Source organism: Gossypium hirsutum, chromosome D04 (assembly GCF_007990345.1).
Source record: "Gossypium hirsutum isolate 1008001.06 chromosome D04, Gossypium_hirsutum_v2.1, whole genome shotgun sequence".
Lineage (NCBI taxonomy): Eukaryota > Viridiplantae > Streptophyta > Magnoliopsida > Malvales > Malvaceae > Gossypium > Gossypium hirsutum.
In genome coordinates, this window is record NC_053440.1 from 4,330,592 (window position 1) to 4,402,680 (window position 72,089).

Below are 72,089 nucleotides of genomic sequence, written 5' to 3' on the forward strand. Positions count from 1 at the left end.
TGAGTTCTCAGGCTTAGTCAAACAATGGTTGATATGATAAGCAACAAAATATGTTAAAGAGTAACATGATCATTAAACTTGTTCAGCTGAAGGGAAAATGAGGTAAATCCTTTCATTGCATTTAAAAATTGAATAAACCCACATTGAATTGGCTCGATTGAACTAATAATTGCAAAGTAAGACTTGATTCCAATGTTGAGCTTCGCTCATGGAATATAACGCCTTCAGATGGAGTGGCAGAGGGATTTCCAGTTTCCAGCTAATGGGCAAAAGACAAAGAATCATATCAGCTAACCCCCCCTAATATCACGCACCACACCTTCAGGTTCTAGTGGTTGAATATTCACAACGCAGTCCTGTGCAGGAACGCATGATTCTAATGAGCTACTCTGATTACACCCCATGATTTTTTGGCATGTTTCAAGCAAACAATGCCTGCATTTGGGGCATGATGTGTGTGATTTAAGCCATTTATCAATACAACGAACATGAAATCCATGGTTGCATTTCGGTAGAAACCGCAGGCGCTCGCCAGCCGTATACTCCGACAGGCATATCAGACATTCGGAGTCCAGCCCTGGCAGATTCATCTCCGCCGAGTAATTCACCACAGGGAAAGTCTTGAGTGCCTTTGTCTCGATTCCGATATTGACTATTGCAGTAGAAGAGTTGTCAATGGACTCCGAATCCGCCCCGTTTGAGCACCTTAGCACACATCTGATTATTAAGTTTAGCCCCAATGAAAAAATGAACCCAAGAAGGATGACTGAAAGTACCATCAAAACATTTTGATCAAAACTGGAATTTTGAGTGTAAGGAGGAGGAGCTGATGATTGGTTTGATTGTGTGTAATTTAACAGTAATTTTCTGGAATGAAAGTTTCCAAGAAAACCTTGCAAGGGTTGAGATGAAGTAGAAGAAGTTGAAATTGAATGCATTGTTTTGGAGAGTTTGGAATAAAATATGGTTGGAAGAGCAGTCAAATGGTGGAGGTTATATACATAGTGAAAGTTGAGAAGCTTAAGTAGTGCTCAATTCATCATTGATTTTATCTCTTACTTTTGGAGATACAAGCATGAAAATCCAACCCCCACTAACTCAATAGAAAGGTATTTCATGTTAAACCATGTTGTTCCATCAAAATTAAAAAAAAAAAGTTAGATTGATTAATTTAAAATTAGATCCTTGTCCCCAAAAAAGTGTGATAAACTTTTCAAATTTTTATTTAAAAATTTCATAAATATTACTAATATCTAATCGAACCTTATTTCTGTTCTTTAAAAATGATATCCAAGTAGATAATTTAAAAATAATAATACTTGGAATTGTTATAAATAAATGAATTAATTATAAAAATATTTATCATTCAATATAAAAAATAATTTAAAATGGTTATAAAAATCTAATTAAAATATTAGGATAGAGATTATTATTTTATTAAATAAAATTACAATTCCACATATTTCCCATAATTTCACAAAAATAAAATAATTTAAAACTTCTATTATATATCATTTTAAATCTAATATACTTAATAGTTATTTTCTATTCTACTTCACTACTACAATTGCATTTGAATCCAAGTATACAGCTCACCGTTGATTTTAATATCATTACTACAGTACTCAATTTCATCATTATAGTCATCACCGCTTTTTTAAATTTACCGGAGGCAAACATACACTCATTCAAAAGAAGCCTAAATTAAATAAATTACAAGTGGAGTGGCCAAAAACTTATTACCAAATCTTGGATTGATTCAATCCTTAAAAGTTGTCCACTTCTGTTTTTTTTTTTTTCATTCATACAATCTCTTATTATTCATGGAACATAGCTATTTTAGGCTTTATTTAATTTCTTTCATAGCTGTTGGAGTTGTTGGTACTTATCGGATCACATTTAGAAAAGATACCATGATGTCCCCCCGACTTACACAAGCAAAAATAATAATGATATTGCATGAGCCATGAAATCAAGTTCCTTTGCGAGTAGTCTATTGAGTTCCACTTGAAAATTAAAAAAAGAACAAAACCTTGTTATGTGGCTCTAATTTAAAGCTACATTATCTATGAGATCTTGCACAAATCTTGGGTGCAATATTTAAGAAACCAATAACTTTGTTTATGATTATAAAACTAAAGATTTGTTCATTATCCTTTGTCTTTCTTCACAACTCATACTTTAAAAAGTCACTACTAAAAAAAATAGTTTAATTTTATAATTTTGGAAAATTTTGATTTTTAATTTGGAACCTTTGAGACATATTCTCGATTAATAAAGGTGGAGAGTTGAATCATAAAATTATAGTTTTATATTCTACCTCATGAGATTTTTTACAACGGTATATCATATGTTCAAAATAGTTGAGTGATAAATCAAAAATTCATGCTCAAAGTAAATCACTTATGAATTATGTTGAGGAAAATAAAAAACTTAATCCCACATTAGATAGATATCAAATATGGAATATATTTATATATATGAACCATAATTATTAAATGATTAAACTAATACTCTCTCTTAAATGTAAGTGGTGCAAATTATCCATCTATCATCTTTCTCTCTCCTACATTCCACTACCATCTTTACTCTATTCTTAGTATTTTCTCTTTTTTTTTTTGGCTTTCTTGTTTGGGTTTTTATTATTCATTAATAAATTTTCAATTTTTTGAGTTAATTTCTTTCATGCAATATTATTTTCTATTCATTTTTAGAAACGATCTTTCTTATTAATTTTCTTCAAGGAGTCTTGGGGATCCATTCTTCATTCAAATCAATTTATCAAAAATTATTTTTTGGAGGGTTGATTAGAGTCATTAATTGAATTTGTTGATATCTATATCTCAAATGGTTCAGTTAGACAACTATCTTATATCTATATCCATTAGTTTATTCAACTCGTCTTCCACCTTTTGATTTATTTTCTCTTTCTTTATTTTTTTTCTTTTAGTTGTTTTCTTTTCTACTATATTTTCTAAATTTGTTTAATTTCTTCTTTTCAAGTCAAATTCAAATTTTATTTTAATACGAACAACTTGAACACGATCTTATAATTTATAGAGTATAGATTAATTTTATGGAAATCTTGAATGCAAAGAATTTTATGTTTCAAGGTGTTTGATAACTCATACTAATAGTACTTGAAAAGAATAATTTTCAAAACAAAGAAGTATTTAAGGTGATCAATAAATCAAGAGATACAAACTCATAATTTATAGAGCATAGAATTTGTTCAATTAATTTTATTTTTAAATACTTATATTTCCTGTCGAAAATAATACTTGTTTTGCCAACAAAGAAATTTTAAAATTAATTTTAAAGTACGAAACTCCTTGAAACTCCTTTCAGAGTCCAAGGCAATAGCATCCTGTATAATCGGACGTATCCTCCACCTTCTATCATTAGGATGCTTCCGCCATTCATCAAAAACAATTTTAAATTTTGTTTCCAAAATTACCTATACAAGTCCCTTTCTGGATTGGACTTTAAACCCTCCTTTCCTTGAGTGCAAGAGCCTCAGTTTCGACCATTAGGATTGGTTTCTATAAGTTTTGCAAGAGCTTATAATCCTGGATGCCCATTACAAACATAATTGTTAAAGATTGTGTGATCCGAATCTCGTCATTTATTAAATAAATATATATGGTGATAAAATAAGGGGATTTGTGGGGGCGAGAGGTTGAGGACCGTAGAACTATAGCTGCAAAACGGATCATATTGCACTAGTTGAGTCCGTATAGAATTATCTTCTACTATTTGACTTTAATTAGAACAGGATTTTTTAACTCTTAAATAGATGTGGGCGAAACTACTCTTGTATCATTCGTTTTTCAACATTAGTAAAATTTTCTCTTCTGCCTTTAATTTTTTTTCCGAAAGTATTTTCACGTAAAATTTATGTTTTTTTTATTGTTTTGCAATCGTTATACGGTCATTATTGACTTTAATTATAACAGTAATTATATGACAACTTGTGAGCTGAGGACCCACTTATAATTTGATTCCAAACTAGCTTCCTTTTACTTAAATCTAGATCACCATCACTACACCAAAACAGGCTTTTAGCGGCACTTTTTTAGGCCTTTAGCGGCGCTTTTTAGAGCCACAGAAACTTTTAGCGGCGCTTTAATAAGCGCCGCAACAGAAGCCGCTAAAGATTGCGCTGCTAAAGACCCTAGTCTATAGCGGCGCTTATATCACAAACGCCGCTGAAGAGTAAGAGCTTTACCGGCGCTTTAGTAGAAGCGCCGCTGAAGAGTAATACCTTTAGCGGCGTTTTTGGTATAAGCGCCGCTATAGAATAGGGTCTTTAGCGGCGTTTTTGGTAAAAGCGCCGCTATAGATCAAGGTCTTTAGTGGCGTTTGTGACCGAAACGCCGCTATAGATCAGGGTCTTTAGCGGCACTTTTCCCACAAATGCCGCAATAGACCCTGATCTATAGCGGCGCTTCGGTCACAAACGCCACTAAAGACCCTGATCTATAGCGGCGCTTTTACCAAAAACATCGCTAAAGACCCTATTCTATAGCGGCGCTTATATCAAAAAACGCCGCTAAAGACTAACACCTTTAGTGGCGTTTTAAAAAAAACGCCACTAAATTTGGCAGATTTGTAAAATAAATTTTTATATATTTTCAGCCCTCCTGTAAAAATACAAATCAGAAGAAATCATATCTAAACCAGCCAAAAGTAATAAATCTATATATTAAACAAATAATATAATAAATATCAATAAATATTATAAAATTCGTATTATTCGTACAAAAATGTTAAAAGTTAAAATGATAATTCAAAGTAAAAATTGAAGTATATTTACACGATAGTCTAAGACGGCGGCGGTTGCGACTGCTGAAACATCTTCATCATACTCTGGAGCTGCTGCTGGAGTTCATCGAACTTTTGACGCTGCTCTGCTTCCCTCGCTGCAGCCTCTACTTCCCTCGCTTTAGCCTCTACTTCCCTCTTAGCAGCCTGTACTTCTCTCGCTGCCGCCTCTGCTTCTCTTGTTGCCGCATCTGCTCTAAGCTGCTGCTGGAGTTCTTCATACTTTCGTTGAACCTCAGTTTCTCTCGCTACTGCATCTGCTTTAAGTTGTAGCTGGAGTTCTTCATATCTTCTTTGAACATCAGCTTCTCTCGATGTTGCCTCCGCTTTAAGTTGTGTAATTTGCTCAGCTGTTGTCGCTTGTATCTGAGCCATCTGGTCTCTTAACCTCTGAACTTCAACTTCAGCTCGACTCCCCGAAGGCATATATTGTTGCGAGCTAGATCCAAAATATTGGGATGGGTTAACAAAAGATCCTTGAAATCGAACCCGACCATACCTTTCAGGACCCAAAACTTCATTGATAATCCGGTTATCAATGTCGTCAATATGAACAGAACTATCACTGGAAGCAATCGCTTCGTACTCTGCCTTTTTATCCTTCAATTTTTCCTAAAAAATAAATCACATAGTTAGGAACGCAATATATATTAAAAAACTGAATGCAACATAACTTAACAATATTTGCATTACAATAAATGAAATAAATAATTATAAAGTAAACACTATAAATAATTAAAATAAGTGAAATTGTATTAAGCAAACGTACCATAATTTCTGCAGCTTCAGGAGTCATAGGGTTACCATCTTTCTTGCTATGTGTAATGTCAAAAAGTTGAAGTCGTCCAACTTTTTGACTGGACGACAGTTCCTACAATACAATAGTAAAAATATTAATTGATAGAAAGTATTAAATATCTGTCAATATTAAAAAATTCAAAATACCTCTGCATGAGCTACACACGCAAAACTTTTCGACCCAGCTGTGTGAGTGAATTTTTGTTGCTGCCTACTTTGTTTTCCAACTTTTTCACGATCCTACATTATGAAATTATTAGTACGTTAATTAGGAAATACTATACACCAAAATAATTACAAAATTTTATAAGTTACACATACCTCTCCTTTCTTCGAAGTCCAAAATCTAACGACCTCTTCCCACTGGTACCTCAGCATTCCTGGCGGGACATTTTGTAATCTCTCGTCGAGTGTTGTTTTTGTCTTAAAATATTCTTTCTTTAAAGTGCTCTTATGGTCTCTCCATCTTTTTCCCAATGCCTTCTTTACATAAGCATCGGAGACCTCTAGAGCAAATCTCGCCTACAAAAAACACAATTTAAGAAAGTAAATGTAAATGAAACTTAAACCCAAGTATTATAAATGACATACACGTTTTGTTACCTTAATGTTATCGAGAGCTTGGTTCTTGTTACTCTCGGGCACTTTATGCCATGACTCGAAGTTAATTGGCAACATATTTGCATTTCGTGCTAGAATGCTCATGTATCCTGCTAAAAGGCGGGCTTCTGATCCAACAGGCTAACCAAAGCTATTACTGGATACTTGGACACGCTCGACTGGATCTAGGTCGTATAAATCGCTCAGTACTGTACGTCCGCGAACTCTCCGAGTCCCACCAGTTTCATCTGAAAAATAAAAGTATTGTAATATACGAAATTTAAAAAAAACAAAGAAGAAGTCAACACACATGTAAATTAAATGTTAAATTACTTTGATCTTCTATAGGTTCCTCAGGTGTAACCGGAACATTCGAAGATCCAATAGCAGTCTGTTGTTCAGTGCTGTTTGTTTTCGCCGAGTTTGGAGTACCTTGAACAATGCGGTGCGATCGCACTTTTCTTCTAGGCATTTTATCTGCAATACAAATAAATTAGTTGAAAACATAGTATACAATTACAACAATAATATCACATATAAAATAGTTGAAATATCATCATTCGTAAATATATACATACATAATCGTAAAAGCTTACTACATTATAATTCGTAAATATCTTCATCCGTATCCTGGCGGACCCATCCAAATTGTGTACTAGTACTAGGGATGTTTTCGTTTAAGTTCTGTTCTGGAAATGGTAAAGTTTGTGTTCTGTCGTCAATGTCATCTCTACTTCCACTGCCCATGTCAAACAAGTCTCTAGGGATGTTATGGAGTACAACGTACCAACCCTCATCAGTTGGATCTTTTGAGTAAAAAACTTGTTTGACTTGAGAATGAAATACATACGGCTCATCAATCAATTGTTGTCCTGTGTGAATCAATCGAGCGAAGTTTACCATTGTGAAACCAAACTGATCTTGCTTGATTCCACGTGCAGTATTAACATCTGCCCAATCACCTCAAAATAAGACAACTTTCCATTTGCCGTAGTAATCCAACTCAATTATGTCAGTAAGAAGTCCAAAATATTCCACATTTCCCTCCACAGGATTATTGTCCCTAGCACTAGCATAACTTGTAATTGAGGAATTAACAACTATTCCACAATTTTGCGTTCTCCTCAATCTCTCGCGATATTTTGTATGAAATTTGAATCCATTTATGAGGAACGCACTATATCTTTTAACCACCCGATTTGGACCTTGGGAAAGCCATTTAACTTCGTCGGTGACGTTCTTCCCACTCCAAACCTATTGAATGGAAAGTAAACTGAGTAATTAAAAATGTTTTGAACAAATATTATTATTTGTCGGTGAAAGCTCCAATTACATACCATTTGGCTTAACCATTCATGAAAAGATTCTGTAAACAACTTATTGATATCTCGATGTTGTGTTCTTCGGGAGTGCGAACGAGATCTCAATATTTGTTTGTACTCACTATGTTAAAAAAATGTTCAGTTTGTTAGACTATAAACAATTTTTAAATGATGAATATTTATCAAATTTCTAGAACTTACTTGCGTAAAGGTTCCATTGATTCGTGGTGAAACAGAACATATCGATGTGCTTGTACCCACGATAAATCATCTAATTCTACAATTTCAACTTTACCGATTGGTTCTCCAAAACTTTGGAACAAATAATTGTCGGCAAAGTTATGATCCGTGAGTCCAGCATTTCTATTAGGTCTGTTCAATCGTGTTCCAACATCTTCCAAATATCTTGAACAGAAGGTCATACATTCCTCTGCCAAGTAGCATTCAGCAATCGATCCTTCTGGATAACGCTTGTTGCGGCAATAAGACTTTAATTTGGACAGGAACCTAAACACGATATACAACATTATCAAAAGTTGTAACTAAAGTCATAGGTGAACAAAGGAAAAATTTAAAAATTGTAATTAACACCTTTCTATGGGATACATCCATCGATAGAAAACGGGTCCGCCAAGAATTTCTTCACGCGGGAGATGGATTATCAAGTGAACCATAATAGTGAAGAAGGAAGGTGGGAAGATTTTCTCCATGTTGCATAAAGTTAAAGCGGCTCGATCCTGTACCTTCTGAAGTTCTTGAACATCCAAAACTTTGCCAAAACTTATTCTTCTATCATATTAAATATTCATGACAACTTCAAACAAACAAAAAAGAGGTCTCCTCAAGATTCTTTTGCCTATTACATTGATATGGCCATCAATCCCTGTAGTTTAACAATATTCAAGATTTAGTCCCTACATTTAAATTTAAATAAAGGCTTCTAGCAAAAGTGGAATTACATTGCTTAATGAAATCACAATGTTTGACCATTCCAATTACATTGCTTAATGAAATCACAATATTTTATCTTCTTGTAATTTAATTCTAGAATAATATTTTTTATTATAATGTAAGCGTTAGAAAATATGTTAATTTATCTATGTTTAAAACTTTAATGAAATAAAAATATAAACAATTATTAAATATCAAACTAAAAATACCATAAAATATTTTTAAAATATGGATAAATCTAAAACGAGCTTAAATTAACCATTTACAGATATAAGTATACTTAAACAAACATCAAAATTATTAAACCATACAGTAGCTTATTCTACCTTTTAAAGCATGACAAGTATTTTATGGTTTTCTAGCTTATTGTACCTTAAAGCTTGGAGTTTGCCTTCTTACTGCTCAACGCAACTGCTGTCTTCGAACTATTGTTTTCGTTTTATTTTGATTACTAAATTTTCTTCTCTTCTTTCTTTTAAATTTATTCATTAATCTCTTCAAAATTAAATATTTCGATCATTCTCTCATTAGTTGCAGTTAGATAAGTGACAATAAGTTAATGTCAACTTTTTTATTAGTCTAATAATAAATTTAAACCTCAAATATTTATACATTCTATCAATTTAATCCTAAATAGAAAATATTTAACAAATTCAATTATTACTATTTACAAAATTTTGATGAAAGTTCAAACCGTATTACTTTTTCACTATGAAAAGAATGGTGATATTTCCATAAATAAAGTAGTAAAGACATGAGGCGACATCTATTGAACAAAAAAATTCCCAGCCCAGGTGATAACATGAGAAGTGCTACAATTTTGTTTCTATTTATTTTGTTTCTATAATTAGTCTTAACGCAAAAATTATGTTGATATTTAGAGTTTATTTCATTTTATAAGAGGCTGAATGAGGAACTCAATAATAGGATAATTCGAATGGAGAAAGAATTAGATGGAAAACGGGCATTAGAAATGGAACTTCAGCAACTAAGAAAGAGATTGACAGTTTTGAAGCAGGTTGAGGCAAGTATTAAGAAGTTGAGAGAAATGGATATTAAACTTGCATTTTCATCAGCTTTTACTCCAAACCAATGAAAGCATTCCCAGTATAAAAGAAGTGAAAGCTATAGTGTACCTTCGCAACGATGAAGAAAAATGAAACAATTGAAAACCCTATACACAGAGAAGACGATTTCAAGACATTTCAGGGTCATCAACAAATAACAAACAAAAAAATTAAGCTAGACAAGAAAACCCAATGTTTAAATGCGCAGAACCGGGAAATCTTACCTTAATTAATACTGTTTCCCCCGACGACAGAATCCGAATGTCTGCCCACCTTCTCCGTCTTCTTTGACTGGGTTATGTGAGTTAGCAAGAATCCGAAACAATGAAGGTAAATAATCCTTATAAATTTGCAAGAAACCGAACAACGGAACACCGAAGCTTTTCAATTGAAGAATCGCATGTAAGAAATCGCAGATAGAAAAAAGGATTAGGGATTTCGACAGATTGGGGATTTGGTGCTGGGGGCGGGGATTTAGTTGAAAACTGAAATATGTTTAAAACGACACCGTTGTCGATTCCAACTTTTACGGCGCTTACAATCAAACGCCACTAATTTTACAACATTTACGGCGTTTTGAGAATAAACGCCACTAATATTTAATTCGTCAATGAAACGGCGCTGTTTCGTTCAATTTATATTAAAGATACTGCAGCGTTTATTCGCAAAACGACACTAATATTTAGATTGTGTGGCGTTTTTCAGCAAAACGCCACTAATTATTCACTTTTAAAAAATATATTAATAAGTTTATAAGTTTTCAAATTATTTTTTAGCAGGTACATTGTTTTGACTTTGTTAATATTATTTCAATAACATTATATAAAAATATGTTACATATTTAATACATTAATTTTAAATGTTAAAATTTAATAAAGTTTATAAATCATACAAATTTCATTTCATGAAACGGCTCCGTTTTATTCAATTTGCGGATATTATTCACATTTGCGGCGTTTTAGTAGAAAACGCCACTAAAATTTCATGTACAGAATCAGACGGTGCCGTTTTATTAAAACATAAGTAAACTTTCTGGCGTTTTCATAAAAAAACACCACAAATGATTAACTGAAGTTTAAAGATAATTTACGGCGTTTTTCGAAAAACGCCACAAATAAAAATGCAATAAATATTTGCTAAAATTTGAATAAATTTTATTATTTATTTATTTATCTCTTGTATATTTAATTTAAATTTTACATAAATAATTGTTAAAGTTTTAAGTAATATTTAAAAGTATTTAATATAAAAATTAATAACCCCTAATTCCTAAATTCCTAACCCATAACCCCTAAATCCCCTAAACCCTTAAAGCATAAACCATAAACCCCTAAATCTCTCTAACCCCTAAAGCATAACCCCTAAACCATTCCAATTATATAATTTTACTATTTAAATTTTACGTGAATAAATATTAAAAATTTATCAACATTCGAATTTATAAATTATTGATATTATTCAAATAATGTATTACAATTTAAAATTTATGCTCTATTTTTAAGTTAAATTGGGTTGATGGAGATATGCCAGTATTCATTTCATGAAGCGGCGCTTAAAGAAAACGCCACAAATCTTACAAATTTTGAGGGTCAACTGAACTTGTCAATGAAACGGCTTCGTTTTGTTCAAATTTTCAAATATTATTTGCGACGTTTTTCACAAAAACGCCACTAAATTATTTATATTTATTTATAAGTATTTGCGGATATTTTTCATATTTGCGGCGTTTTAGTAGAAAACGCGACTAAAATTTCATGTACAGAATCAGACGGTGCCGTTTTATTAAAACATAAGTAAACTTTCTGGCGTTTTCATAAAAAACGCCACAAATGATTAACTGAAACAACGCCGTTTTGAGTTTAAAGATAATTTACGGCGTTTTTCTAAAAACGCCACAAATAAAAATGCAATCGAGATATATTTGCTAAAATTTGAATAAATTTTGTTATTTATTTATTTATCTCTTGTACATTTAATTTAAATTTTACATAAATACTTGTTAAAATTTTAAGTAATATTTAAAAGTATTTAATATAAAAATTAATTAATAACCCCTAATTCCCAAATTCCTAACCCATATATAACCCATAAATCCCCTTTAACACTTAAAGCATAAACCCTAAACTCCTCTAACCCCTAAACCATAACCCCTAAAAAATTTTATTATATAATTTTACTATTTAAATTTTACGTAAATAAATATTATTTAAAAATATTAAGTAATATTTAAAAGTATTTGATACATGTATCAATATCTACATGCATAAAGTGATCGATCATCTATCTATTATATATCTCTTAAATAATATAAACTATATACTCATAATTTAAATTCATCCAAATTTCTTATTAACTTAAATAACATATTTGATATAAAAATTAATAAAAAACTATTTAATCTAAACTTAAACTCTAACCTTACCGTTCAAACCCTAAACCAGAAATCCATAAACCCTAAACCCTAAACCCATAAACCCTAAACCCTAAACCTTAACTCTTAACTCCCCCTAACACCAAAAGCATAACACCTAATACCTAAACCCTAAATCCATACCCTGACCTACTCCTTAAACTCTAAACCATATACTATATATAATGATAATTAATTCAATATTTTAAATTTAATACTACCTCTTTTACGATTATATAAGAAATTATTTAATATATAAACTAAAAAAATCAGTAATGTATCCAAAAAACTTTAAAAATATTTTAAATAATAGTTTTTTAATTTTTCAATTTTTAAGAAATACTTTAAATTCTTTTAAATCCCTGATCATTAGCGGCGCTTTTATAAAAACGCCGCTAAATCCCTCAAAAGCACAGAAAACGACGACGTTGCGCTTAGTTTTTTTGCGGCGCTTTCCAAAAAACGCCGCTAAAGACTGAACATTAGCGGCGCTTTAACAAAAACGCCGCTAAAATCCCCGAAAGCCAGAAAACGGCGTCGTTGGGCTTAGGTTTTTTTGCGGCGCTTTAACAAAAACGCCGCTAAAGACTTCAGCATTAGCGGCGCTTTCTGTAAAAGCGCCGCTAAATCCCTGAAAGCTCAAGAGACGACGTTCGTTGCGCTAGTTTTAAGTAGCGGCGCTTTATAGAAAGCGCCGCTAAATCCCTGAAATCTCGGGAAACAACATCGTTGGGCTTAGTTATTTTTGCAGTGCTTTCCTAGAAACGCCGCTAAAGCCTTGAGCATTAACGGCGCTTACTGAAAAACGCCGCTAAATCACCGAATGCTGGGGAAACGGCGTCGTTGCGCTAGGTTTTTTGCGGCGCTTTCTCAAAAACGCCGGGAATGATTATTTTCAGCGGCGTTTTTTATAATGCGCCGCTAATGATTGATCTTTAGCAGCGTTTGTTATCCAAACGCCGCGAAAAACGACGCTAAAAGCCTGTTTTGGTGTAGTGATAGCAACAGGTTAAATAAAATAAATTAATTCATTATAACCTAAAAGATGAAATTTTAATCTTTATTCATGGAAAGAGTTAAAACAGAAATCTTAGTAGTCCCAGTTTACAAAAGTTTACCCAGCACTTCCCTTTCGAGGATAACCCCTACTAAATGAACAATATACATCTTATAACTCCATACATCAACAGATTTCTTAGTCTCCATAAAAAAAAACGTAAGTTGGGGGAATATTTTTGGATCAGTTGTCGGATGGAATGAACAACTAGGTATCCCATTCTTTATTAGGATAATTGTAGGCTATTTTAGTGGAAGTTTGATTGTACTTCTTGTAATTTCGGATACGGGACACTGACACGAACACTTGGGCACTTTCCAAAAGTTGGACACGGATCTATTGGATATAGCCAATTTTGAAGTAATGACTAAACCCGCATACACAGCCATTGTCCAACATGCTAAAGGCGGGAAGCCAGCTATATATTGTGTTTGTTCCTACGAGGAAGCATGTTAGACTCACATCTGTGGACCTAATGAGTTACTCCAAAGTGGACAATGAAGATGAGCCGGCTTTTCGTTTGCGATCTGCTGAAGAACTTTAGCCTTTTGTTGACAAAATTAGCGAAGAAACGTTGAAAACGACTCTAGAGCATGGAGTTGGCTACTTGGATGAAGGTTTAAGCAGTTTGGATCATGTTTCACAACTGTTTGAAGCCGGATGGATTCAAGTTTGTTTATGAGCAGTGCATTTTGTTGGGGAGTTCCGTTATCAGCACAACTGGTGGTTGTAATGGGTACTCAATATTATGATAGGAGAGGAAATGCTCACACGGATTACCATGTTACAGATTTGTTGCAGATGACAGGCGATGCAAGTCGTCCTCTTCCTTGATAATTCTAGAAAATGTGTCATCCTCTGTCACGCCCCTCGTAAAGAGTATTACAAGTTCTTGTATGAAGCATTCCCGTTGAAAGCCATTTGCACCATTTTCTACATGATAACTTGAATGCTGAAGTTGTTGCTAAAGTTATTGAGAACAAGCAAGATGCTGTGGATTTTCTGACTTGGACCTTCATGTATAGGAGGCTCACTCGAAATCCAAATTACTACAACTCAGAGGCATCTCTCTGATCACCTTTCGGAGCTCGTTGAGAACACATTAAATGACCTGGAAGTAAGTAAATGTATCACTATAGAGGATGACATGGATCTTTCTCCTTCGCTTGGCAAGATAGCCTCTCATATTTACATCAGTTACACTACCATTGAGCATTTCAGTTCTTCCTTGACTTCCAAAACGAAGATGAAGGTTCTTCTGGAGATTCTGGCCTCAGCTTCTGAGTATGCTAATCTTCTCATACGAAATGGGGAAGAAGAGGTTCTTCGAAAATTAATTAATCACCAGAGGTTTTCCTTTGAAAATCCGAGGTGCACAGACCCACATGTCAAAGCAATCGCACTGCTTCAAGCCCACTTCTCTCGGCAGCATGTGGTTGGCAACAGGGGAGAAACTAGGGGTTGGCAGATGTCACTCGTAATGGAAAATTTTTCATTTAGGTTCTTTAAAATTTTAAATTAATAAAGTTAAATTTGCTTTTTGACTCCCTAAAAATATAAAAATTTGATTTAATTTTTTAAAATTATAAATATATAGATGATGAAATTATATTTTTATTATTGTAAAATTTACAATTTAATTTCGACACTTAAAAACATTTTTTGGTTTCGCCCTGGGTGGCAAACTATCTATAGACCAGAGAGAGGTGCTCTTGTATGTTGCTGTGGAAGTTTATAGTGAAATGATTTTTCCTTACTTGAAAATCATTTACAACAGAATATATATACAAATTTATGAAGTCTCTAGATGAATATAAGATCCTAAAAAATAGCAAATGGCAGTCTGTACAAGTAACTATTTTAACTAACAATATTAACAATGAGCTAGCTACTGATTATGGTAATTTAGCTAATAGCCCCCCTCAAGCTGGTGGATGTATGTTAAGCATTCCTAGCTTGGAAATAATATTAACAATATTAACAATTCCTTGTTGCAATTTCTCACGTACAATGTGGCAGTCGATTTCGATGTGCTTGGTACGTTCATGGAATGTAGGATTGGACGCAATTTGAATTGTTGATTTGTTATCACAGAATAGTGGAGTAGCAATAGAAATAGGGACATGAAGATCGCAAAGAAGATAGTGTAACCATTGAACTTCCCAAACTGTTGATGCAAGAGCCCTATATTCAACCTCACTAGAGGAACGTGAAACAGTTGGTTGTTTCTTGGCACGCCAGCAAATTAAGGAATCACCAAGGAAGATGCAGTAGCCTGTGATCGATCAACGAGTTTCTGGGCAACCTGCCCAATCAGAGTCACTGAATGCTCGGAGATCGAAGGAAGAGGAGGCAGGATAAAAAATTCCAGTGCTAGGGCAGCTTTTTAAGTAACGAAGTACACGGTGAGCTGCTTGAAGATGGAGTGTAGTTGGCTTGTCCATGAATTGACTGAGTTGTTGGACTGCAAAGGTGAGATCGGGACGTGTAGAAGTGAGATAAATAAGTTTACCAACAAGTTGTCGATAAGCAGTGATGTCTGGAAGCAAATCTCCATCTGGTGATGTAAGTTCAAAAGTTGATTTTGCTACTATTGGAGTCTTGGCAGGTTTGCAATCAAGAAATCCAGATTCCTTTAATATCTCAAGAGCATATTTCCTTTGAGAAATATGTATTCCTCAACTTGTACGAGCAACTTCAAGACCAAAAAAATACTTGAGATCACCAAGATCCTTGATTCAAAATGTGATATCAAGGAACTGCTTTACTTTGGTAATTTCACTTAATGATGTACCTGTTAATATGATATCGTCCACGTAGACAAGTAACACAGTGAACTCATCAGAAATTTCTTTGACAAACATGAAATGATCAGCTGAGGATTGAGTGTAGCCAAGAGAGAGTAAGGCAGTGGTGAGTTTTGAGAACCATTGTCTACTAGCTTGTTTGAGTCCATAAATGAACTTTTGAAGCTTGCATACCTTTGTAGAATCCGTATGAGTAAATCCAGGAAGAGGTAACATGTATACTTCTTCATTAAGATCTCCATGAAGAAACGCGTTATTGACATCAAGTTGTTGGAGATGCCATTGTCTCGAAGCAGCTAAAGCAAGAAGAAGTCGAACTGTGGTGATCTTTGCAACAGGAGAAAAGGTGTCAAAATAATCAACTCCTTCAGCCTGCGTGTAGCTTTTAGCTACTAAACGGGCCTTGTAGCGTTCTATTGAACCATCTGCTCGGTGTTTGATGTGAAAGACCCATTTACACCCAATAGGTGTTTTACCAAGTGGTAAAGTAGTTATAGTCCAAGTGTTATTTTGCTCAAGTGCATTAATCTCAGCTAGCATTGCCTCATTCCAGTGGGGAAATTTACTTGCTTGTTTGAAGGTTTTGGGTTCTATGGATGCTGAAATGGTAAGTGTATAGTGCAAATGTTGTGGTGAAAGGTTGTGATATGAAATACAATTAGAAATGGAGTGAGAAGTACCTGGATGATTGGTGGCAGCTGGCACTTGATAGTGTTGATAATCCTGTAGATATGGAGGTGGACGATGGGTTCTTTGAGGACGAGAAGAGGGAGGTGGGGTTGGTTGGCATGGTTGTTGAGGATGAATTGGTTGGGAAGGTAGGGAAGGTGTGTCATAGGTTGTGTCAGATTGAAGTAATCTAACTGGAGAAGTGTGATCATAGGTGTGTTGATGAAGGAAAGGAAAAATAGTTTCATGAAATGTTGTATTGCGAGATACAAAGATTGCTCGAGATTCGGTATCAAGAAGAATATAACCTTTAACATGGGGCTTATAACCAAGAAAGACACATTGTCTTGCACGAGAATTAAATTTTTTGCGATGGGCAGATAGAGTTGATGCAAAACTCAAGCATCCAAATACTCTAAGCATGGAATAATCGGGTTTAGAACCATGTAATTTTTCAAAAGGGGTGAGGTTGGAAAGAAGTGGAGTAGGGGTTCTATTGATGAGGAAAACGGAATGTAAAACAGCATACCCCAAAAAGAGTTGTGGTAAATGAGAATGAAATAGTAATGCTCAAGCAACATTGAGAATATGTTGATGCTTACGCTCAACAAGGCCATTTTGTTGAGGTGTTTCAGTGCATGAGGTTTGATGAATTGTGCCTTGAGAGTCATAAAAAGAAGGCATATCAAATTCTTTGCCATTATCAGATCGAATAATTTTAATGGTTTTGGAATGTTGCGTTTTTGTCAAGGCAAAAAAATTTTGAATATAATTTTGAACTTCAGATTTGGTTTTAAGCAAAATGATCCATGTATATCTTGTAAAATCATCCACAATTGTGAGAAAATATCTATGGCCATGAAGTGAAACAACTGAATTAGGGCCCCAAATGTCAACATGAATAAGATCAAAAATATTATTGGATCGAGTTTGGCTTACATGAAAAGAAAGCTTTTGTGTTTTGCAAAATGACAAGTCTTACAAGCTGAATTGTCAGAAAAAGAAAGGGAAGGGATAAAACCAGTAAGCAATTTGATGCGAGAATCAGAAATGTGGCCCAAATGATGATGCCAAAGGTCTGGTGAAGTAGTGGAGATGGCTGAAACAGGATGTTGAGGAAAGGCAAAATGCTGGACAGGATTATCCATGGTGTAAAGTCCATGTTGTGCCTTAGCTGTACCAATCATCCTCCAGGATGGTAAACCCTGTATAGTACAATGAGAAGCATGAAAAGTGAAGCAACATGGCAGGTTAGAGGTGAGTTTTGTAACAGATAAGAGATTGAATGAAAATTGAGGAATATAAAGAACATCAGTTAAGCATAAATGGTCATTGAATATGACAGTGCCAGAAAAATATGCAGGAACCTTTGATCCATTTGGTAATGTAACAAAAATAGGTTTAATGCGTTTATAAAAGGTAAAAGAAGATAAAAAGTGCATAATATGATCTGTAGCACCAGTATCAACTATCCAAAAGGAAAATTTAACAGAAGAAGAAGGGGTGAAAATATTACCATCGGAAGTAGCAAGAGAAAAGGATGATGTAGGATCAATCATGATATGGTTTGTAACATGAGATGAAGAAGATGTGGTGGGCTTAGTGGCTAGGGAAGAGGTCTGAAGTAAGGCAAGCAGCTGATCATACTGTTCTTGAGTGAAATTAACACTAGAACCAGAACTATGAGAAGAATCACCAGCAGGAAAAGCAGCAACAGATTTAGAATCCTCCAATGAATCATCAATATCATCAGAAACAACATTGTGTGCTCGAGAAATGGGAGCACGAGGCTTAGCACCAGAGGGATATCCATTCTTTTTGTAACATGTGTCAATGGTATGCCGAGGCCGTTGACAAAAGGTACACCAACGTTTGTCAACATATGTAGAAGATGAAGTACTAGACTGTGATTTCCTGGATGAATCATTAGCAGATCTGACAGTATTGCTAACAAATGATTTAGAGGAGGTAATATTGAATTGTCGTTCCTGTTGAATTACTTTAGAAAATGCCTTGTTAATAGAAGGCAGAGGATCCATTAGAAGTATTTGAGATTGCACAGCGGAAAAAGAGTCATTCAAACCCTTCAAAAAACGAATCACATAGTCCTGTTCATGATAGGTACGGGCAGTAGTAACATTGCCACATGAGCAAGTTGTAATACACGAGCAAGAAGGCAGCGATCGAAATTGCAATAATTCATCCCAAAGTATTTTCAGCTCAGTAAAGTAATCAGTGACAGATTTGTCATCTTGTTTGAAAGCATAAATCTCCTCTTGTAGATCAGAGATTCTACAAAGATCACTTTGCGAAAAACGTTCGCGAAGATTGATCCATATATCTGAGGCTTTATCAATCCATAAAAACACTATTGAAAATAGAAGGAGTGATGGAATGATTAAGCCAAGAAATTACCATATTGTTGCATCTCTCCCAAGCAGAAAACAGAGGATCGATACGAGAAGGAGCAGGAATAGATCCATCAACAAATTGGAGTTTGTTTTTGGATAATAGTGCCATAAGCATAGCACGGGACCAGTGATGATAGTTCGAGCTAGAAAGAGGAGGTGTTACAAGAACCAGTGAAGGATTTTCATTGGGATGAAGATAATAAGAACTGGAAGCCTGAGTAGGATCAAGATTGATAGCCATGAAAATGGCAAAAAAGAAGGAAAAAAAAATAAAGAATATGATCGAGAAAGAAAACGTCTGATACCATGTGGAAGTTTATAGTGAACTGATTTTTCCTTACTTGAAAATCATTTACAACAGAATATATATACAAATTTATGAAGTCTCTAGAATGAATATGAGATCCTAAAAAATAGCAAATGACAGTCTGTACAAGTAACTATTTTAACTAACAATATTAACAATGAGCTAGCTACTGATTATGGTAATTTAGCTAATAGTTGCTAGGCTACTTCGAGCAATGGAGGTGAGCCAAATGGTGACACTAGGAATGTGGGAGCAAGATTCAATGCTTTTACAGCTCCCACAGAAGGGATTGGCCAAGAGATGTCAAGAGAACCCTGGAAAGAACATAGAGACTATTTTTGATCTGGTAGAGATGAGAGACGACGAGAGGCACGCTGTTAGAAATGTCTGATTTGCAGCTGCTGGACATTGCAAAGTTCTGCAATCGTTTCCCCAACATTGATTTATCATATGAGGTGATAGGTAGTGACAATGTGAGGACCGGGGAAAATGTCACCTTGCTGATTACCCTAGACAGGAAGACACAGGTTGAGCCAGTTGATGCTCCCAGGTACCCAAAAGCAAAAGATGAAGGGTGGTGGCTGGTTATCGGTGAAACCATTAGTAACCAACTGGTTGCTATCAAAAGGGTGTCTATTCAAAGGAAAGCAAAGGTGAAGCTTGAATTTGCTGCACCTACTAAAGCTGCAGAGAAGACATACACTTTGTATTTCATGTGTGATTCTTACCTAGGTTGCGACCTGGAGTATTGCTTCACGGTCGATGTCAAGGAAGCCACCGGCCTTGGTGAAGACAGCGGCTCAGAGTAGGCTTATGTTATGCATTTTTTTTATAATTCCTGAACCACTGTTATACTGGTTAGAACTTGGATTTATCATTTTGCATTAATTCTAATCTCTTATGTATGCTTAAGTGTTTGAGCTTAATTGTAGTACTCACTATGCTAAATGGAGCTTTTTCTATGAGATGATCATGCTGAAGGAGCATATATTTTAGCATATATCTCAAACTCCAAAATGAATAAAACTGATTCACTATTATTTTATTTTAAATTAAAATTTTAATTATTTACTAAACTAATTTAATTAATATATTTAAAATTTTTTATTTTTGTCGCATTTGCACTTTGAACAATTACAAAGTCAGTTTTACTCAATCACACGCACCATAATCGTTTCCTTCAACCTTGCACTTTAAAGGTATAATGCCCTTACTACTATGATCACCCCAATCACAAGTAAGACCAGAACAATATATTTCACTGCAAAAATGATAGTCTTACAACAGTATTCTCTCAAGAAAAAATTAAATGCCTAATTTTTCTGAATTTGAAATTGATTTTTGAAACTCAAATCATATTATTTAAAAATCCGTATCAGATCGATAGAATTATCAATCAAATTTTTTATTTTTGATATATTTTAATAAATTATTCAATTAAACCAAATAAACTCATCACGTACGAGGGATTGATTTATCCAACACAGAGAGTCAAAAATTAAAAGAAAAGAAAATTCTGAGGAAGGAGTCCATTGATGACGTGGGAAAGTGAAGGTGGGGCTGAGAGCTCGCTTGGGCTTGGGACCCATCCTCTCCCTTTGGTCTTTGCTGCTAACTTCACGGAGAAGTTCTCTTTCGGCCTTTTCTTCTCTGTGTTTTCCTTTCCCCTGAAAGAACGATAACCAAAATCTTAAATCCTCGTCCTCACTCCAACTTCAGTATTTTTCACAACACACCAGGTGATACTGATAACCCCATTTTAAAGGAAAAACAAAATGATCCAATCTTCTCTTTACTAGCAAATCGGTGAATTGCTTCCCTCTCAGCTTCCCTCTCTCTTTTTAATTGTTTTAAAGATATATATATTTATTTATTTTTCTTTTCCGGCTCTGCAATTTTGAGCTTTGCTTTGAAAGTTATTCGATTTTTGCATGGGAAAAAGTAAGATGATGAAGAGAAGAAAAACCCAAAAGGCAAAAATAAGAAAAAGAAATGAAAAAGACCTATGCGTATGCGCCCAAACGTGTTTCTTACACAACCGGGCCTAGGTAGTTATGGAGAAGCAAGAGTCTGAACTGTTTTATTTAATGGGTTTCCTCTGTAATTTAGATAGTTTATATTTAATATAATATTTGTATAGTTGCTTCTTTTAGATACTGTTTTTCGCTACTTGAATTGCTAGTTTCGTTGGTTAATTTAGTTCTTTTTGAGTTGTTTCTTACTGGGTTTTTTCTTCCCTTTATGGATGAGCTTCTGATCGTTACTTATGGCTTTTCTACTTGCAGTGAAACTATCTGCACAGGTGTTTCAAGTTCGAATTTTCGGTTTCCCTTAAAAGGGTTTGATTGTTCCACTTTTAGCTTCTTCTTTTTTCTTTTTTTTATAATATGGCATCATCTCATAGCAATACTCACACTGAAGCCGCAAAATTGGAACAAATCATCACTGAATTCTTCTATAAGAGTCTTCTAATTATACTTGAATCGAGGTCTCCTTATGTGTCATCACGAAATTATAGTGGTGAACAAATTATGTCATCTCCATCTTCGTCCTCATCATCTTCCTCAGGTGTGAGACCAAGAGATAAATGGTTCAATTTAGCTCTTAGGGAGTGCCCTTCAGCACTAGAAAATTTTGATCTTTGTCGCCAGAGTAATTTTGAGCCGGTAGTGATTGATGTTATCTTGGAGCAGAAGCAACTTGATTGGGATCCTGTAACCTTTTCCCCCAAAAGTGATCTTGTTAAGCATTCTTCATCAAAAGATAAGAACTCATTTTTCTGGAATTCTGATCAAGAAGAATCAGGCTGTGAGGCAAAAGGTGAGAAGGTTATAGAAAGGTGGTTCGTGCAGCATGAAAGTAGAAAGGGTAGGGATTGCAGTTCAGGGAGTAGAAGGTCAAGTAGTAATAATTTGAGTGCATTATATAAGAAATTGATATTGCTGTTGAGGTCCTTATATGTGACTGTTAGGCTTTTACCTGCGTACAAGATTTTTCGTGATCTCAATTCATCTGGTCAAATCCGTGCTTTTAAGCTTGTTCCTAGGGTATCCTCTTCTGTTGAATCTTTCACTCAGAAAGAAGAGGCCGAAATGCAGCGATTTTGGTTCACCCCTGTGGATACTTCTTGTGGAAGGCTTTGCCTTTCAGTTTTGTACCGTTCATCAATCTCAGATATAAGCTCCGAGTCATCAACCCCTATGTCCCCTCAATTTATACCAGATTATGTTGGAAGCCCATTGACAGACCCACTGAGAAGATTTCCTTCTCTTCCTGTGTCACAGGGCTCTCCATCATCTTTGCCATTCTCAAGAAGACATAGTTGGAGTTTGATCGTTACAAGGCTTCACCGCCTTCAGTTTCTTTCTCACCATCCCCAACACATTCGGAATCACATGCTTTGGTTTCTAACCCAAGCTCTCGCCGTGCGCCACCTATGAGCTTACCTCCTCATCCTCCTGGGGCATCTCTACCTCATAAGAAGAATACAAACTTTGATGAGTATTGGCCTTCCCCTAATTTTTCTGCTTCCCCTTCGCCATCCCCATCCCCTTCCCCCTCACCATCACCTCCCATCCGCATTCCTGGGGGTCATCTGTCAAAAGCTCTTTTACGTTCTGAAAGTGCTCCTGTTAACATACCTGTCCGTAAGCTTGCTGGTTCCCCTGCATTGTCCTGCAAGCAAAATCTGCCACCATCTCCTCCCCTTAAAATTTCAAGAGCTGATATTTCTTGGACTGATAATAATATGGGTCCCATGAAATCTGGCGCAACTATCGAGAAGGTATTTCATATATGCCTCATTGGTATGATTTGTGATTCCAACCCTATCTTGTTTTTCTCCTTGGAATTTACTTTCTTTTTGTATCTTATAGCTGTTCTCTTTCGGGAAAGGAGACGGTCAGAAATATTCTGGAGTGAACTCACCCAGAACTTCATTTTTCAGAAGCTCCAGTAGGTCTATACAAGATGATTTTGATGACTCTGAGGTTCCTTGTCCATTTGATGTGGAGTATGATGATATGGACCCTGGTAGCAGGTAATGCACGGGACTCCTCATATAAATTGTATTTTTTAGATTAACCCTTTTTGCATCACTGTCAATAGCTCATACAATTAATTTACATATTTTTCTTTTTAACTTCGAAGTTATTTTTATCCAGATTTCTTGAGGATTTGACACTTAATTAATTGTTCTTGTGTATTTTAAAACGTGGCATCATTTTTTTTTTTTTTTTGTATTAACATAATTGGCTCAGGACTTGATTTGGTTGCTTTAACTTACCCTAGAGTAATTTGGTAAAGGTCATTTAAGCAAGCCATCATGTGTATGCTAAGACTAATAATTGCCTTTTCTGTTTGAATTTTGTCTTGAACTAGTTCTGATCTCATAAGACTGGATGTTAGCAATTGATGAACTTACTAGGAAACTGAATAATTGTTTTTAAGCAAAGAGATTGTGCATTAGAAACTTCAATACCTTGCTGCTAGGAGTCTAAGTAGTGGCATTTCTGGTTCAAGAATCGGGATATATCAGTTATGAAGAGTTTCCAAATAAAGTTTGTTTTCTATTTTTGAGCAAGCCACCCTGGCTGGCATTAAACATTTTCAATATCTAGTCCAGGTAGTACCTGTAGTGAAATATCTGTTTCAGGGATTGGGATAAGTAGTGGTCTATCAATCTATGGAGAGTTGCCAATTAAACTTTGCTTTCCAGTTTTGTGAAAGAAAGTAAGAAACTTCACAGTATTATAAATTTAGATATATCAGGTAGTCTGCAAAATTTGTTTTCTAGTTTTCAGAAAGACAGCCTGGCTGGTTAACTTTAAAATGTTTAATAGATATGAAGTTGGATTGTATAACCATTCTGAAGTTTCTTGTGCCAGTTGAATTTATTAGCAAGCGGTGGTAACTGCTAATCATACTTCAGTTGTTTCTTGTAATGCGCAACCAGTATCAGTGAATGAATCATATTTGTTTTGGTATCTTCAATTTTAACGTAGTTAGATTAACAATGTAGAACTGCAGGAACATGTCTTTAGGTCACATGGTAGGATTGGGGCCGATTTCTGTGCATGACTTGGCCCTTATGTTTGAGGCAGCTGAAACAACAGCTGTCTCACTTTTTATCTTTTGATTGGTGAGTAAATTAAATTAATATAAAGATGGGTGATTAAGAGGAGGCCAAAAAAAAAGATGGTTGATTAAGAATGATTTGTTAATGACTAAAGGATATGGTGGTTGCGGCAACGTTCTATGCATCCTTCTTGCTTGTCAGTAATTTGATTTGTTCAGTTTCTTGAGTTAACTCTAAAATTGCAACTAAATGTAGTCGAATGGCTTGTGTCAGTTGCATTTGCAGTAACTCTGATAATCCTTTATTAAAACATGGAACTTTATCAGTCTGTATTGCTTTCCTGTAATACCAGACACAACAAACTGCTTGAAGGATCAAACATCATTTTGTGACTTTGATTTATTTTATGGCATACTCAGATGTATACATGAACAAAGTATTCGTATAATAATTTCTACTAGTTAGCTTCGTATTTATAATTATTATATAGGGTTATGTTTGGTATTCTTATGATATTTAGATTTAGGGAATAACTTGAATATTTATTTTAGTTTCTAGGAGTTTTTGAAATTGAGATGTTGGGATTATAGATAATGGAGATTTTCATATGTGGGCTATCAGAGTTGGATTTTTTCTTCTTTATTTCTCCCTAAGTTCATCTATTTCCCTCCTTCTGTTTTTATTTGATTCTCCAGTTTCTCTCTTTCCTCTCCTGTTCTTTATTAGCCTACTTCACGTTTTTGAGGTTCCATGAAATTACCATGGGTGAAGAAATCCAAATGTTCTAAAGGTAATTTGAACATTTGACATTCTCTTTTCTGCAATTGTTAGCTCAAAATGTTCCCTCAAGAAAATCCTTTAATCATTAACTTAAGCAGGATTGTTAATCGAAAATGAGTCATGGAATTCATATCCAAAGCCACAATGAGTCATTTTAAGATTTTCTGATATCGGAGCACCTTATACCCTTTGTCACGGTCATTATCTTAATTGTCAGGAAAGAAATTGCTGTTTTTCTTTCCCTGAATTATTTGGGTAAACTGAATTGGCCTGCTTTGCATACTATGTAGGCCCGAGTCCTATGATAGAAGAGGAAATCCATCTGATCCAAATGAGGCAGGGTTGTTTATGAATAGAAAATCCCAAGATGCTGCGGTTGGTGCTCTTGTACAGATGCTGAAGAAAGCCCCTCCACTTCGCCAAGACATCCCAAGTTCGATAAATTTTTCAGAAGCCTCGAGGCCAGAAATGTGGAATAACAACATCCAAGAGCAAAACCAGAACACAGAGGCTGTGACCGTTGAACATGATGCTTCTTCAATTATTACATCTTCTAGGCTTGTCGCATCAATGACAACGGCAGATGCATTAGAGGAACTTCGGAGTTACAAAGAGATGAAAAACTTGTTGCTTAGTGAAGGTGGTAAGTCTTGCATATCTGCCAATTTAACCTCTGGGGCTAAACATTCTGGCGAAGGTACATGAGAATGATCAACTTATGTGATATTGGTATAGTTGCAGATATGTAGAGCGCTATGGTTTGAAAGACTACTACTACATGCTATACAGCTGAAGCCATTTTCCTCTTTTTGTGATCATAGGAGTATATATATACAATATATGTGTTTTTGGTTAAGATTTATGTTAACAACAGAAGGGTTATCTGTTGGCCCCGAAAACTTTGTAAAAAGCACTTTTGTCTCTGATCCTAAGTAACATAATTGCACATAATTTTAGATGTTGGGTAAGGGTTGCGCATGCTTTGATATACAGGCTTGCTGATGCTGTCATTTCTGTTATTTTGCTTTTCTCCTTTGTTTCCCCTCCCGCATATAGATTTTCAGTAGAATGCAGCTTGAGTTTCTAATACAAATGGGTTTAATACGGATATATTTACCTGTTTTAGAAGGGTTTTTCTGTAAAAGTTATATTTGAAGTATGATAACCAGATATATTTGGAAGATTATAATTCTATAGGCATAGTAATTTATTTAACCCTCCAATAACATTTTAGCTTTCAATTCGACTTTTTATCTTTTTCAACTTTTGAAATTAAGTTTTTTATCAAATCATTTTAAAAATTAATGTTTTTTAACTTTATTGATGTAATATACATGGTTTGCCACATAGATGACAAGTTATCATTTAATTATTTTTTTAAAAATTCATAAAAATTATAAATTATTTTAAAAATTTTAAAAACTTAACTAAATGTTGACATCATGGGCGAATTCAGGGGAGTTGGCAGGGACTCGGTCCCCCCTAAAATGGAAATTTGTTCATGTAAGTCTTTTAAAATTTTAAATTAGTAAATGTAAAATTGTACTTTGGCCCTCCTTAAAAATGATAATTTTTTTATTTAATTATTTAAAAATTATAAAAATATAAGTTATTCAAATGGTGAAATTGTACTTTTATATTGTAAAAATTATAATTTAATTTCGACTCTCTAAACAAATTTCCTGGCTTCGCCTTTGATGACATGTCATCCATGTAACAATTCAACTATATGTCATATTAGTAAAGTTAATAAACATTAATTTTACATCCATTTTGAGATAATTCGATAAAAAAAATGAAAAATTAAATAAAAATTAAAATAATATTTTTTTTTATAAATTTTTAGAGCTAAAAGATTCATTATACATGAAATGAAGCCCCTTGTCTGAATGAATGTTGCATTTATCCCATTCCTTTTGTCAATTAATTTGCCATTCCCAAATCTCTTGATATCCTCTATAAATGTCATATATATTTTTTGTACCGTCCAATATCTGAGCCAAAATATTCACTTTATCTTTGAAAATTCCCACCGTAAGGTTTGTCCTTTTTGCATGAGATAATGCCTACCACAAATAATGTCCCTTGTTGCATGTCTTCGAACCCCACTGTTTTACCTCCATCAACGCGTGCTATTCTTGCTGTAATGATCACATATTTCTTGTTGTCTTATTTCATGGAAATTACCAACGTCGCCATAGAAAAGTGTGTAGGTGGACTTGACCAAGACTTTTCTTCGCAAGTGGAGTGCAAGGCTAAAAGTGTTAGGTTTCTTTCTATTTCATCGGAATGCAAGCTTCTCACTCTTCTTTGGTAAATTAACATTTGGGTCAACTAATTTTTAAAAGGTAAATAATGTAATAATGTTAATGGATTGTCGTATTTTGATTTCTCGTTAATTAATTTTCATTAACCCCTCGATAAAATGATGTCGTGATACGTTAACCCTCAACAATAATTTTATAAATAATACAAAAAAATATCAATTTTATTTTATAAATCTTGAACATCATAATTTATTTTTTAAAATTATAAAAACTATTTTTTTTGAAATTATAAATATACGATTTTTTTTAAATCATAATTTTTTTAAGAGAAGAACTGATGGTATTGTACTATACGAGCAAACCTATGTTTTCTCTCAATGATCATCGTCAAGGACAACACAGTTGTCATCCATTTATCTATTATCTAACGTAAAGTTATCATACTTTTAAAGTGAGTTTAGATGGGCTGTGCGTTTACCTGCGGTTAGTATAAAAACAGCAGTGGCGGTGGGATTAGATACTGTAGCGATACTGTAGCGTGAGACAAAAAGTAAACTAAACGCACTGCACCCAATCGCCCATCCAAACCCACCCTTAATGGTTAAAGGATGAAATTTTAAAAGTTCTAAAAGTATTTGAAAGTTTTTTTAAAAATAAAAAATTATTAAAAAATGTAAATCTAAAATAAACTTAGACAACAAGATATTTAGATTCATTTGAATTTATACATATGTTTATCCTGTGAAATAAAAAAATATAATTTTTTATATGATTAGCATTTTAAAATTATAAAAAAAATAAAATTATTAAAATACACATTTTGAGTGAATGGAGATAAATGGTCGTCCCAATTCATTTATATCTAGACATTTATTTGTGATCTAGATTCATTACTCAAGTGAAAGAAAAAAAATCATTTTTTTGTATTATTATTTTTGAAATTTTAAAAATTATATTACATTTTTTTTAATTTTTGAAGACACATGTCACTATTCTATTGATTGTCAATACAAAAATTAATTGTGTTTAACAAGCGAGCAACATTAATGACTCAATATAAACTAGCCAAACTAATAGGAACATGACAGATGTCGTGATTTGGTATTATTTGGAGTAAGCTAGGATAAAATGATAGTCTAAACACTAAAATGGACTAAAATATAAATTGAAAATAGTTGAGAGGCTAAATTATAAATAAAGCCATATCATAATTATATTTTCCTAGAAAATGAATAGACAGCAATAAATAATTTATTTATCATATAAATACTATTTTGTAATATTACTCAGATGTTGATAAACTACAATAAATGATGAATAAGCGTTAGGTGAAACGATAAAACACATTACACTTTTCAGAAGAGATGCAAATTTAAATTTGAAAGGCAACAATGTTAAAAGGAATAATCACGAATCTCAAATATAAACTGTAAAACGAAAATTTATTTGGTTACGAAATTGTACTAATTTATGTATTTAATTTTTAATTATAATTTGAAATACTTAAGTATTCATAATAAAGAATTTTTGAGTCTTAGATCTATCAATACAAAAATAAATAATTATTTGATGCATTGATAATAAATAAATAAACAATCAACTTTCATAAGTTTCCATTTTAGGGTATAAAAAATAAAAATATTCATTTTAAGCATTGTTATTAAAAATTATTTTTAATTTACTACTGTTAAAAATCGTTTTCATTTTAATCACCCGTATTAATTTAATGTTATTATATACTCGTTTTAATCACTCAACTTTAATAAATTTTTATTTTTGATCACTTATTTTATTTTTTTAATTTTAATTTTTTCAATAAAAGAAAAAAACGCAGGTTTATAGGGAACAACTTAGGTTTTTTTACAAGGAAAACTAATTTATCTTTTTAATGTCATCTATTTATTTTATTTTTTTAGAATTAATTTTAGTTTTTCCTATAAAATAAAAAACTTGAGATTTCACAAGAAATTATTCGGGTTTTTAAAGGAAAAGTTTGGGCTTTAGAAGGAAAAAATCATTTTTATCTTTTCAATTTTCTCTATTTTTTTCTAGAATTAATATTAATTTTGTTTCTTGGTAAAAGGGAAAAAATTGAAGTTTATAGAGATTACATGGGTTTTTATAGCGAAAACTATTGAGTATGCCTCATATTTTAGTTAAATTTGAGATATAATCTTCCAATTAAATTTTGTTTATTTGTTTCAGTCGAACTTTGATTAGTCTAAATTATTTTATTATTATTTGACCTACAAATTAAGCCTATAAAAAGGTTCTATTACAACATTAGAAAATACACCCATTAAAATATTAGAACTTATAACATTTTTGGAGAATTTTGTATTTACATTTTAAGGGTTCTTTGTTTTCAGGTTTAGTTTTTATTTCAATCTTTTGTATTCTTCATTATTTTGCCATTATAGTAAAATTATATTTGCCCATGGTTTTTTATCCTCTTTAGAGGGATTTTTTCACGTTAAATTTGTGTGTCTAATTTCTCAATTTCTTCCGCTATCTTTACTTCTTCGTTGCTTAATCAGGTAAATCCCCAACAAAAACTTATAGGGAAATTTATTTTATATTTTTAATTTCCTTTTTTCTCTTTTAAAAAAATTAATTTTAGTTTTTTTTCCAAATAACAAGAAAAAATAGGGATTTTTCTAGTGAATTACTTGGGTTTTTACAAGGGAAAATAAGAGTTTGTACAATGAATTGAGTTATATTGAAAAACTTGGGCTTATCTCGCAAATGAATAACTCAATCCCTTGTGAAAACTTAAGTTTTTTTCTTTTTATGAAAAATAAAATTATTTTTAAAAAAATTAGTGAGCAAAATGAAAACTTATTAAAGTTGGGCGAGTAAAAGTAGTGTACAATAACATTGAATTAATTGTGGGTGACCAAAATGAAAATGATTTTTAATGGCAATGCCTAAAATAAAAGTGGGCTTTAATGGCAATACCTAAAATGATTTTTTCTTTTTAATTTTTTGATGGCCAAAATGAAAATTTATGAAAGCTTAATGACCAATTGTGTAATTACCCAAAAAAATTTATAAAAAAAAAACATAACGTGTTTCTATAAGAAAGTTGTCTACATTTAATTAATACATGGGTAAACTAGCATTCTTATTGAGACTCGAACTCATAGGGAAGAAAATACAGTTATGGATGGAATCAAATATGTAGTAGTTACAGACAAAAGTATTCAGTTATTGGTGAAAAATCAATATACTTCTAATGTCAAATCAGAATCAACAAGGACAGAAATAAAGCATTGGGTTGAACTCTTCTTTGGTGTCAAGGTAATAGCTATGAATAGTCATCAACTCCTCAGAAAGGGTAGAAAATGGGACCTATTACGAGACATACAATGCATTACAGGCGTATGATCATTACGCTTCAACCGAGTTATTCTATTCCACCTCTTAGAACAAAAAGAACTTAAATCAAAATACCTAATAGTGTGGCGATACATTTATACAAAACTTCTACCTCGGGCACACGCAATGGAGCCGTAGACAGTCAAGTGAAATCCAATCTACGAAATAATTTGATCTATGGATAGCATCGTTGTAGTAAAGGTCGTAATGCCAGAGGAATCATTACCGCAAGGCATAGAGGGGGAGTTCAAAAGCGTCTATACAGTAAAATTGATTTTCAACGAAATGAAAAAGACATATATGGTAGAATCGTAACCATAGATACGACCCTAATCAAAATGCATACATTTGTCTCATACACTATAGGGATGGTGAGAAGAGATATATTTTACATCCCAGAGGGGCTATAATTGGAGATACCATTGTTTTTGGTACAGAAGTTCCTATAAAAATGGGAAATGCCCTACCTTGAGTGCGGTTTGAACTATTGATTTACGTAATTGGAAGGAACCAATTAGGTTTACGATGAAACCTAAAAATTGATCACTGATCCAATTTGAGTACCTCTACAGGATAGACCTCAACAGAAAACTGAAGAGTAACAGCAGTAAGTGATTGAGTTCAGTAGTTCTTCATATAAATTTATTGACTCTAGAGATATAGTAATATGGAGAAGAAAAAATTATTTCAAGCACCGGCAGAACCAGAAGCGCCCCTTGTTTCACATTTCATTTGATGGTCAGAGGCGAATTGAAAGCTAAGCAGTGGTAATTCGAAAGGTTTCCCGGGGGGAATAAAGATGTCTCCTACGTTACTCATAATATGTGGAAGTATCGACGTAATTTCATAGAGTCATTCGGTCTGAATGCTACATGAAAAACATAAGCCAGATGACGAACCGAAAAGACCTAGGATGTAGAAGATCATAACATGAGTGGTTCGACAGATTTGGATTCCTATATATCCACTCATGTGGTACTTCATTATACAATAGATATCATCATCTACATACAGAAAGTCGTATGCTTTGGAAGAAGCTTGTACAATTTGGGAAGGGGTTTTGATTGATCGATCAAAAAGAAGAATCTACTTCAATCGATATGCCCTTAGGCACGGCCATTCATAACATAGAAATCACACTTGGAAGGGGTGGACAATTAGCTAGAGCAGCGGCTGCTGTTGCGAAACTGATTGCAAAAGAGGGGAAATCGGCCACATTAAAATTACCTTCTGGGGAGGTCCGTTTGATATCCAAAAACTGCTCAACAACAGTCGAACAGGTGGGGAATGTTGGGGTGAACCAGAAAATTTTGGGTAGAGCCGGATCTAAATGTTGGCTAGGTAAGTGTCCTGTAGTAAGAGGAGTAGTTATGAACCCTGTAGACCATCCCCATGGGGGTGGTGAAGGGAGGGCTCCAACTGGTAAAAAAAACCTGCAACCCCTTAGGGTTATCTTGCACTTGGAAGAAAAGTAGAAAAAGGAATAAATATAGTGATAATTTGATTCTTTGTCGACAGAGTAAATAGGAGAGATTATTTCTTTCTTCGTCTTTACAAAAACAAAAATATATATTTTTAAAGTAAAAAAAATGGCGCGTTCACTAAAAAAAATCCTTTTGTAGCAAATCATTCATTAAAAAAAAATCGAAAGGCTTAATACAAAAGCGGAAAAAGAAATAATAATAATAACTTGGTTCAGAGCATCTACCATTATACCCACAATGATCGGCCATACTATCGCTATCCATAATGGAAAAGAACATTTGCACATTTATATAACGGGTCGTATGGTAGGACATAAATTGGGAGAATTCGCTCCTGTCGAAACCACTTTGAAAAATCAAAATTTTTGTTATCGACTTTTTTAAAATGAAAATTTGGGAGTCGCCACCGATCTTTTATTGAGGTGTGATCGGATCACCTTGAAAATAATTTTAGGTCTGCGAATTTTGAGAAAACAAGTTCGGGAGTCGGTTACGCACGAGGAAGGGTTAGGACCCTCGTGACGCCCAAAATGGGTATCGAATTGATTGTTTAATGTCTTAATGTTGAAACTTTGAAAAGCTTTTAAAATACGATCCTTCCCCTCTCTTATTAGTGCTAATTTTATAAAAGATGCATGGATAAATCGATGCGGATACCAAAGACCTTCTTGTCTCAGAGTAATAAAATGACACACCCAATACATTAGGGCACGACATTTTTAGTCCTCGAGAATAAGTTGTCTTTTGATTTCAAAACTTGTGGTGAAATTTAAAAAGGGTATTCAATTGCTTTAAGTCAGATGAAGAATCGAAACCCAATACATTAGGGCACAATTCCTCAAAATTTCAAGCGTTGAATGTTGCCCTTATTATTTTTTTAAAAATCTTCATTTTTGAGAAAATGACATGTCACATCCAATGCATTAGGACACGACGTATCAAATTCCCGAGAATGAGTTTTTTTTTGGTTTATGTGTTTTAATTGAAGAAAATTTTTGATTATTTAAATTCTACGATGAAAATTGGAACCCAATACATTAGGGCTCAATTCTCTTGAGGACTCCAAATTTCAAGTATTGCGTTATTTTGGAAAGCTTCTTGGATAAAAATGCTTTTGACGTTTGAATGTTATGAAATGTAATCTTTTGAATAAATCAAACAATGGAAGAATAACATACAACACTAAATAGTAATTCATAAATTGAAATGCACACCGATGAACAATAAGTAATTAATGAACCAATAATATCGTACTTATAAGGACAATAGTTACATGCAAATACTACATTTAAAAGCTAATGAATTAAAATCAATAATATACACACATATATTACATATATGAAAGTATACATACAAAAAAATGTATACATATACATGTATGAAAATTTGAAACAAATCAAAAATAGTGTTTAAATAAATACCACATAAATTAATAGTATCTAAATAAATCTTAAAGAAAACCAAAATACATAAAACAATATATGTATTAATTTGAACAAATCATATGTAAAATGATAACCTTAGTATAAATTATAATATATATATATCCATATATACGAGGGGTTGAAATAAACAAAATATATAATAAAACGTGGTTTAAAAATCAATAATAAAATAATTTTAAATAAGTAAAAAGAATATGACTATGAGTTTTAAATGGCAAATGTAGGTTGATTTGGAGCCATTAGTATAGGATAAAAAATTTTAATAATTTAATATATAAAATAATACACGAAACGACCTAACTCAATAATTTTTAAAGAAAATCGAAACAACATGTAAAAGTTTAAAATGATATATAAGGGAAATAAAAAAACATTAAAGATAAACAGAGAAGAAGGAAACAAATTAAACTAACTCACATGCATATGCTAAATAAGAAAAATATGAAAAATAGTACTTAATTTAAAACATTGGACAATAAGCAGTCAGATAAATTAATAAATAAAGTTTAAAAGAAGAATAAAACAAAAATATTAAACAGATTAATAAATCATAAACGAATTAAAACAAAATGGAGAGCCTGAGTGTGATGCACGAATGACATGGGGGCCAAGTGGGAAATATTCCCTATTCCCAAAACGCAGCACCTTTACCATGGACCAGAGCAACATCGAGTCAAACATATGGGACCAATTAGAAAATAAAGAAGGATCGGATTGAAACCACGAAACAAAACAGAGGGACCAGTGGCGCAAATAGGCCATTGAAGTGAAACGCGCGGATCCTTCCTTAGGGTCGGGTCACCGCGCGGGTCACAGGCCTTTAAACGGCTCCGTTTTAAATCCGGTGGTCAAAACTAAAACAAAAACTAAAAAAAAAACTTAACCTAACATTTTACCTCTTTTTAAAAAAACTAAAAGCTCTCTCTCCCTCTCGGCGCCGCTCTACAGTTCATCGCCTCATTCAAAGGCTCTCCGAACCACGCCCCAGACTCCGATGACAACGGAGAAGGAGCAACAGGTCCAATCGAGAGGTAAGCCTTCCTTCTTACTGCTTTTATTTTCTATAGTAAACACACAAAAGAAAAAAAGAAAAGAAAAAAAACTGCGTAGAAGAACAAAAAGGAGAGGGTGAACCCAGAAATCACATTTTTTTTTGGTGTTTTTGTATTCTGATTGCAAAAAAATAAAAATAAAGTTACAACCTATTCCTGTCTTTTATAGTCTCTATTTACAAGATATAATGACAAAAAAAAGATATCACCCCGTTCTGTCCCTTTTCATTTTCTCTCTCTGCTCCTTTTTGTATGCTGTTGGAGTCTGTTGCATTGCTGGTTTGTGCGTCTTTTGCAGGTACGGAGTGCAGGGTCTGCGGCGTGGCATGTACGGATGGGCGCGGCCACGTGCGTAGAGAGTGGCTCGGGGAAGGCGGCGGCTGAAGACCCCAGAAACCCTAGGGTTTCTGCTTGTTTCAATTCTGGGCTAGGGGTATCGGGCCACTGTAATTGGGCCTCTTGGGTTTAGGCCAGTTGGGCTATCAGGTATTTAGACTAGGATTTGGGCTTGTACTGGGCCACTTATTTTTTGGTAAACTGATTTGGGCCAATTGTAAATGGACTGTTTTTTGGACTGAATTTATTTATTATTTTCTTTGTTTTTGATTTGATTTCTTTTTTCTTTTTTTTTATTCAGAATAGGCCCCGAGCAAATTGGGCCTATTACAGCACCTACTATAAATTTTCACGGACAAGCAAAAAATGATAAGAAATCTCGTCGTTAATATTATTATAATTTATTATAATAAAAAATAGAGATTAATTAACGAATTCATTATCGAGAGGTAAACTTTATGATAAAGATAAAGAAACACAAGAGGAACCCATATACAACTTCAGATGAAGTATACGCTTTAGGTAAACATATATGTATGTTTGCTCACAAAGCACAAAGAATAATTGATTAGATTCGTGGACGTTCCTACAAAGAAACACTTATGATACTAGAACTCATGCTTTATCGAGCATGTTATCCCATTTTAAAATTGGTTTATTTTGCAATAGCAAATGCTCGTCACAATAGGGGTTTCAATGAAGCGAGTTTAATCATTAGTAAAGTCGCAGTAAATGAGGGAACTACTCTGAAAAGATTAAAACCTCGAGCTCGAGGACGAAGTTATCTGATAAAAGACCCTCTTGTCATATAACTATTGCATTGAAAGATCTTGAATTTGAACCATTTGACAGATATATGCTGCGCCCAAAACCAAAAAACATCGGATGGCTAGGATGGCTAAAAAAGGGATAAATAAGAACACAAATATGACATATCCTAATATATAGTAGTGGAGGATTATGAGACAAAAAATAAATCCACTTGGTTTCAGACTTGGTACAACCCAAAGTCATCATTCTCTTTGGTTTGCACAACCGAAAAAGTATTCTGAGGGTCTACAAGAAGATAAAAAAAAAAGAGACTGTATCAAGAATTATGTACAAAAAAATATGAGACTATCTTCTGGTGTCGAGGGAATTGCATGTATAGAGATTAAAAAAAGACTGGATCTAATTTAGGTGATAATCTATATGAGATTTCCTAAATTATTAATTGAAGATACACGAAAACTCGAAGAACTACATATGAATGTGCAAAAATAACTTAATTGTATGAACAGAAAACTCAACATTACAATTACAAGGATTGGAAATCCTTATGGGCACCCTAATATTCTTGCTGAATTTATAGCCGGACAATTAAAGAATCGAGTTTCATTTCGAAAGGAAATGGAAAAGGCTATTGAATTAACTGAGCAAGCGGATACAAAAGGAATTCAAATACAAATTGCAAGGCGTATCGACGGAAAAGAAATCGCAAGTGTCGAATGGATCTGAGAAGGGAGGGTTCCTCTACAAACCATTGGAGCGAAAGTTGAGTATTGCTCTTATAGAATTCGAATTATCTATGGGGTATTAGGAATCAAAATTTGGATATTTATAGAAGAAGAATAGAAAATCCCAAGATGCTGCCGTTGGTGCTCTTGTACGGATGCTGAAGAAAGCCCCTCCACTTCGCCAAGACATCCCGAGTTCGATAAATTTTTCAGAAGCCTCGAGGCCAGAAATGTGGAATAACAACATCCAAGAGCAAAACCAGAACACACAGGCTGTGACCGTTGAACATGATACTTCTTCAATTATTACATCTTCTAGGCTTGTCGCATCAATGACAACGGCGGATGCATTAGAGGAACTTCGGAGTTACAAAGAGATGAAAAACTTGTTGCTTAGTGACGATGGTAAGTCTTGAACCTCTGCGGCTAAACATTCTGGCAAAGGTACATGAGAATGATCAACTTATATGATATTGGTATAGTTGCACATATGTAGAGCGCTATGGTTTGAAAGACTACTACTACATGCTATACAGCTGAAGCCATTTTCCTCTTTTTGTGATCATAGGAGTATATATATACAATATATGTGTTTTTGGTTAAGATTTATGTTAACAACAGAAGGGTTATCTGTTGGCCCCGAAAACTTTGTAAAAAGCACTTTTGTCTCTGATCCTACATAACATAATTGCACATAATTTTAGATGTTGTGTAAGGATGGCGCATGCTTTGATATACAGGCTGTCATTTCTATTATTTTGCTTCTCCTTTGTTTCCCCTCCTGCATATAGAGTTTCAGTAGAATGAAGCGTAAGAGTTTCTAATACAAATGTTTAATACGGATATATTTACCTGTTTTAGAAGGGGGTTTTTTTTTTAAAGTTATTTTAGATATATATGAAGTATCATATCCTGATATATTTGGAAGATTATAATTCTATAGTCACTTCTTTGACTCTCCAACATTATAAGAAAAAACATTACAAAAAAACATTGTAGCACAAAAAAAATTAAGATAAATTAGTAAAAATTAGAATTCTAGTCAACTGGTAGAATATCCATTCAACTGATGCTTCTTTTTTCTGTCAAATTAGAAAAATGAAATTAAAAGACATTATCAAAGAAAACACCAAGCTTGCTTGCTTTTTTTTTTTCTGAAATAATGATTAATTTCAAAGTTGATTAAAAATAATTATTATAATTTTGTTTTGTTTTGTCTACCGCATCAAGCTGGCATTAAGAAGGAAATATAAATATATACTTGATGCCCATCTCTGACACTTATTTGAAAGGTTAAGATTCACTCGTTACTTTTTCATCTACTAATATCTAATACAATGATGATTATTATTTAAATGTGTAGAATTTATCTATTAAATGTAAAAATTAAATTTATAAATAATGATTAAACATGCATTGAATAGTAATAGAATAAAATCAAGCCCTTTTTAAATGCATGTTGCATTGATCCCATTCCTTTGTCCATTAATTTGCCATTCCCAAATCTCTTGATATCCTCAATAAATGTCATTAAGTTCCAAATGAAAATAATTTTTTTTCTTTACAAAAATATTAACATCATCTTTGAACATTCCCAGCGTAAGGACTAAAGCCTCTCCTTTTTGCATGAAATAATGGCTTACAGACCACAAATAATGTCTCTTGTTGCATGTCTTCGAACTCCACTGTCTTACCAAATGAGAACAGTCGCTCTTGGTTGTGATCCATTAACGCGCATGCTATTCCTGTTCCAGCTCGGCCTCGCTTCCTTGTAAATGGGTAACAACACTACTCTCACGGTCCGTAAGTCCCCAGGGAAATAATGATCACATATTTCTTTTTATCCTATTTCATGGAAATTACCAACGTCATTATTGAAAAGTGTGTAAGTGGAATTGACCAAGGTAAAAGAAAATGAGAATAAGAGCGAGAGTTTTCGATTAGTTTAATGATGCGAATAGAGATAATTATAAAACAACAATTTTAACAATTTAATGATTTAAATGAAAACTTTTGAATAGGTCAGTAATTATTTTGTAATTTTTTAAAGTTGAGTGATCAAAATATAAATAAATAAAACACGTCACAAATTCCTGATCCAATTTGTAAAAGTAAAAAATCTACAGTTAATTTAGTAGATAATAATTCACAATACTTAGAACTATTCATAGCCCATCCCAACCCATAAATAAGAGGATAATAAGTTTCAGTGTACTTGAACTCACCGTCCTCCTGCATTGACAACAATGTCCAGGTCAATCGAGCTAAAACTCAATCGGCTATGGGAAAAAATACATTACTTGATATATATATTGTTTGATATCATCTATACTATATATAAAATGGTCAACTAAGTTAATAACATGAATCAATTCGACACCAACTCAATTATGAAATTATTAAAATATCATTACTTTAAAATGTAATTAATATTATTATAATAGTTCTTTTTCATACTTTTATATAATATTTAAAATAAAATAACCGAAAAACATTATTTAAGAATCAAATAGAAGACCAATAAATTTAAATAAAAATCTCTTATCACTCCACCCATAATCATTTTGTTGAAATAATTATATATATATATATTTAAGGGAAAATATTTGGTACACAGTTAGTAAAGTTTTTATACTCTACAAGTAGGATTAGGGATTTGACAAATATTTTATAAGAGTATAGTAAAATATTAAAAAATAGAAATTAAAAAAATGTATATCAAAATTTTAAAATTACTTATAAAATAAAAAATTTATATTGTTAATGTACCAAATATTTAGCTTATTTTTAATATAAAATATTTGCTTTAAATTATAGGTGTAAAATTAAACATGATAATAAAACCAAAAACTATTGCTTTCAAATTGAAGAAAATAAATGACTATGTGGCCACAACTAGACCTGTCCATGGTCCAGGCCGGGCCGGGTTCGGGCCAGGCCCAGAAAAAATTTTCGGCTCGCCTCCTAGCCCGGGCCCGACCCGGCCCGAAACATGGGCCTGAAATTTTGCCCAGGCCCGGCCCGGGAAAAATATCATGAGCCCGGCTCGGCCCGGCCCATTTTTTAATAAACATTAAAAAATTATTTTAAAAATAAAAAAAATATTTTAAAAGTATTTTAAAATTAAAAAATAAAAATAAAAAATATATATTTATTATATTCGGGTCATGGACAGGTCTAGCCACAACCATCATAGACTCTAAGGCATTAAAGGTAATGAACATGGTAGCATGCATGGTAGAAGATGAGGAATGCCCAACTTCCTTTTTGTTTACAAGTGCTTTTTCTTATTTTTTATATTTAAATAATAATAATAATTAAATCTTAGTTTTATTCTCTCTAACATGTCTAAATTTAAATCTTAATTTTTATCTTTAAATTTTTAACATAATTAGTCTTTATATTTTTATAATGTTACTAATTAGTTGAAATAGTTAATATCGTTAACTTTTTTATTAAAACATTATGTGGTTACATATAACTCAGTCTTTGCAGAATGTCAACTAAGCCCAAAACATTCTCAAACATGGAAACTGAAATACTCTAAATATTCAATTCAAGGTTGTATAATGCAACCAGGGCTAGTGATACACGAGCGGATGTGTGTTTTACATCAAGAAAGAAAACATCGAGCAAATCAACTCCCTCCACTTGATTGTCACCCTTTGCGAACAACCTTGCTTTAAACACTCTATTTTATCTAAAACTTCTACAATCTGAAATCTGTGATTCCACCGAACTTCTCGATATCGAATTTCGTTGTCCCCATTTCTGAACAGGTTGATTGCAAAATTTGAACCGAACTCTAATACCAGTTTGTTGGGGATTGACCCATGTAAATAATGGGATAGTAAAAGTGGAGAAGAATAAACACAAATATTTTACTTGAAAAACTGTCAAAGAGGAAAAAACCACGAGCAAAGGAGGTATCAACTTTTTACTAAACAAGTAAACAAACGAGAGTACGATATGGGGAAAAGAAATCTAATTGTACTAAATGTACAAGTCCAAACCCCAAAAGCAAATCCCTAACTCTCATAAAGAAAACTTGAAAATAAAACTCTAACTCTTACAGAGTTTTCTGAAAAAGAGGTATAGAATTCTTTCCATAGTTACCACGAAAACTCTCACCAAAACTCATCTACGACTACTATATCTTGTCACCCCTCAAAAGAAAAGTATTGTAGTACTACATCTTTAGTTTTCTTTTTAATTGGTCTCCCAAAACAGGGATATAAGACCCCTTCAAATAGGCAAAGATTAGAGATCTAATCATACTAAAATATCCATGGAGTAATCAGAGTTTACTGGAAAAAGATAGTAGAGTTCAATTGGGATAAGAAACCCGATATATATGGGGAACACGTTGCAACGTTCTCATTCGCGTCGTCCGTCATCCCAATGTTGGGAAGTTTCTTGTTGTAATGTCGTCGTCTGTTTGGCCGAAAATACGATGCAAACCCAAAAAATCTCTACCTTGACTCGTATTTACCATCCCTTCTTCTCCATGCCCCGTCACGGGCCAAACTTGATCTTTGTTGAATGTTAACCAAGCCCAAACCATTCTCAAACTTGGAAACCGAAAGACTCCTAGTCTTCAAATCAAGGTTGTATAATGCAACTAGGGCTAGTTATACACGGACGGACGTGTGCTTCACAATAAGAAAGAAAACATCGAGGAAATAAACTCCCTCCACTTGATTGTCACCCTTTGCAACCAACCTTGCTTTAAACACCCTACTTTATATAAAATTGCTACAATCTAAAATCTATGATTCCATCAAACTTCTCAATATTGAAATTCGTTGTTGCCATCCTTGAATGAGTTGATTGCGAAATCCGAACCAAGCTCTCATACTAGTTTGTTAGGGATTGACTCGTGTCAACAACGAAAGAGTAAAAGCAGAGAAGAACAAACACAAATACTTTAAGTGAAAAACAGTCAAAGAAGAAAAAACCACGAAAAAAATAAGTATCGACTTTTCACTAAATGAGTAAACAAATGAGAGTACAATATGGAGAAAATAAATCTAATATTACTAAATCTACAAACCCAAACCCCGAAAACAAAGCTCTAACTCTGATAGAGCAAATTCAAAAAAAAAACCTAAATCTCATATAGTTTTCTCAAAAAGGGTTAGAAAATTCTCTCCATATTTACCACAAAAACTGTCACCAAAACTCATTTGCGACTACATATTGACGTCCCCAAAAGAAAAGCCTTTAATCGCCTTTTTAATTGGTTTTCAAAAATATGGATGCAAGTCCCATTAAAATAGGCTAAGATTAGAGGTCTAATCATACTAAAATATCCCTAGATTAATCAGATTTTAATTGGGAAAATATAGCAAAATTTAACTGTGAGAAGAAACCTGATTTATGTGGGGAAAACATCGTCACGTCGCAACGTACCCATTTGCATTGACACTATGTTGTCCATTGTCGTAACGTCGAGAAAGCTTCTCATCGTGCTGTTTGTTTGGCCGAAAATATGAGGCACACCCCACAAATCTCCACCTTGACTTGTATTTACCATACATTCTTCTCTAGACCCTGTCACGAGCCGAACTCAATCTTTGCAGAATGTCAACAAAGCTTAAACCGTTCTCGAACTTGGAAATCGAAAGACTCTTAATCTTCAAATCATGGTTGTATAATGCAACCAAAACTAGTGATATACAAACAAATGTGTGCTTCAGAACAGGAAAGAAAACATCGAGCAAATTAACTCATTCCACTTGGTTGTCACCCTTTGAGACATACCTTGCTTTAAACACTCTACTTTATCTGAAATTGCTACAATCTGAAATTTTTGATTCCATCAAACTTCTCAATATCTAAATTCGTTGTCGTTATTCCTGAACAAGTTGGTTGCAAAATCTAAATCAAGCTTTGATGCCAGTTTGTTGGGGATCGACCCGTGTAAACAACGAGATAGTAAAAGTGGTGAAGAACGAATACAAAAATTTTACGTGAAAACTGTCAAAGAGGGAAAAACCATGGGCAAAAGAGGTATCAACTTTTCACTAAATGACTAAACAAGCGAGAGTATAATATGGAAAAAAAACCTAAATGTACTAAACGTGCAAACCCAAATCCTGAAAACAAAACCCTAACTCACATAGAGCAAACTCGAAAATAAACCCCCAACTCTCACAGAGTTTTCTTAAAAAGGGGTACAAAATTCTCTCCATAGTTACCACGAAAACTATTACCAATACTCATCTGCGACTACATCTAGTCGCCCCTAAAAGAAAAGTCATGTAGTACTATATATTTAATTGTCTTTTTAATTAGTCTCTCAAAACAGGGATACAAGACCCCTTTAAATAGGCTAAGATTAGAGGTCTAATCATACTAAAATATCCCTAAAGTAATCAGAGTTTAACTAAGAAAAGATAGCAGAGTTTAACTGGGAAAAGAAATCTGATTTATGTGGGGAACACGTTGCCACATCGCAACGTCCCCATTCATGTCGTCACGACGTCGTAACCTTGGGAAGCTTCTTGGCGTGACATCATCGTCTATTCAGCCGAAAGTATGAGGCATACCCCACACTTTGTAAATTTGAAATTTAGTTCATGTATTGCTATTTTTAGGAATTTCGTGTATCTACATTCTAGATTTCAAACCAGGTCCAATTATTAACATTGTTAAAGGTTTTTTGTTAAATTTTTTGGTGTGACATTTTGAAATAAAAAAAAAATTACTCACTTGATAGCCATGTAACTAAAACAATGATGTTATGATAAACCTAAATTTAATAAAAGAAATTAGCAATGTTAACAATTAGACTTGTATTTTTAAATTAGAAAATAAAAGACTAAATTCCTTAAAATAAAAAGTAAAAGGATTCAATTCAAAAGATACTAAGAGTATAAAATGTTATATCACATTTTAACTTATATAAATTTATTAAAATCCCCATATCATTATAATAAATTATGAAAAATATATTATAAAGCTGGACATAAACACAAAATAGATAACAATTATTTTGTAAATTGAATTTTAATAAGAAACAATGCAAAAATGTTAAAAAGTAATAGAATGAAATCAAACCCCTTATCTGAATATATGTTGCATTGATCTCATTTCTTTGTCAATTAATTTGACATTCCCAAGTCTCTTGATATCCTCTATAAAGGTCATTAAGCTCCAAATGAAAATGTTTTTTTTTCTTTACCGTCTCCTGTTTCAGCCAAAATATTAACATTTTCCCACCGTGAGGGCTCTTGGTTGTGATCCATCGACGCGCATGCTATTCCTGTTCTAGCTGGGTCTCCCTTGCTTGCAAATGGATAACACTACTCGCCCAGGGAAATAAGGATCACATATTCCTTTTTTTCTTCTTTCATGGAAAATACCGACATCACTATTGAAAAGTGTGTAGGTGGACTTAACCAACACTTTTCTTGGCAAGTGAAGTGAATGGCCAAATGTCTCACACGTTTCTTTCTATTTCATCGGAATGGAAGCTTCCTCAAAAAAAAAAAAGACAAATGTTTTTTTTAATTACATTGGGTTAACTAAATTTAAAAAAAATCATTACGTGTTTTCGAAAATTCTCTAAATTATTAGTAAATTTACATTTTAATCACTCAACTTCAAAAAGTTAAAATACTGGTCATTGAACTATTCGAAATCTTTTATTTAAGTCACTGAGTTGTTAGGTTTTTTTTTTTAAGTTTAACTAGCGAGTTACAAGTGACGATTTAACGATCGGTACGATGGATCAGTATCTATCACTAAGTAGAAGAACATAATACTTTAGATCCAAATCAATTTGATTGTCAATATCAAATGTAAAGGCCCAATTTTGCCCGGACCCAGATTACAAACAATAAAACAAAAAAATAAATAGAACCAAAAATAAATAATAAAAAAGTCCAATCCGTTTACACAAAAAATAGGCCCAAATAGCCCAAATCAGTAACCTAATGGCCCAACGGCCCAAAAACTTAAATTTTTTTCAGATTGGTTTCTAGCGCCACACCCCCTGCCTTGGCACGCACGCTGCCCGAGTGCCTCGTCTCGAGGCCTGATGCACCCCTGCCTCCATTTGCACCAAAATAGCAAGGGTCTCCCCCTCCATTGACTCCGCCACCTGCAAGAAAAGAGCAAAAAAGGACAGAGACAACAGACGCAAAACAGTAGTGAAACAGAAATAAACAGTGTAATATTGGCTATAAAGGCCATGAAAATATATTGTAATTTTTACCAGGAAGCAATCAAAACAAAATAGAAAGAAAAATTCTAAAAGGTGGTCCTTTTATTTTTTTACTCTATTTTTATTTTATTTTTAAATAAATATAAAATAAAAAGGGAGGTCGAAAACCTACCTGGCCCTTCATGTTCTGCCGCCATGAGTGGCCGAGGATCGTCATCTCCGATGAAAGATGACATCTTTCGGGTAAAAGGGTCTTCAAAACCCAGAAACCAAAAGCTTTTTTAGGGATTTCTACTATTTTGATGAGTTTTTTTTTAAAAAAAAACCCAAATTGGGTTCGGGGAACCAAAAGGCCAAAGAACAGCCATTTTTGCGTTTTCTGGCTTCAAAACGAGATATAAGTAACGATCAATTGGTGTTTATTCTCGTTTTTAAGGATTTAAGGCATTGTGTCCTAACTTACGGGACGTGATCCTTTTTCTCGATTAACTTGAAATAAGCTATTTTCGCAAAAATTGCTTTAGTTAGATAGTGCCTTAATACAAAAAGGATTGTGTTTTAAACTCTTTTCAAAGTTTCAATTAACGATACTAAGACATTAATTAATCAACTAGGTACCAATTTTGGACATTACGAGGGTGATATTCCTTCCTCATGTGTAACCGACTCTCGAACCAATTTCCTGAATTTTGTAGACCAAAAATCGTTGTTTTAGTAAATCAAACCGTTTATTAAAACGACCAAATTACGAGGTGATCCGATCACACCTCATAAAAAGGATTGGTGGCGACTCCCATTTTCGTTTTTTAAAAATAAAAAGTCGATTTAAAAAAAAGGGGTTTCAATATCAAAGATCAGATAATTGCATTGTTTGGATTTTGATTTGCAGATTCGTGACATTTAAAGTTGTTTAATGAAAAGAAATTAAATTGTAAGAGAGAAGAGGAGTGGGAGCTTTCGATTGAAAAACATACAACAACGATTTAATAACCCAATGACTTAAATGAAAATTTTCAAATTATTTAGTGATCATTTTGTAGCTTTTTAAAGTTAAGTGACCAAAATATAAATTTACTAATAATATAATGACTTTAAATAAAATTTACCCTTAATAAATAAATAAATCACCGAAGGAATTCCTGATCTTATTTGTGAAAGTAAAAGACCTACAATTAATTTAGCAGATAATAATTCACACAAGAAATGGTTTTAAATTCCTGAAAAGAAAATTGAGCGCCAGAATTAATTAATCGAAGACTTCTGTTCCAATTGGGCGGCGACTTGACCAGAACTTTATTTGCCGGGTATTCCCACAGGGAAGTCTTGCTCTGGCTTGCTGCCCAAAGTGTTGAACATATAGAATTAAGGTTGTCTTGCATACACACTGGTGGAATTGAATTTGATTCCGCGAATTGAGTAAAATATCCCTGTCCGTAGTTCCAGCGGATTGTCTTTTGTCTTGCAAACCCCTTATCCTGTACTCCCCTATTCTTGAAAAGACCACTATGCACCTTGACTTCTGGCTTTTCGTTCTTCCTGCTGCAGCTGTTTAGCTATATGCGTCTCCTTTTTGAAGGATTAATTAGATGTCTCTTCTTTTTTCAAGCAAAAGCAAAAAGCATCAACTTCCTAACGAAATGTCGTTGGTCATGAAATAGTATCTGCTTTATATTCATACCGATGTAGCTGTTAATTTGAGTACAGGCAATATTTTTATAAGGGGAGTGATTCAAAACCATTAAGGGAATTGGATTTTGGGCTTCAATCATTTTTTGGGGATGTGTTCAGTCTTTGAAGTTGAATTATGGGACATTTTTTACGGGTTGAGTCTTTTACAAGATTAAGGCTTAAGCAAATTATCGATTCATGAGAATAGCCTTGAGGTAGTTCTTGCTTTGCAAATGAGTTTTATAACTAGTTCGAGATTAGCATTAGTTAGGCGGATCCAACAAAAGCTACAAAATTTCGAGCATTGAGAGATCAAACATGTTCCGAGAGAAGTTAACTTAGTCGCAAATCGAATTGTCAAGATGGTGTCTGTGGAGATAGAGGGAGTTAATGTTTTGACATTTACTCTTATACGAATCTTTTAAAATTCCTAGAAAGTGATAAAATTAAGAGTAAACTATTAAAATAGTCACTTTTGTTTGCCTCAGGTTACATTTTAGCCGCTTATGTTTGAAATGTTACGTTTTAGTCACTTACATTATCATGTTGTAACATTTTAGTCACTAAGCTATTAATTTCCATTAACAGTGTAACAGTAAGCTGATGTGGCACATTAAATCATCATTTCAAACAAAAATTTTAGGTTAAATTATAAAATTGGTCCCTATATTTTTTCATTTTAAGCAATTTAGTTCTTTTCTTTTATGTTCTTTTAATTTTTTTTCTTTTATTTTCCATTCTTTTCTACTTCTCTCTCTGTTTTCCTCCCTTCTCCATTTCTTTTAATATAGTTTTTTTTATATTTTTCATTTGTTAAAAATTAGTTCCTATACTTTTTTTTCTTGAACAATTTAATTTTTTATTTTTATTTCTTTATTTGTTAAAGCAAATTATCTTTGATTACATACTCTGTGTGTAAACCCAAAGATTGTTTTTGATCATTGCAAGATGAATAAAATCGATCTTATTGCATTAATCAATACCAATTCTTCTTCAATATATAATAGAACACCAAGCTAAATTCTACCAAAGACATTAATTTGTTTACCAAATTGGTGCCAAAAACTAGAAATCAAGTTAACTCTAATGGGATAAGAAGGGTTAACCAATATTATGAAAATCTTGATTGAAATATCTGGTCCAAGCAATTCTATAAAATCACCATAATAATCCATTTTTGGATCCTTTGTATAGCATCAACAATAAGTGTAAAATATCAAAAACCCCAATTCACAAATGTTTACAATAAGCAAAAAATAAAAAAAAATCTTTATTCTGGATTTTCATTGAAGAGTAATACAAAATTGTTACCCTAAGTTGAAAATATATTAAAAAACTAATCAAAAGGAAGATTAAACAGAACGTACAAGAAACACCCAAGATCAAAATAAAAGTATAGAGACTAGTTTTAACAAATGGAAAATATAGAAAAACTATGTTAAAAGAAACAGAGAAGGGAGTAAAACAAAGGGAGAAACTGAAGAGAATGGAAAATAAAGAAAAAAAAGGAAAGTTAAAAAATTTTGTATTGATCTTCAACGAAAACCCAAAATTGTGAAAAAAATAAATTGTTCAAAAAAATAAAAGTACAGGGACTAATTTTAATAAATGGAAAACATAAAAAAACTATGTTAAAAAAATAGAAAAGGGAGAAAATATAAGGAGAAACAAAAGAGAATGGAAAATAAGGAAAAAAATGTTAAAAAAATTAAATTGCTCAAAACGAAAAAGTATATGAATCAATTGTATAATTTAACCTAAAATTTTTATAAATTTTTATTTAAAATGATGATTTAATATGCTACATCAGCTTACTGTTATATTGTTAACGACAATTAACGGCTCAGTAACTAAAATGTTACAATACGATAACGTAAGTGACTAAAATGTAACATTTCAAACATAAGTAACTAAAATGTAACCTGAGGTAAACAAAAGTGACTATTTTAATAGTTTATCCTAAAATTAATGGTGGTTTCGATTGTATTAATGTAACAAAATCTATTAAGCTTTGTTTATTTCCCCCCAAAAAATATTAAACTTTTAATTATAGGATAGGTAATTTTTGAATGTTTCTTTTGCTTTTTTATCTTCAATAACTCATAAAATTATGGGAAAGATTACATGATATATATACACACAAAATATATTATAAATTTATTAAAATCTCCGTATCATTATAATAAATTATGAAAAGCTTGACATAAACACAAAATAGATAACAATTATTTTGTAAATTGAATTTTAATAATAAACAATGCAAAAATTTTAAAAAGTAAAAATAAATATTATAAATATAATACTAATTTACAACATAAATATTTTTTTTCAAAATCAATATTTACTCGAATAATATAATTAAATTCAATACATATATATTACTAATTTACAAAAAAAATCTAATATAAATTTAACCCTTAAAAGTTAATAATTTTAATTTATTAAACAACACTTTAATAAAATCCCCAACTTTAATCAAAATGAAAGAAAAAAAATTAGTATTTTCTTTTCCTTTTTTTTTTTTAAAAAAAGGAGGTATTATTAGTATTTACATTCATAATCATCTAAAGTATGTTTTCGACAGAGTCAATGAAAGTAAATAAACATATAAAACACAACACCTTCAATACACCGACTCTTATCCAATATGATGAGCATTTCTTTTATTCGTTCTTGCAATGTTAGGAACAACGACCAACATAATATCGTCAATGCTTAAGAGTGTATGAGATATGGCCGGAAGTCTGCAGAAGGGAAAATGATGTTAGAAAACGAAAAACTTTCTCATCCGGACATGAACTATTTTTAGTTTACCCTTAGGCTTAACTAAGCAAATTCAGAGGAGGGCTTCTTCTCCCTTATCTCCTTGCTTACACCCCAACCTTAGTTATGGCACATGTACCGTCAAATATTATTCTCTTGCTGTTCCTTCTGGTTTCTTTCCATGTTAATGTCATAGCTGAAGAAGACGAGGCAAACATTATCAAACCCGGTTCTTCACTTTATACCGGAAAACAGCCTAGTTCGTGGGCCTCACCTTCGGGGAATTTTGAATTTGGTTTCTACCGGCAAGGAGAAGGATATGCGGCCGGAATATGGCTTGTTGGTCGACCAGAAAACACCATTGTCTGGACTGCAAAACGAGATGACCCGCCTGTCTCCTCAAATGCTACTTTGGAATTCACTACACAAGGCGTATTGCTTCTTCGGACTGAGGACGGGGTGGGAAATGTCATTGCGAATCTGTCCGGCGTGCAACTTGTTGATTCTGCTTCGTTGCTGGACACCGGGAATCTAGTGCTCTATGAGAACAGGTCTGTTGTTTGGGAGAGCTTTGATATCCCGACCGACACAATCTTAGGAGGCCAGAATTTAAGCCTTTACAGTGAGTTGATTTCCAGTGTGTCAAGTTCAAACCACTCAACTGGCCATTATCATTTGCTCTTGAAGTCTGGTGGGCTTGTAGCCAATTTAAATATTTCTTCTGGAGCTGCCTATGAGTACTGGGTCTTCCCTAATGGCTTTTCTTCCCCCGTGTTGAATCTCAATGAAAGTGGCGTTCTAGCACTGTATTCATCACAAAATTTCGACCAAGAAAATGTTTTGGCAAGCGGCTCGACAACTGGGAACGGAACAATGATTATCTATAGAGCAACCCTTGATCATGACGGTGTTTTCAGATTGTACTCGCATCAACTTGAAAGCAATACTATGTCAAACAAGTGGCAGAATTTGGATGATGAATGTGAGGTTCCAGGTCGGTGTGGGTTGAACAGCTACTGCTCCACCAGCAGGGGTAACGATACTGAGTGCTATTGCTATCCTGGTTTCATATTTATCGACGAGAATGCCAAATTCCTGGGCTGCTCTCAGAATTTCACTGTAGATGGGTGCGAGACTAAGAGAGATGTAGTGATACACCACAATAGCACTACCTTAGACAATGTGTCTTGGGCTGGTAATCTTTATTCTGTGAAGCGTAATCTGGAGAAGGAAGACTGTAAGAAAGCTTGCGAGGATGATTGCTCCTGTGGTGGAGCTCTCTATAGCCCAAATCACTGTAGCATGTATTCATTACCGCTTAAATATGGTAGAAAACATGTAAATATAACAACCACAGCCTTCATCAAGTTGATTCCGGGTAGCACCATTAGCCCCCCACCTGAAAAAAGTCAAATATTGATAAGCGAAGGAAACCAAAGCCTCATTTTAACTATGGGATTAAGTTTGGGTTCCGTTGCAAGTTTGTGTTTTGTGATTGCAATATGTAGCTTCTTGTTATACAGGCATCGAGTCCAAAGTTATGAGAAGCTTTTAGACAGTAAAAGTTCAGGATTTGCCGAGCAATTTACACTACGATCATTCACTTTCAATGAGCTAGATGAAGCAACACAAGGTTTCCAAGATGAGTTGGGTAGAGGCTCATTTGGAGCGGTTTATAAAGGAACTTTGCCAGGGGATGGTAAAAGTATTGCTGTTAAGAGATTAGGAATGGTTAAGGAAGGAGAAAGGGATCAGTTTCGAACTGAGATGACAGCCATTGGAAGAAATAACCACAGGAACTTGGTCCGATTGCTTGGATTTTGTGTGGAAGGTTCAAGGAAGTTCCTTGTTTATGAGTACATGAGCAATGGCTCACTAGCGGATTTTCTATTCAACAGGAATGAACGCCCGGTTTGGAAACAGAGAGCCAGAATAGCGTTGGACGTGGCTAAAGGTATCCTTTATTTACATGAAGAGTGTGAGGTGAGTATCATCCATTGCAACATCAAGCCCTGCAACATACTCTTGGATGATTCATTGACTGCAAAGATTTCGGATTTCGGATTGGCAAAGCTATTGAGGCCTAATCAAAGAAGCAGTACAAGTGGAGCAGCATGGTACTCGGCACCTGAATGGCAAAACAGTGCAGTGTTATCGGTAAAAGTTGATGTATACAGTTTCGGAGTGATACTGTTGGAGATGATATGTTGCAGAAGCAACATAGAAGTAGAAGGTCGCAGTGCAGATGAGATACTGCTTTCAACATTTGTATACAATTGCTTTGTTGGGGGAGAGTTGAATAAGCTCGTGGAAGGTGAAGAAGAAGTGGACATGAAAATGGTGGAAAGGTTTGTGAAGGTGGGGCTTTGGTGCATTCAAGATGATCCAAATTTGCGTCCACTCGTGAAGAATGTGATCTTGATGCTAGAAGGAACAATGAATGTACCGATCCCTCCATCTCCATCACTTCCCCATGTTACTAATTAATATTTTTAACTTTGAAGTTGGGTTTATTTTAATTATGTTTTTCATGTAATTAATAATAATTAGAGGAGTAATTTTTAAAATAAAATTTTGGAAACTATCTGGTTGTTACAAAGAAGGACATTTTATGTTCTATGCATCAATTATCATGTGATAAGTGAAAGGTCTCTAATCTATACATCATTTATAATATTAAAAGTATACATGGTTTTTTCCATTGTTTTCACTTATGTGTTGTGTTGAAAAATTAAATGTTAACATCTTAAATACTTACAAAATCAATGTGGTATGTTTGTTAAATTTAAGTATATGATTAAATTGTTTGATAAAGGATAGCTTTAGGTGTGTTTCTAATAACTTTAGAGCTCTAAACAAAATCTTTAAAAAAATTATCTTTCGGTCTCACTTGCCTAGATATTCCTTTAGGGGCATTACTTCCTAACTTTTTAGGCCTACTCAATTTAGTTCAATTTAGTTCAATTTATTATAATTTAGTCCTTTTTTTCCAAAAATTAGCTTACCTACATTTCCATCAACCAAATCCTTTTTTAGGTTTAGCTATTTATGCTGCAAATAAAGAGAATGAACATGGAAATGAAAAGCAAACAAAACATTGAAGTTAAGAAAAAAAATGAAAGTTTGGATTTTTTTTTATGCAAGAAAACTTAAAGAACATAAAACTAAAGGCATTCAACAAGGAAATCTAAAGCAATAAATAGAAAAGGAATAAACTTTAACAAATTTAAAGTAAAAGAAACTGAAATGCATTAAACTAAAGTTAGAAATGTCTTACAGCTAAGGTATAGGGATTGGAAGTGCAAATAAACTTAAGCTATAGTAATAACTAACTTAACTACCACTAAGAACAACTAAGAACAGCTAAAATAAGAAAGAAAATTGTTGGGAAATGTAAAATCTACCGCTAAAGAAATGAAAATAAAAAAAAAAACCCTAGAGAAAGAAGAATAAAAGCTAAGAGAAAACCTAGAGAAAACTAAGGCTAAAACTAAACTAATGTGTGTCTCCTCTCCTCAGCCAAAATTGGTTATTTTAGGCTGAATGCTAATGGTACTTCGTTGCCAAAATTGCCCTTACATGGGCCTTGGGTGATTGGTGGATCAGGTAGAAAAAGACTACTCTTTTTATCCAATTTTGTCCCCCTCACAATGTTGGTGTCACGATACCTAGAAGAGGATATCTTGACTCCTCAAGTAGTTTCGAACCTTAGGGTCTTCTTTGAGGGTGGATATCGTGATACCACTAAAAGGTGGTCTCCCATCTTTCCATACTGTTGGAGGCATTGCGATTTCAAGGTATGGGAATAGAGATACATTTTCCTTTGGTGTTGTTTTCGCTCGTTTTCAACCTCAGCACGTTCTTACACCACTCAACCAAATGTTAGGCCCCCCAATAGTACTATTGGCCAAATCTGATCATAAAATGAGTAAAAATAAGACATTTACACTTATTAACTTAAAATGTAAAAAGTACGAAAAAGTATGAAAAACGCTATTTTGCTCGAGAATAAGGTCCTTAAGTATATCGGCAAAGTCTAATTTTCCATATAAAATTATGGTAGATCAAACTCCCCCACATTTAACTCTTTGCTTGTACTCAAGCAAACCAAACATGCAAAAGAAAAGACGACTCTTGGACTAAATCAGACAATTAAGTCATATATCTGTAAAACATCAAACTCGTACGGGAACTGCCTCACATGCAACTTAAGAGTGATATCTAGATAACTTGTTTATTCTTAATACAAACATAATTAGTTCACTAAGTTATAATGTTAATAGATGTAGAGGCAATGAAAATTAACATATGTACAAATGTTATCCATCAAAATAAATTATGCTAATTGCTCATAGTTACTTAAAAAACAAATTGGTCATATTCGTTCAAACAAATGTAGACTATTTACAAATTATTATATTGGTGACATAGATTGTGTTTAGTAATGCCTTTTAGAAGTACTTTTGATATGAAAAACACTTTTGAAACAAAAAGAATGCTAAACAAGATATTTTTTGCTGAAATTTTTTGCTTTCAAGAGTACTTTTGAAAAAAAAAGAAACTAAAATTTTTAATTTTTCTTCTCCCAAAAACACGTTCAGTGCATAATTACTTTTTTCACCTCTCTAATAATATAGTACTTTCTCTTCTTTTTTTTTCTCTGGTGCTTAATTACAAATATATTAAAATTATTAATTAAAAATAAAAAAATATTTTTAAAATAATACAAATGTGTTAATATCTAATTACAAATATTTAATGGTTATTTGAGTATGGCCGGTAATTTCTTTGCAGCAGATACGGGTGCCAAACAGTCGAGGATTCGGCATGAGCTTCACTTGTTGAAGAAAGGTAATCTTTCTATTAAGGCGTATGTTGCTCCGATTAAAGATTTGTGTGCTATGTTAGATGCTTCTGGATCTCGTATCTCTGATGAAGAGAAGGTCGAAGTGGTGCTGGCGGGGTTGCCGTCGAAATTTGAGGCGGTTATCTCCTCTGCTCGATTGTCGTCTACAGTTTTGCCGTTACAACGCTTGGTGGATGCGTTGGTTGATTGTGAGAGTCGTCACGAACAAGTGTTCCAGGAAGTCAGTTTGAACGCGAACCTTGTTGAGGATGCACCGTCGGTTGAAGGAGTCAGTCGTGGAGGCCGTGCGTCTGTTCGTGGACGTGGTAGAACGTTCCGATCTCGCATACAATGCCAGATCTGTAGTCGATTTGGTCATGTGGCTCAGAAGTGTTACTATCGTTACCATAGAGACTCGAGTGACTCATCCGTGGTGCCGTCGGTCTCTCATCAAAAGACTCAGTCGGGTGTTGAGAGAGCTAATTTTGGACTGGGTGTGCAAGAAGAAGACGAACAGTGTGTGGCCCCTTATCACAAAAGTCAAAGAACAATTTATGGTCAAAATAGAAATGGTGGTCAAAATTGGAGTAATGGCCAAAGTCAAAATAGAAATGGTGGTCAAAATTGGGGTGCTGGCATGCAAAGTGAAAAAGTGGCACGTGGGCCCCAGGTGTCTTTTGCAAATGAATATGGCAGGCCATTTGGAAACAATTTTCAATCAAATTTGCGTCAGTATGGTAATGATGATGGGCCTATTTTTAATCAAAATGGGTTTACTAGTAATGCGCCACTGGACCTTGATAATGGGAATGGCAGACGTGTGTTGCAAGGGCCGAATTTGATAAGTTCTTCACATGGGCCGACTGTTGGCCCAAATGCAAATGGGTTCCGTCTTCTAATTTTGTTCAAGTTGATCAGAGTGATCCTAGTTCGCCTGAACCGATTGGAGTCGATCGGGTTATGCGAGTTACCAAACCGCGTGCTCGGGTTTATACTGGGTTCGAACCCTGTATTGGACTTCCCCGGCTAGGGGACTTACATGCATCTAATTATTCTGATTCTTCGGTGTCCGGCTCTCATGTCAACAATGCTCAACTTGGGTTCGGTACTGGTCATGATGATCCGTATGTTCCAATGTATGGTGGCACCACATCTTGGTATCCTGACTCGGGGGCAAGTCATCATGTCTGTCGCGATGTGTTTGCTTTACGTGATGTCTCGTCATATTCAGGTACGTCATCTCTTTTAATGGGCGATGGTACTCCTGCGATAATTTCATCAATTGGTACTGCTATTTTTTCTACCCAGTATAAATTGTTACGACTATCAAATGTTTTATGTGTGCCGAGTATACGAAAAAATCTCTTGTCTGTCTCACAGTTTTCTCGTGATAATGGTGTGTTTTTTGAGTTTCACCCTACCTACTGCGTTATTAAGGATATGGTGACACGGGAGATATTGCTGACGGGCCGCATTCGTGATGGTTTATATCAGTTTTCTATACCAGTGGTTTCTACTTCACCTCCGACTGCTCCATTTGTTGCTCATTCGCAAGTTCCGCATAATGTTTCGACTACTTCTGTGTTTGCTTTATGGCATAATCGTTTAGGCCACCCGTCAACTTCTGTGGTAAAAAATATTCTAAATAAATGTAATGTTGTTTCAAATAAAACTAGTCTGGATGGTATATGTACTGCATGTCAAAAAGGCAGGTCACATAAGTTGCCTTTCTCCCCTTCGACTACTAGCTATCATCCTTTTGAGTTGGTCGTGTCTGATCTTTGGGGTCCTGCACCCGTTGCATGTGGTGATAAGAGATATTATGTTTCGTTTATTGATATGTGTACCAGATTTACTTGGGTTTATCTTTTACGTCAAAAAGCTCAAGCATTAGAATGTTTTACTAATTTTCAACAGTTGATTAAGACACAGTTTGGCAAGTCTATTAAGCAGTTTCAGAGCGATTGGGGAGGTGAATACCGTGGGTTTACATCTGTCTTAGAATCTCAGGGGATCATACATCGACTGACCTGTCCGTATACTTCCGAACAAAATGGAGTAGCTGAGCGAAAACATCGTCACATTGTTGAAATGGGGATTACGTTGTTGGCTCATGCAAATTTGCCTATGGAATACTGGGGGTATGCGTTTTGTTGTGCGGTTCATCTTATAAATCGACTTCCCACAGTTGTACTTCAGGATAGTTCTCCGTTTAAGGAACTGTATGGAAGCGATCCGACCTATGATCATCTTCGAGTGTTTGGTTGCTGTTGTTATCCTTACTTACGTCCGTTTGTGGGTCGTAAGTTGGAATTTCGGTCTCAGCCGTCTATTTTTTTGGGCTACAGTCCTCGTCATAAGGGGTATCAATGTCTTTTACCAGATGGTAAGGTTATAATTTCAAGGCATGTGGTCTTTGATGAGCAGAGGTTTTTGTTTGCTGAAACTAGTTCAGACAATTTTGTCTCAACGACCAGTTAGACTAGTTCGACAGTTGTTCCTCTCGTGTGGCCATCTTTCTCCTCAACTCTTGAGCCATGTATGATGGCACCGTCTGTACAAGGGGTGCTGTCTCAGTCTACTGATCCTGTATTAGATGTTAGTGTGGAGCAGCCCCAGTCTCATGATCCTTCAGCTGATGTTAGGACTGGGTCAGGTAGTTTTCCAGCTCATGATTATTCAGCTAATGATGGAACTGAGTTGAGTGATCTTCCAGCAGAGCGTGGCTCGGGATCCTCAGGTGATACCAATGCTCCCTCTTCGTCTAATATGGGACTGTCTGCAGGTGTTTCGTCGGTATCTGATAGTCCGATTAATAGGACACCTGTGGGCAATATTCACCCAATGGTCACTCGCGCTAAAGCAGGGGTTTACAAGCCTAAGGTTTTAAGTGTTGAAGTTGTTGAACCAACTACAATTGAAGAAGCTCTGGCTACTGTTGAGTGGCGCACTGCTGCGCAAGATGAGTATGATGCTCTTATGCGTAATTCCATATGGGAGCTTGTTCCTGCTCCATATAATCGTAAGGTCATTGGGTGCAAATGGTTGTTCCGAGTCAAGAAGAATTCTGATGGTACTACTGCTCGATATAAGGCTCGCTTAGTTGTAAAAGGTTGCTCTCAAGTTTCGGGTTGTGATTTTAAGGAAACGTTTAGTCCAGTGGTTAAACCGGCTACTATCAGGGTTATTTTGTCTATTGCTGTGTCTAGGGGGTGGTCGCTTCGGCAAGTGGATGTGAATAATGCGTTTCTAAATGGTGACCTTGACACTAAAGTTTTTATGCATCAACCTCCCGGTTATGTTCAATATGGCTCAGATGGCAGACCTTTGGTATGTCGTCTGAAGAAAGCGTTGTATGGTCTTCGTCAGGCTCCTCGTGCCTGGTTTGAATGGCTAAAAGGATTTCTAGTCTCTGTGGGGTTTGTGGTTTCAAAGTCTGATGCTTCTTTATTTGTTCGAGTTGTACCAGCTTCAACGTTGTATGTGCTTGTGTACGTTGATGATATTATTATTACTGGTGATGTGCCTTCTGTTATAGAGTGGTTTGTTAAATTGCTGAATAGTGAGTTCTCGCTTAAGGACATGGGTGATCTTCATTATTTTCTTGGGATAGAGGTTAATCGTTCTTCGTCAGGTTGTCTTCATCTTTGTCAGAAGAAGTATATACGTGATATTCTTATATGTTGTTCGATGGAGAATGCAAAGAGTGTTCATACACCGATGGTTAGTTCCTCTGTTATGACTCGTGATGGTGGTGAGCGGTTACAGGATCCGACTGAATACAGGAGTCTTGCAGGAGCATTACAGTATGTCACTCTTACGCGGCCTGATGTTGCCTATGCTGTTAATCGAATATGTCAATTTATGCATTGTCCTACTTCCATTCATATGACCGCTCTGAAGCGCATTTTGAGGTATTTAGGTGGTACGATTGATTTTGGAATTGTGTTTCGTTCGTCCACCAATTTGTCCTTAGTTGGATATGCTGATGCAAACTGGGGATTAGATTTTGATGACCGGAGGTCCACTACTGGATACTGTGTTTATTTCGGACATACACCTGTGTCATGGTGTACGAAGAAACAACAGGTTGTTGCTCGGTCTACTGCTGAGGCAGAATACTGAAGTCTTGCCGCAGTTACTTGTGAGGTTACGTGGCTTTTGTCGCTACTTCAAGAATTACATGTTCAGTTTAATAGTGTTCCCCATATTTGGTGTGACAGTTCTGGGGCGGTTGCAGTTGCTGCGAATCCTGTTCTTCATTCAAAGTTTAAGCATGTTGAGTTAGATTTATTTTTTGTTCGTGAAAAGGTTGCCGATGGCACTGTTGCCGTTGGAGAAGTTCCAGCGTGTGATCAGGTCGCTGATGTTCTTACTAAGCCACTTTTGTTGTCGAATTTTACTCGTTTTCGGAGTTTTCTACGGGTCTTGCCTGTGGGGAAGATGGATGAATATTAGAGAATAGAAGTAGTTAGTCAGTTAGTGAGGTTGTTACTCAATTTAGAACGTCTATAAATACTGTACATTAAGAATTAAGAAGTAAGAAATTTGAATAAACAAACAAGAAGTTTATTCTATTATTCTCTACATTTCACTCTCTGTTTGGATAGATATTTTTATTTTTTAGCTAGTTCTTTCATTTGCTAACAAAAATTATTAGTGGTAGAAGAAGTGGCAAGATCAGTTTCAACTACTTCACGCATGAAAATAAAACCTCAGAAAAAGCTTGAGAAACCTACATTAAATTTATCACCATTTTTCCTCATAAAGTTGTCTATATATATCAAAATATAAAAGGATATGTTATTAGAAATGGTGGTATTTGATTATACATTTTAGTATAGGATTTAGGAATGAGATTTTGGTATATAAAAAAACCTAATGATTTTCCATGAAAATATTGATATTCCCTTAGAAATTTTGGTATATAATAAGATATTTAAAGATGTGCTTTTAGAAATTTTAATATTTCGGCCGATTGAGTCATAATTCGATTGACATACACAATGTTATTAATATATATAAGAGGACGTGGGTTCGAGTGTATCCTCCTATTTATGGTTAGAGAGAGGCTATGGATAGTTCAAGCTCAACCTATTAAGAATATTAATAAGAAATAAATATTATTAAATTATTTTTATTTATTTTAATATTATTATAAATTTAATATATTTTATTTAAATATAATTAAAAAACGAATTTATGAAAAAATGATTAAAATTTTCAAAAAAAGATGATTGTTTATAATTAAAAAACTAATTACGTAATATTATTTTATTAATATTTTAAAATTATACTTTTTAGTATTATCTAAAAGAAAAAGAGAGAAGTAAACTAAAAAAGGAAATGCCGTGTTCGCAACTACATCCTCCCTCCCATTGAAAAGGAAAAATTATTAGATTGAGCCTTGGAGTTCTCACCGCCTAAATTATAAGTCTAATCAATTGAAGTAACACACATCATGTATTTTGTTTTATAAAAGAAATTGTATGATACTATAGTTTTACGTTATTTTATTTTGTTAATAAGTGAATGATAAATCATATGTTTCTCTTAATTTTTAAATTTTAAAAAAAATTAAATTTAATTAAAAATACTAAAAAGTTAAAGAAAAAAATCTAATTTTTTATTTTTTTATTAAAAAGAGATAAAAATAAGGTGTAATTATGGAATTGGAAATTTTGATTTATGTCTACGATGATATATATTAATTTAATTGATTAGACGTATAGTTTAAGTGGACAGAAGGATTTATGTAATAATTTCTAGGGTTTTTTACTAAACTAGGCTAAAAAAATTTTTTGTACTGAAATAGGGTGTCAGAAAAATTATTTACGAAAATGGGTTATTTTTTGCATTGGTACCCATCTCAGAGGCGCCAATCAATAAAAAATTATTAAAATTTTTTTAATGGCGCCTATTAGATAGGCGTCAATGAATATTTTATATTAAATTTTTTTATAAAATATAATTAAATTTTTTCTCGGGTCAATATATGACTCGTATAATACATAGTAGTGGCACCTATCTCAAAGGCGCTAATGGTGATGCCTATCTGAGATGCGCCATTAGTAGTGCCATGTTGAGAGGCGCTAATGGTCTTATTTTATATAAAATTTTATTTCAAAAAATCAATAAAATTACATTATATAAAAGTTACATTATATAAAAATTAAATGAGTTAACAACAACTATATGATTAAAAAAGTCAGTTATAATTAGACTTTTAATAAAATGATTTTTAATTTTTTTTTATAAACTTATATGTTAAACTCACCAAATACTAAACTAAATACAACAATTTATAACTTAATCCTAAATTGCTAATAAATTAAATTTTAAATAATTACAAACACAAAAATTTATAACATAATCCTAAATTACTAACAAATTAATTATAAAATAATTACAATATTCTTACAAAATTACAATATTCATACAAAATACTAATCAAAAACTATAAATACAAAATTAATTATAAAATAATTAAAATATTCATACAAAATTACAATATTCATACAAAAAATTACAATATTTATACAAAATTACCCATTGGCGCCTCCCTATGAGGCACTTTTAATGGCGCCTTCTTATGAGGCACAACTAGTGGCGCCTACCTGATAGGCGCCACCCGACCTATTTTCCCCTTTGACCCGTTGACTATATTTTCATCTATATTTTTATTTAAATTTTTTTAAAAAAATAAAAAAATAATATTTTATTAAAAATAAAAAAAATTAATAATTTTTTATTCATTAGCGTCTCTGAAATAGGCACCAATGAAACAAGTAATTCATTTTCGTAAATAATTTTTCTGAAATCCTATTTCAGTACAAAAAAAATTACCCTATTTTAGTAAAAAAACCCTAATTTCTGCATTCAAGACGTACGTTTACTCTTTCGATAAAGGTAAGTCAGGTTACCTGTCTTTTTCCGCGCAAACCCTGATTCCAGACCTCGGCCATTTTTAATTTGGGTACTTGTAAAATAATTTCTACATCAGTTCCAAAAATAGAAGACAGAAATACAATAATTCCTATGGCAGCCGTGTGGTCTCTTCTCATGCTCCTTTCTTCGTTCTTTGCGGCTAGAGGAGTTGACGACAAGCATTCAAACGGCACCATTGGGCTGGGATATTCGCTTTCTCCCTTAACTCCACCCACCTCATTGGCTTCGCCTTCTGATCGTTTCGCATTTGGTTTTTAAAGTGAAGGCAATGGCTTTTCAATTGGAGTTTGGCTGGAGGGCAATAGAAAGACAGATAACAAAGTTGTATGGACAGCTAATCTGAAATATTATTAGAGCTATTAAATCAAATTATCAATTTCTAATAATATAAATATAAATATAATTAATAAATAGTGAAATTGGTCATCCAAGGCTCATTAGCATGGTGTATTTTTCTTGTTTAAACCGGGGTTTGAAACCAAACTTTTCCTCATAGGATAGATGGGGCGATTCAAGTGAGATTCAATGTAAATTTAACTTTCTATTCACTCGTTGAATTTGGGCAATTCAGAGGATCACCACAACTCATCTCTTCTCGATAATCCATACATTCCTTATTAATGTATGGTATAATTGTGTATGGTAAAACTTAAACATAAATACTTAAAAGAATTTAAACTTATGTCTTAACGAACAAACCAAAAACAAGAAATCATGGTATTAAGTCTTCTTAAAATGATTGATTTAGTCTATCTTGATTTCAATTTCTTCATTTGCATTTACTTTTTGTTATTTTCTAAAAATTCACTTTCAAATACCAATTAAATAATTTATTGATATATTTTTTAAATTTTATAATCTTTTAGACTTCAGCCATTTATTATTTCGTCACACTTAAAAAATAGAAGAGAGAAACGCCATATTTCCCATGGCTTGGGTGTGGGCTCTTCTCTTGCTCCTTTCTTCTCTCTGCGTGAAGCAGTCAAGCAGCATCATTTCGCTGGGATCTTCGCTTTCCTCGGCCACTCAATCCATCCCATGGCGTTCCCCTTCTGGTCGCTTTGCATTTGGCTTTTACAGTCAAGGCGGTGGCCTTTCTGTTGGAGTTTGGTTAGACGGCGGAGGAAAGAACGATAACAAAGTTATATGGACAGCTAACCGTGATGACCCGCCGCTCCATGCAACTGCTACTCTGACACTAAACGAGAAAGGTTTGCTTCTTTCGAGCGGTGTGAGCGGAGAAAATAAAGTTATTGCTTCTCCAAATGACTCGGCTGTCAGTGTCTTCTCTGCCTCCATGCTAGATTCAGGCAATTTTGTGCTCTACAACAAAGTCAATCATACCATTTGGGAGAGTTTCGAGCATCCTACAGATACCCTTTTAGGTGGTCAGGCTCTATTAACTAATCACGAGTTGATCTCCAGTTCTTCAGAAAATGATCACTCGTCCGGAAGGTTTCATCTACGTATGCAACTAGATGGGAATCTCGTTCTATACCCTCTAAACGTCGATGATGCTGCTACAACTGCCTATTGGGCCACAGGTACTAATGGTGTGAATCTTTCACTCCGATTATTTCTTAACTCGACAGGCTTCCTACAACTTATCAACAACACTGATTCCTCCATCTACCTAGAAATTAATTATAGATTTTATCAAGAGGTGAGCTACAATGATCACAACGAGAACACCACCACCACCAGCAACGACGGTATCGTTCACAGTGCAACCCTTGATGTTGATGGAAATTTCCAGTTATATACTCATCAATTTGAGCCAAGTGGTGGGTTTCGAACTTCCCGAGTGTCGCGCGCGTTGAAGGATTACTGTAAAGTTGTAGGCTTTTGTGGTATCAATAGCTATTGCACGTTTAATGATGACAGAGCTTACTGTGCATGCCTTCCCGGCACTGATTTTATCGATCCTCAACGCGATACCCTCGGCTGCAAGAGAAATTATAGTGAAGCACATTGTAAAGGAGGGAAGGACAATATACCCCTCTATAACATCACTCCATTGCAAAATATAGTCTGGACTACAGGTATATTTTACAGTGAAGAGCTAATGTCCATGAGTGCCTGCAGCCAAACATGCTTGGAAGACTGTAATTGTGAGGCAGCACAGTTTAGCGGTGGAGTTTGCAGGAAACAAAAGCTTCCACTATGGTATTTGCTACGACAAGAAGGTGATAATGACGTGAGTTCCACAGTTTTCTTGAAGATGGGAATCAGAAGCCTAGAAGCAGATGACGGTACTGTTCCCCATGAATTAAAGCCCCAAATCAAACGGAAAGATCCGACGCTGAAAATTCTTCTTTTAACTTTCAGTCTTGTCGCATGTTCATGTGCTTTGCTTGCAATCTCTGGTGTATTCATTTTTAAATTTCGAGTTCTAAGATACAAAAGGCTGTTGGAAATTGGAAATTTGGGCCTAACAGGAGAGCTTACGTTGACGTCGTTTTCATACAATGAACTCAAGAGAGCAACGAATGGGTTTAAAGAAGAGTTGGGTAAGGGATCCTTTGGAGCAGTCTACAAAGGGTCCTTAAACAGAGGAAGAAATTTGATTGCTGTAAAGCGATTGGAGAAGTTAGTGGAAGAAGGAGAAAGAGAGTTCCAAGCAGAAATGCGAGCAATTGGCCGAGCTCACCACAAGAATTTAGTTCGACTGTTGGGATACTGTGCTGAGGACTCCAAGAGGGTGTTGGTGTACGAGTACATGGGCAATGGCTCCCTTGCTGATCTACTGTTCAAGTCAAGACAGCGCCCTGATTGGGATGAAAGAACAAGAATAGCCCTGGATGTAGCTAGAGGAATCCTCTACTTACATGAGGAATGTGAGACCCCAATCATTCACTGTGACATAAAGCCGCAAAACATATTGATGGATGATTATTGGAGAGCTAAAATTTCGGACTTCGGGCTGGCAAAACTGTTGATGGGGGATCATACAAGGACCTTCACAGTAGTGAGGGGAACTAGAGGATACATGGCCCCAGAATGGCATAAGAACATTCCAATATCAGCGAAGGCTGACGTTTACAGTTACGGAATTGTGCTATTGGAAACTGTGTTTTGCAGACGAAACTTGGACACCACTGTATCAAACCCAGAGGAGATCATTCTGTCGATTTTGGTGTATAAATGTCTGGTTGAAAAAAAGTTGGATAAGCTTGTGCTTGGTGAAGAAGTAGATAAGAAAAGCTTGGAAAGAATGGTGATGGTGGCACTTTGGTGTATCCAAGATGAACCAGCACTTCGTCCTTCCATCAAGACTGTAGTGATGATGCTGGAAGGCATTACTGATATATGCATTCCCCCATGTCCAACTGCTTCCTCCATATAATTCAAGTCACGACCTAACAATCAATCATCTCACTCGGAGTGTTCGTGTAGTTTATGTTACGTAAGGACTGCGTCATGTTTGTATTTCCTCTGGCTTGTAATAAATTTGTAAAATGCTTCCTGCAGCAGTGTTCTCCCTTCATTTGTAGGTTTAAAAATTGTGTTCGAGTTATCTAATCATATAGTAGTTGTATGTAATAACTGAGTTTTACTGTAATTTCTAATTAATAATCTCCTATTGCTCAAAATGGTAAAAAACTTGCAAAAGGGTCATGTAAGCAAAGCCATCATGTGTATGCTAAGACTAATAAGTCCTTTTGTCTTGGACTTGTTATGATCTCATTAGACAGGATGTTAGGAAACTGAATAATCATTTTTAAGCAGAGAGATTGCATTAGAATAACAGCGTCCAAGAGCAAAACCAGAACTCAGAGGCTGTGACTGTAGAACATGTTCCGGTAAAGGTACATGAGAATTATCAAATTAGGTGATATTGGTATATTTGCACAAATGTGCAGTGCCTATGGTTTGAAAGACGACGACGACGACTACTACTACATGCCATACAGCTGAAGCCATCTTCCTCTTTTTGTGATCATATGAGTAAATACACAATACAAAGTTTTGGGTTAAGGCCCAGAAACAATACCAACAATGCCCATTCATGGCAGCCCATCTATACAACTAGGAAGGAACTAATGACCTAGAAAAATGGTTAAATTTCAATTTAATCCCTCTACTATGCTTAAATTTGACATTGAATCTCCATGCTTTGGCCCTTTTATTTTTGTAATGTTATTAATAAGTCCAAATAACTAATATAATTAACTTTTCAATTAAAATGTTATGTGTTTATATATAATTTAAATGTCCTAAGGGTCTCAAAGACGAACACGTCTTTTCATTTTTTTTGGATTTGTCTTCTTTCCTTTTTTGACATAATAAGGCAATGATCAGACTTCAATTTTAGCTCCTATAGTATGTTGAAACTTGATATTTGATTTACACACTTTAATTTTTTGACATAATTTGGTACTTCTATTTTTATAATGTCATTAGTTAATCTAAATACTTAATATTGTTAACTTAACGATATTAAGTATTTTAATCAGAATGCTTACATCAAATTTTCTTAAGAACACCATGCCAACAAAAAATGTATTATTTTATAATGATGAGTTCAAATAGGTGATTTTAAGAAAAAAATTTCACATAAACATTTTCAATGTTAATTTTTATTGTTATACGACTACCAAGTGATTTTTTTTTTAAATTTCAAAATGTCAAGCCAATGAATTTAATATAAAAATTTTAATTGTGGTACAACTTGACCTAAAAGCTTAAACCCGAAAAGTATAGGGACAAAATTTTTAAAAATAAAAGTAGAGGGATTAAATTCCAAATGTATGAAGTGTATAAGAACTAGTATATTCTAACTTTCAAGGTTTTACACCATTTCTTTTGGTCGAAACCAAAATATTTACCATTAGTAGCCGTAACTAATCTCTTTCACCGCAAGTGCTCTCTAAAAAAATAAACAGTTGGTGATGAAATGTGATTCATTCACATTAATTATGCATTTTTTTTACTCCATTCGAGTATAAAATTAAAAGGTAAACTACACAAACGATCAATCAACTATAAAAAAATTTTATTTTAGACACAAAAAATAAAAAGTACGTAATTTAGTCACTCGTATTTTAATCACTCCCATTAAAATGGAAGATGGACGTCCACGTGGAATTTTTTAAAAATTATATTAATATTTAATAATTTCCGACTAATAAATTTTTTCCACGTCTGAAATTCTTTTAGCCTAAACCTAAGCTAATAGTGAAACCAAGGAAAGATTTTCTTCATTCTAGTGCTAGAAAAAGAATTGCAGTCACCCTTTCCCTTTCTCGTCCAATCTCAGCCTCAACCACCTCCCTCTCTAGTTTCTCATGCACTGCTTTGGCTTCCTTGATGTGCCTCATCCCGGCTTGCCACCCCAAGCTTTTTATAGTGGAGGTCAGTTTGGGGGTGGCTCTTTACCTCCGGGGGCTCGGTTTTAAAATTTTTAAAATAGTAAAGGTAAAATTGTAATTTAGTCTTTCTAAAAATGATAAAATTTTGATTTAATCTTTTAAAAATTATAAAAATATAAACTAATTAATGTTGAAATTATTTTTTTACTATATAAAAATTACAATTTAATTTTAACCCCTTAATTTTTTTTTTCTAAATTTGACACTGTTATATAGATTACCTAAAACCTAAATTAAATGATAGGTTAATTTTAAAATATTGTTTATTGTTAATACAAAAGGGTTGGGAGGAAAGATAACATAAATCATACTCCACCTTTGCACTATATATTATACATGCTTTCTTTATCATCATAATTTGACAGATATAATACAAAGCAAGTCAAGTCAAGTCTTGTGAAATATTGATAGAATAAAGCAGGCTTTGTGGGAGACTTATTTGGTTATGGTTTAACTTAACATATGCTTTTGGCTTGGAGTGAAATAACATAAGATTTGATATTTTATAGCTTCTTGTGGATGATATTATTAACCATATGGCGTGGACGGTAGGCTAGGGAATTTTTTACTCTTTATGTCATCTATATTTACCATTGATAACCACAATAATTTATTTTTTAATAAAAACATGACTTATAAAATTTCAACCACTTCACATTAAAATAAATCTGTGGTAATTTAAAGATTAAAAGATGTTATATATTCAAATAAGAATTAAAAGATAGTGTTGGTTTGAATAGGTTACAAGACATAAGCAAAGTGTTAGGAAGAAGTGACTAAATAAGTGGATATTTTTTCAAGCTCTATGGTAACAGAAATATAATAGGAGATAACAAAAAGTTTACTTACACAGCTCGCGGAGCCTAGCTCAGTGAGAAGTATCCACTATCTCCAAACACTTACAGCAAATGACTCTAAATTTATCACACCCAAGTGACAATTTCCTCACTTTTGTACCTTTGAATACTAAAACCCTCGCCACTAAATTCACCCCTGTGAACTAAGCATGTAAAACCACAACCCAAAGGTTTTACAATCAAATGCACTCTTAGAAATAATGCTCCTCACTTGAACAGATTAAGTGCTCTCGATTCTCGACCATAATCCTACACAAGTCTCTCAATTATATAGAGTTGTTCGAGACTTGCTAACATAAAAAAGATCTATAACAATCTCTATAAAACAATCACTATATAAGTTGAATAAAATATAATAATAGCAAACAAGGTAAACTAGAACGGTTGGTAAACAAGGACTGTTGGTAGATAAGTTGAATAAAATATAATAATAAAATATAAGTCTTTAAGGGATTAGATAAGTATGATTCGATTCGATTCGATCCAACCCTCTTTATACATTTCCTCAAATGATATAAGCTTCATTGGTGGGCTAGATACGATCCACAATCTCAAAATAACCAAAATATCTAGCTCAGTAAATTGCCAACAACTCAAATATGGAAATAGCCTAATCTGTTGTAGTTGGCCAGGGAGTGGGTACTCTCTTAGACACTTCTTCAGTTTTTCTGTATTTTCAACAATCTCCTCATTTGGAAATTTTTTGAACAAAGCACAAACAAAGTAGAAAGCTTAAACATAAACTAACAACCCGCTCCCTCTTATTATATTTCATTTTAATCCAACAATAGTGAATCATGAAAAATATATGCAACCAAAGTAATCATCATTTATTCACCAAATGAAATCCAACCATTAGAAGTAGAAAAATCAAGAATCAAACCTCCAAAACCATAAGTTCCAAAAAACAACAGTAACATCAATGAATTTGATGCAAAATATGAATCTCCCTTATCACCAGTAGCTTCCCCTTACTCTCTTTCTCCCTCTTTTTGATCAACAAGATTGCCAACTTATTCTTCGTTAGGAAGGTATATTAGATTATCACAAAAAGCCTTTTGCCTATTTATGATCTTCTTCATAGTCTTAGCTTAAATAAGGAGTCTGGTAATGTGCCTATCATTGGCTTCAATAAAGGATGTGAAATCCTCAATCATGATTTTATGAATATCATAGGGAATAACCTTGGGGCCTGGAGAAGTTGGCACTTCTTCTTGCTCAACATCATCATATCAAAATTACTTTCCCTTAACAGCAACATCTCATCTCCCCCTCAGTAGACCCTATTATATTTAGACAATAACAATTTAGGGCCTTCCTCATCATTGTAGGGCTAACTTCATACCATTCTCCATATATAAATACCTTTTAATGTAACTTACTATTTTTGTTACTTAATACTTTACAACAAATTAACATAAAACTTCATAACAACATTGCAAACACATGACTTGACATAACTTATTGATCTTAACAAACCACTTTTTCCAATAAGTACATCTATGCCATGACCAACAAACCCTTCAAAAATATGATAATAGGTTGGATGAAATGATTTGGTATCAAAGTATAATTGGTAAATTGTGTAATGTATATGTTTACGTAATACTAAAGCCTAGAAATGAGTATTTGTGTAACTCTTAACTTTGCTAAAATGACATAATTGAGATATTGGTTTGGTTGTTTAGGTGTAGCAAAATGGTACCTTTTAGATCTTTTGGAAATAGAAAATTACGTCGTGACGAGGAATTAACAATAAGTTGCATCATGACTTGGAAACCCCAATCGTGACGTCAACTCGATAGTTTGCAAACTTTATATTTTGGTCCTAATTCGACCTCAAGTTAGAATATATATGAGCTTTCGTAAGCTCGTATAAGACTTGAATATTATTGAAAAACATATTGTGAAAGCGTAATGTAGTCAGTAGCATGTGAAAAAGGTTAAATTGGATCGGTGTTGCTTTGACAACAAAAGTGGCATATAGAGGGGTGCTCCTAGAGGTTGTGCATTGGAGTTTTAGCCAAACCACAAATTATTTGAGATTTATAGTCAAAATTATAAATGAGATTGTTAAGTAGAAATTTTAAATGATGTATGTATTAGTATCAATTGATGTGTTTAGTTAATCTGCTGGAAAGTGAATTTTAAATAATGTTAGTCAGTTATCCAGAATTTGTATCATCCGGAACCTGGATTCGGTGAGCGGGTCAGGAATTGAATGTTACATAAAGTCCGTGACGAATGCACAAATAACATCCCATGGAGGTCAATTGATGAAATTGGGCTCATTCGACCCATTTGAACTGACCCAATTAGTAGAAACGTGGAAAAGCCCATATACTTGAAGCCTTGGTTGCCTAGTGAAACACTTAATGAAAATTAGGGTTACCTTGGTAAATATGACAAGTAATCTTATAAGATATATAATCCGATAAGACTTGATTATGTAATATTAAGGGATTGTGTAAAACCTTTAAGGATCTCAATTGTAGGTAGGTTGGAATCTTGATCGTCGATGTAATTTAATCTGTACCATAGGATTTGGGGGAGTTTAAATATAAATAGAGGCCTTCCCCCCTCATTTGTAATCATTCAGCTGTAATCTTTCATAGTATTTGAATACTGTTGAGAGCATTTACTAAAACACTTGACGTGTTTTTTTCTTTCTTGTGACTTTTCTATTCTTTTGTTGCTTTTTCGTTTTAAGTTGCTTCCACTTTATTTTCGAAGCGTTGGAGCATTTTATCGAGAATTCTTACTTTATGAGAGTTTGGCTGATAAAGTTCTAGCCCCGTGACAAAGACAGCTACCCCAAACATCCTTCCAAAAGTTAGTGCTACACCCATTGGCAATTGATGAATGAATGTTGCACATAATATCATCTCAAACTCTTGCAATGGACCACCAGACATGAGAAGTAGCTAGCCGATTAGTATTGGCTGGACATGTTTCCACCATGTTATATTTAGAGTGCAAAATTTGAACCCACAAAGCTTATTTGTTGGTCAAAATTGTGAAGCCCAATTTTATTAGGAACAAAATGTTATTTACATTCAATTTTCAAATACCTAAACCTCGTGCTCATACGATTGGCAACATGGGTTCCAAGATACAAGAGTTGGCTTCTTCAATCAATACCCTCTTAAATAAAGCTTCTAACAATGTTCTCAATTTCCATACAAATACCTATAGGGATCTTAGTAATTCGCATGTAATAAGAAGAGATTGAGAATAACACTGGCTTAGCAAGTGTAACACAAGCCGCTAACGAAAGAAATCTAGCATCCCATCCATTAACCGCTCACAAACTTTCTCAACAATAAAACGAAACGTATCTTTGGTAACCCTTTTATGAAAAAGTGGAATACCCAAGTACTTTCTCAAATTTGAAACTTGTTAGAAGCACTGGGTACTTCACCATGTTTTAGTATATGAGTTAGCAATAGACTAATTTCAATTGGTAATTTTTAGCCACTCACATGGCTTGTTTCAAGAAAAAAGGAAAATTTTCTGTTTATTTTGAAGATGTCTTTTTTTTACTAGAGTTTTTACTCATCTTTCTAATTTCAAGTGTAAATTTGCACTAGCTATTCTTTATTTTAGTCTAACTATTTAATACATATGGAATAAATGAGCCTTTTCCTTATGTTCTTACATGAGAAACCAAAAAAGTCATAAATGATTAATATACTATTTGATACTTTATTTTGGCTTCAATGTTCAATTTCTACCTCAAAATTTTTTTTTGTCTCAATTTGGTATCTGAGTTTGGATTTGATGTTCACTTTATTACGTAATTTTTTTCAATTTCATACTTGAGTTTTTTTGTCACACACCAAAATTGGCCTAGAAATTTTGAGGATTGATTAAATGCTGAAGTTACCTATTTTATGTAATTAAATTGGTCAATTTATGAGAATGCACAACTGATTTTTCCATGTTTATATTGAATTTTATACAGGGGTGCAATTTGGGCTAAATAGAAGAAAAAAAAAGGGGAAACAATTGGATTAGATTGAAGGAAGGAGCAAAAGAAGGCGGGCCGAAATGGAATTTTGAAAAGTTGTAATTAGTTGAAATTTTCTGATCGACTTAGTAAGAGAATATGTAGGGATTTATTTTGATATTTAGGATCATGGGAATATTTTTTCCTTGATTTCATGCATTTTCTATGGATAGCTTTTAATCAGGAATATTTGCACAAGCCACAAGTATAAATAGGTGGTATTATGTTCAATTCATCATCAAGCTTTCATCTTTTGAATATGCTCTTTCATTCCTTCTCACAAATTTATTTGTTGTCATTGGTTCCTTATACTTTCATTAATTTCCAGCTTTGGAAATATTGCACTGGATGCCAAACCCTGCGTCACCAACCTACACCCCTCCACTTACATTTTCTTTTTCAACCCTTTTTCATTCCCAGTAGGCTAAAACCATTCCATACCCAATTAAAAATTTCAGCTACACACTTAAACCACGCCACCCACTTTTTACCCATTTCAACCTTATTTCATTCATCCAACCCTCTCCAGATATGCCCAACTCCAACATGCCCCAAACATTAGTCAATTAAACCCCTTTCAGCCTTAGGTCGGTGTTAACCCCGTCAAAGACCCCTGAGTTACGAACCCAAGCAACTTAACTTCTAATTTTCAGTATTTACTATTCTTTCGGATTAAGAGTATGACTTCATCAACTCACAAGTCAAATCAACACGAAGCCAAAAAAGACGTCGTTTGAGTTAGTGTGGTTAGACGTACAGTTGGAATTTCGAAAGGATCGATTGTCTAATTTGTTTTCTGTGAACACATTGACGTGCCAAGTGGGGATTGCCCTTTAGTTCCGTCAAGGGAAGTAGTAACCAAATTTAAATGTCCCACGCAGTTGAGGGTATTGGTTCGATCTAGGCTCTTCTAGAACG

The 72,089-nt window shown here is 33.9% G+C and overlaps 3 protein-coding genes, 1 long non-coding RNA gene and 3 pseudogenes across 4 annotated transcripts; 6 read left to right on the top strand and 1 right to left on the bottom strand.

The window, feature by feature from the left end:
- Window positions 1-87: 87 nt before the first annotated feature.
- Window positions 88-981, bottom strand: LOC107942691 (RING-H2 finger protein ATL78). Its single transcript, XM_016876399.2, has one exon. The coding sequence runs from the start codon at window positions 936-938 to the stop codon at window positions 291-293; it is 648 nt and encodes a 215-aa protein (XP_016731888.1). The 5' UTR covers window positions 939-981; the 3' UTR covers window positions 88-290.
- Window positions 982-9,432: 8,451 nt separating this feature from the next.
- Window positions 9,433-20,032, top strand: LOC107960885 (DExH-box ATP-dependent RNA helicase DExH12-like; annotated as a pseudogene).
- Window positions 20,033-20,730: 698 nt separating this feature from the next.
- LOC107959443 (autophagy-related protein 13b-like) lies at window positions 20,731-26,031 on the top strand (annotated as a pseudogene).
- An 8,345-nt stretch (window positions 26,032-34,376) lies between these two features.
- Window positions 34,377-35,310, top strand: LOC121216257 (uncharacterized). Its single transcript, XR_005912352.1, has 2 exons — window positions 34,377-34,685; window positions 35,005-35,310. It is a non-coding gene; the product is annotated as an uncharacterized lncRNA (long non-coding RNA).
- Window positions 35,311-35,837: 527 nt separating this feature from the next.
- On the top strand, window positions 35,838-36,656 carry LOC121216258 (30S ribosomal protein S3, chloroplastic-like; annotated as a pseudogene).
- Window positions 36,657-48,989: 12,333 nt separating this feature from the next.
- LOC107959444 (G-type lectin S-receptor-like serine/threonine-protein kinase LECRK4) lies at window positions 48,990-51,721 on the top strand. Its single transcript, XM_041091733.1, has one exon. The coding sequence runs from the start codon at window positions 49,266-49,268 to the stop codon at window positions 51,624-51,626; it is 2,361 nt and encodes a 786-aa protein (XP_040947667.1). The 5' UTR covers window positions 48,990-49,265; the 3' UTR covers window positions 51,627-51,721.
- Window positions 51,722-61,826: 10,105 nt separating this feature from the next.
- On the top strand, window positions 61,827-64,476 carry LOC107959446 (G-type lectin S-receptor-like serine/threonine-protein kinase LECRK1). The gene is made up of 2 exons (XM_041091734.1): window positions 61,827-62,477; window positions 62,571-64,476. The coding sequence occupies exons 1-2, from the start codon at window positions 61,862-61,864 to the stop codon at window positions 64,277-64,279; spliced, it is 2,325 nt and encodes a 774-aa protein (XP_040947668.1). The 5' UTR covers window positions 61,827-61,861; the 3' UTR covers window positions 64,280-64,476.
- Window positions 64,477-72,089: the final 7,613 nt, after the last annotated feature.

Coding starts and splice junctions, on each gene's coding strand:
- LOC107942691 (XM_016876399.2), bottom strand. CDS start 938: ATGCATTCAATTTCAACTTCTTCTACTTCATCTCAACCCTTGCAAGGT.
- LOC107959444 (XM_041091733.1), top strand. CDS start 49,266: ATGGCACATGTACCGTCAAATATTATTCTCTTGCTGTTCCTTCTGGTT.
- LOC107959446 (XM_041091734.1), top strand. CDS start 61,862: ATGGCTTGGGTGTGGGCTCTTCTCTTGCTCCTTTCTTCTCTCTGCGTG. Junction 62,478..62,570: donor AACTGCCTATTGGGCCACAG/GTACTAATGGTG, acceptor CCATCTACCTAG/AAATTAATTATAGATTTTAT.